Here is a 56,835-nt window from a genome sequence, read left to right on the forward strand (position 1 = left end):
TACATGGCTAATTGTATTTCATCTATTTAACATACTTATTAATAAGATAAACATCTATCTTTGAGTATATTATTCTAGTTTTTGCTCTAGTTTTACTAATATTTTTATAATTGTATTTAAAAGTTACAAAAAGGATACGCTTGTTGCAAGCGGCCCTAATAAACATGTACCAATTACTTACACTAACAAATATAAAGGTTATAACATTGTTTTCATTTATAACTATAGAAAAATATGCACGTGCATACACACATTAAATCTGGTATGCTTAAAAGTGCGTATATCAATTTGTTGTGCCCGATTTTCTCATTCTTCATCTTGCGGAATATCTTTTAAAGTAATTTTTTAAAAACTTATGCTCAGTAAGTGCTAAGTAGACACATACAAGGAGAAAATAAACACTGTAAGGGTCAAATATATTATTTAGACCAAGCGCTAGATAACAATTATATAGTCGTGTCATGGGCGCGAGGTTGTGCTTTGGAAGATAGGTAACGAAACTAAAAGAATACTGTTACGTTTAATTCTAATTATTATGAGGTAATTGTAATATGAAAGTGAACTTTGCTACCATACCAATGATTATATTTATAAAACCAAATCTCGATTCATTATGTGTATCATTTGGTTTTCTTGATGATGGTTTTGTTTCTTATTATTTTGAACAATTTCAAGGCGGAGAGTGCGGTTATTGCATTGGATTGCTCTGGCCAGACGCTTGGAACCCGGCCAATCAGGTTAATTTTAATATGGATAGTTTGTTGATTATTTTAAGATTTTGCTACGCAGTGACTCGCTTAACAAACGTAATTTGTTAATTCTTAAAGGGTGAGTCCTTCAAAGACGCCTGTGAAGGATCGGGTGGCTCGCTCTCCTTCAACCAACTGATCAAATACCCGTTAACATATGCACCCATGCATCCATGATGTGGTGATGAAACTTTATATTTGGTAATTACTAATTAGCAGATCTTTTTTATTTTCTTTTCTGGCATTTCGAAGCATTATGAACCTGTAGGATGACATTTCGCATATTTTAAAACCTTTTTATTTTTTTATTTTTTGGTTTCCATATATCATGTTTGGCTGCCGAACACAACTAACAGTTTTAACTACTCAACAAAAAACTCACTCATACAAATATATTCAAAATAGGTAGAAAGTACAACAAAGAAAACAACATATATTGTATATGGGTTAAGAGACTAGGCCTTGTTTCTAGGGTCCAATAACAATGGCAATTTACATTCATGTAGTATATAGATGGGATGCCATTCTTTACAAAATTGAGCATTTTGAGCCCCTGTGCTTGTCGGGCAAGATTAGTATGTGTCTGTCCGTTTAGTTTTAGTCAAAAAAAAAAACAATTAAATGACTTCCATTTGCATCCTTTGTCTATCTCACCTCAAATTCAAAAAAAAGATATTATAATGTTTAACAGCGGTGGTGAGTGGTGGAGGTTATGATCGGTGGTGCTTAATAGCGGCGGTGGGTTATGATACTATGATAGAGTTAATAATGGTGGAAGCGGCGATGGAGTTTAGGATGGAGCAATGGCAGTGAGATGGAAGTGGGATGAAGCACAATCACAAATGGTTTGAGTGAGAACAATCGAAAATTTAAAGGGGTGGGTTTCTCATTGGAAGGATGCAAATATATAAATGCCCCTATTACGTTAAATTAGTAACAGAATATGTCGACACTGTTATAGGGATGGACGCAAGCTGGTCCAACCCACCAAACATAGAGGCTCAAAATGCTCATTTTGGAAATGAGGGATGCACGTGGTTCCCACTTGTAAACAAGGACGCGAACTACAACTTACTCTATATAAAACTTTTATATAATATCATTAAATTGTTTTAAGATAAAAATATGTATCCTTTTGTTTTTTTTTGGTCATACCACATTTTTTACACGCATTTGTTAATACGGGTGGTAGGTATGAATGACATTGTTGGGCATGTAAAAGAACTGAACGAGTATGAACATAACCACAACTATGGTACAAACAAACAGATTAGCGTAAGCTTGATCTTTCGAATTAACTGTGTTTACAGCTAGTTTTGATTTGGTTAAAAATTAATGTATGTATATGCAACAAAAAAATATCATTTGCTACATAATGAATTTTGGTGATGGGCTTTTGGAGCACACAGATCTGGTGACTGGTGTTGGGGTGGTGGGCCTGGGCTTTGCCATTCTTGTACATTAACAACGCTTTCTCACCTGAATAATTGGGTTACAGATACGTAAACTAGAACACTGTTGAAGTGTTGATTAAGTTGTTTATTGTTATTGAAAATTAAATGACTAAAATTTGGGATTTCAAATACGAATTTGTGATCCAAATTTCCCTTAAAAAAGAAAACGATTTTGTGAATATGTTCAACACACGTGCTAAGGATTTTCATTAAAAAAAAAATTAATAGTAATATTTTAAACCATTGTGATTTTGTTTCTATATATATATATTTTAATTATGCACTTAAGAATTGTATTTCAGTTTCTCCTCTTTTGCCTTTTATCATTTGAAAATTCTAATTACAAACAGAAAAAAAGTACCATGACTAACTTTTAAATAAGTTTTACCCAATTGTAAAATAAAGTGGTAAAGTATATTTTTTCATTTCCATGACTTCCTTTAATAATTAAACTCAAAACAAAACATTTAAGAAATTCATCCGGAACTCTTAAGTATCATCTACACAGCTACATTAATAATTTAATATTGTATTGTATTAATAAGAACTAGTGGAATTATCGATGCAGCTGGAGTCTGGTTTCGGTCGGCATCGGTTCGTTTCCTTACACCATAAATACGGTACTTACACTCAGCATAGCAACCAAAAGAAAAAACCAAAGAACTATAGTTGTGAAATGTTCAAATGAATATCAACACGTGTTTCACGTCGATTGAAAAACCATATAAACAAATAAAATTATGATATGTCCAAAAGGATAACGACACATGCTCTATATCTATCGAAAACCATAAAAGTGGATACACGTACCCATGTTGGTATCGGTTAGATTCTTTACAAAAAAGTTTTATAATAAAAATTGGAAGTATCTTGTTCAACATGGTTCCCCTTCAAAGTCAAAGTTATTGAAGAAGCTAATTAGGCAAGTTAAAGATTTTACTTGCCCTCCTGTTTAGAATTAAAGTCAGCAAACAACTTGGATGTGGACAAAGTAAACTGATACCCACAAACTGACCTTCATAGAACTTTCCCATTGATATATCTTTCACATACACATATTAATATATAGACAATTAGACACACTAAAAGCAGTGACGGATCCAGAAAATATTCTCACAGAGGTCGGGAATTTTTATGGTCGGTACTAATACAATTGTCGGGTTTAATCGGGTCGGATCGAGTCGGGTCATATATATAAAAAAATGATTACCAAACAAAATAGATAACAAATATATTAAAGTTGTTCTCTACGAGTTTTCATTTTTTTGAAATCTAACCATTACATCATCTACTTTAACATTGACAAACAAGTCTTTTTCAATATAACAAATACAACTGTCACTTAAAATTTTCATCACCCGTTCGATTACGCAAATCAGACTTCACATACTTCATCGCCGAAAAGGATCTTTCAACGGTTGCGGTTGCAACGGTTAATACGAGAGCTAACTTTAATAAACGATACACCAATGCAAAAGAATGGTGTTTCTTTGTTTGAACCATCAGTTGAACAAGACTTGCTGAACCATTCAAGTTTTTAAATCGTTTATCTCCTTTCAAATTATCGATGTATGTCGCGAGTTCAACCGGGAGTCTTATTTTATCACTTTCATCAAAATCATATGGGGTCAATTCGACTAATCGTAAAATTTTTGGAATTGAAAATGCCCGAAAATTATCACAATGAGTCAAACAACTCAACAAAACAAGTAAGTCGGATGTAACCTCGTTAAAACGGTCCCCAAACTCTTGGATTTGCAAATCTAGAACCGCATTGAAGCAATCATACTCATAATAGTGGCGTTTTTTCATGTTTGTTTTTTTTCTTGGCGTTAGTATGTTAATGTAGTCATCATCGATCGAAAGGACGAAGTGAGGCAGCAGAGGCGGTCAAAAAATAAATTTTAGAAGTTAGAACTGAATTTTGGGCTAAAAATTGAGTAGGGTTTGAATTGGGTTTGGGGCTTAAAAGTTGGATTAGATATTGAACTAATGGACTTGTTAATATTAAAGTCAAATTTAATAGAAAAATTGTTTATATAACGTTTATATAATTATATTTATAAAATTGCCATTGTATTTTTTGTTAGGGTTAGTCTCAAAATCTCATGGGGGTCGTCTTAAAATTATACAGGGTACGGCTTCAAAGTTTCATAGGGGTCGGTACCAAAATTTTACAGGGTCTGTCTGGAATTTTTCGGTATATTAACGCTAAATTTTTTTTCACAGGGGATGGGGGACACCCCTCCCTTGTAAGTGGCTACGCCCATGACTAAAAGGATTAAATGATGACAAGGGTGAGACTGTGATAAACTTCCAGTAAATGCGTCAAATAAGACGCACAAACATAAGGTAGCGAAGGCATGGTGGCCGACACGTTGTTGTATGGTTTAGACGCAATGTTACCGGAGAAGTGATGCAGTTAGACAAAACGTATATATGGTTCCCCATGTACTAGTTAATCAATGTTTCGAAATTTGAAGACGGTTATTGAAAAAAAAAACTTATGTTAATACTATACCCAACTTAAAAAGGAAAAAAAAAACTTATGTTTGGTGGTATATTTTGAAAAAACAAAAAATAAATAATTATAAAGTATACAAAAGTTATTTATGTTTAAAAAATGTTACATCTAGATAAAAAGTCAACAATCATAGTTATTATTTTTCCTTGACCCGTTGGCGATCTGCTAGCAAGGCCATCCCGTAGCAAGTTTTGGTGTGTGACCGTAAAGGGATCACACATAGCACCTGAATTCTCAAGATGGCCATGTATGCTAGTGCTTCTTGACAAATTTTTTAGCCGATAATCCGTTGGTTAACTTTTCATTGGCAAAAGGTTGTTTTTCCGGAAGTGTAACATTTTAATATATTATTAAAACAAAAAGGCAACATATATTTTTTTTCCAAATCTACATACACTGTTATTCATCGTTGTTGTGATGTATTTTTAACTAAATAAAATGTGAAAGCTTTTTAGATACAGTCTTCCCATGCATGATTCTGGAAAAATGATGATTTCATAAAGTCCATGGAAGATTCTCATTTGTCAGTCTGTACATGCTGCAAAACATTATTTATATATTCATTAATATTTTTAAAATGATCTTTATAAGAAAATACCAAGAAAATCTTGGTTCTACGTTACTTTGCGTAACCGGTTCTAAGGAGACTTTTTGGTCATTAAAAGCATCAAGGTCAAGTATTCTTTTTAAATCCAACTGTACCAATCACAAATTAAATAAATCATTTTTCATCACCTTACTAAATTAAGAAATATGACATATATGTTAAGAAGGTGAAAAATCCTAAAAATGTCCAATTTAACCTTCCACTAAAATCATAAAAATGTTAATGGAAGTCAAAATCATCAAAATGCTATAAAATTATCGGTCTGTCCGTTTTATAAATCCTAGTCGCTTGAATTCTAAGCCAATAAAATCAAGCCACGTGTCAGCTATTCTTTCAGTCCGACCAATTTTAAATGCATCAAACCATTTTTATAAGAATCTGACAGTTTTTAGAAAAATGTTGAAAGCATAATTAACTTCATGACACAAATATCAAAGACGGCAACAAGTAACAATGATGGTGGTTGCGGCTATGCACTATGGTCACCACGAGTAGAGGCAAATTTGGCGAAATCTAACAACTTCCGGCGAATCTTAAACTGGAAAAACACCCACAATTTACACTCCACCACCCACTCTGCATTATAAAAAACAAATTATCATATTTTAACATTCTCAGACCCTATCACTCGTACTTTTAATGATCATCGATTTTCAAAGGGTTACAGGCTTGCGGGGCCCTCTTGACAGAATGGCGCCTCTAGGTTGATCGATGTATGTTCTAACTTTCTAAACGTGCTACTCAAGTAAAATCAGAGAAGTGAAGTTTGTTCAAATTGGCCGTACATATGATATTTAGTCTTAGTAATAGTAATACCGCGTGATTTATTTGATTAAGATTGGTTTGAATAACAATTATGGTATATAATGCAAGTAGGTTCGATGATGATTGGTGAAGTTCGTACGTATGAAGGTTCGATGCACCATGGTTTTTGATATCGTGGCTTGACCACATCCATATTTTATAAGGTTGCTTGGTCCTTCTAGACTGCTTTGTTTTTCAATAATAACGGTCATAGTCTCCTAACTCACTTATACATATTTAGTCCTTTTATTATAATCAGTTTGAGGATTAATTGGCTTTTACAATTTTGTTTTCTATTTTGAACCAAACTCCACCTTTTCATTTCTATCAAAACGTTTAAGCTTTAAGTTTTTGTTTGAGTATGGTTGTAAAATTCGCGCCTAGGTTCCGAGTACTCAACGAGTAATCTCCGCCTAGGCTGAGTTCTCGGTGAGCCATCCATGAGTGCTCTCCAACTAAGGCCGAGTGCTCTTAACTCCTCAGTCGGCTGCCTATGATCTGCCTAGCAACTCTTGCAACCTTGGTTTTGAGGGTAAAATTTTAATCTATGAATTTTAGGTTAAAGAACAAGCCTCTATTAAACAGAAAATTTGAAATGAATGTTAGACATATAACACTTTCTTCCAACCACGATGCATCTATCCGAGTCATGCCGCTCTTGAGATACTCGATACTATAATGCTAAAAGTTCGAATTAAGTTGTGCCTAAACAAGGTCGAGCACAAGATTGAGTCAAAACTGAAGCTCGTTTTATAAAAGAGCAAAAGCCCGACCTCGAATAGGTTGGCAAGGCTAACCAAACTCATTATTTATATAAATACAATAAATATAACTTTTTTAAATACTTAATAAATATTATTACGTACATATAAAATAAAGAAAAAACAACCAAATAATATATGTTTTCATATATATATAACACTCTAATTATAACTATCATTATAAATTTACGATAATATCTTTACGCTTATATAAAATAAACAAATAGTTATTTAATAGAAAAGTATGTTAGCGGAGTCTCGGGCTTAACTAAAACTTAAAATACCGTTAATGGGCAGAACTTGATCTATAATTAGACATAGAGTTTGAAACAAGTTGAGCTTAAACTTAATTTCTTTTAAGTTACATGAGTTACGATTTAGGCTTAATTATAGCTACGGTCTTGTTTACGCCACCACTGTCTCCAACGATTTAAAATAATGGGCCGAAACTATAAAAAACGGTAATTAAAAGGTGAAAACTGGAAACCGAGGGATTGTTGAAGGAAAATATCGCAATTGACTTTACGAAGACCCTCGAGTCCTCCAAAAGGTGGTCCTCGACCCATTCCTATATAAACCAAACACCAAACATAATTATATATTCATCCACTTCCATCATCTTTTTGTTTATTTTGATCATATTTTGCACCTTTTTTTCATCAACGGTTCGTTTAATATTTCTACATAACTCGTGTTCAATCGATCGATAGAATAATCAATGTCTAAATCAAGAAGTGGAAACCCCGTTAAAGTGGTGATAATCAACACCGAGTATGTTGAGACCGATGCTATGAGCTTTAAGTCCGTGGTTCAACATCTAACCGGAAAAGATTCACCCAACCCCGCCATTTCTTTAAACAATATTAAGCTACCACGTGATGGCGGTAATGTTGGCGGAGCCGGTGATTATGTTGGTGGTGCCTGTGGTGGCGGTGGTGATGGTATGAGTTCACCTATGTTGAAAAAAGGGATGTCATTTAGAGACCTTGATAAGTTGTTACTAGAGCTGCCTACCATAGATGAAATGTATCAATTTTGTGTTGATTAAAATTTTTAATTAGTTAGATCACATATTTGTATATCCATGCATGTATTTCATTTTTTATAAAATGTTTTCTTTTTATTGTAAATTTTGATAATATATCTATAAAAAATTCTCATTAGATTAATGTTGTATTAAAAAATAATGTATCTGAACATGACATTAACTTCTGGTACTTCATTATTCTTCAAATCTGAATTTTATCGATCTATACTTCTCAGTTTGCTCATTTTACTTTAAATTACAAACAATATACACTTAGAGAAAGAATATTATCATCAATTAATGAGAACAGGATAAAAATTTACAGGTGATGATAGAACATGTTGCAAATATGGGGATTATATATATATTGAAGTTTAATCTATAATTATGGATACATATTTAGTTTCTAACCTAAAGCTAAATGCACTAGGTGCATTTCAAAAACTTTTTCATAAACATTTTTTAGTTGACATTGTTTTTTAATGATGTTTTTTCCATAAAAAGGAATATCATGCATGCTAGGTTGAACTTCCGGTTAACACTATTTTGGTTATTTAATTAATGCAATCCAATAAAGTTAGAAGGGAGAAAAAAATAAGTGACTAAAACACTGTTTTGGTAAATATTTTTAAACCAATAGAATAATATATTAATTATTTTATTTTTAAAAATCTATTAGGCCCAATTTCAAGATATCATAGGTCTAGTTTCTTTGGGCTTAAAATACCTGATTAGCAAAACCAAAAAAACTGAATCCAAAATCGAATAAATAACCAAACAGTTTTGAAAAAAATAAATAAATAAACTTTGATTTTCGGTTCGATTTTAGCGCAAAACCACAACACAGACACCTAAAAAAGATAGCATTACATAGAATATTTTTATAAATAAAATCTCAACAATCTCATTTATATTATTTGAAATGTTACTTCAACTCTTCAAGAAGTATTTATTAAGAAAAAATAAAATTCATATTAATCTCTCATGAAACTTTTTAATAAAATTTAGACAGAATTACAAATTTTGTCCTTTAAAAATAGCCAAAAACCGGTTCGTGTCCTTTTCTAAGTTTCCTTGCAGGCGGTGTACTTTAAACTTTTTTTTCCTACAAGTTTTGTCCTTTACGCTAACTGGGTTAGAAAAAGTCAGTTAAATGCCCTCACGTGAGACGCATGTGAGGGCATTTTTGTCTTTTTGCCTACCCTTCTTCTTCTTCTTCTTCTGTATCTATTAACACATTGATATAAACTCTCTCTCTCTCCTCTCTCTCCCTCTCCCCCTGTTACACTCCGGCAGCCACCGCCATCTTCACTCTCTCTCACACTTCTTTCTCTCTCTCTGGCCACCACCAGGTCCACCGCCATCACAGCATCCGGCGACCACCCACACCACCGGACATTCAATCTCCATCTCTATTCTCTCTCTACTCTAGCTGCAACCTCCATAACCATGGCCGGATTGATGAAACTGGCCGCTGGAAAACACACACCTATATCACCTACCTTGTTCATCCACCCATCCCCACCATTGCTCCACATCATCTTCATCATCGTCATCCAATCTATCACCACCACAACATCGACCACCATCTAAAGGATTTCATCAACCAAAAAAAATCGATGAATCTGTGAGCTTTGGTCTAGGTCGCTACCGCCGCGGCTTGTTGCCGACTGCCACCACTACCCACCACCTACCGCCGCCACCATCACCTTCAATCTCACCCACAAAATCAAACCATCATCATCCCAATCCAAATTCATTTCAATTCAATCGAAAACCCTAAAAATGATCGGTTCCGATCACCACAAACAACAACCCTCAATCTACAACCGATCTTACACCATCAATTCAACCTCAGCCATCGATTACCCACTAAAACCCTCACCTAATTCCACCCTTAATCGCTCCGAATCCGTCAAGAAACCCTCCGATTCAATTTCAACCTGAAACCTGTTTTGACCTGGAAAAAAGAAAGAAAGAAGAAAACCCTAAAATCACAACCGTCTTGTAACCGCAACAATCGAAATCAGAACCACAATCGGACTACTGCCACCGTCACACCGCCGCCTAGGGTTTCCCAAAGATACCCGGCAACAGTAGATCAGATGGAAAATAGGCGATAATAGCCAGGCAAGATAACAGTGGTGGCTAGAGGTGCAAGATGACGGTACGGGGGACAAATACAGTTGTAACCCGGCATCAGTAGAATCGAAATCGATTAGGGTTTGTATGTTAAAACCATGCGATAGTAGAACCGGCGATGGTGGAGGCATCGATTAAGGTGATGGAGAAGAAGAGTGGGAGGTATGGTGATGAAATGTGTGTGTGTGTTAATAGATACAGAAGAAGAAGAAGAAGAAGAAGAAGAAGAAGAAGAAGGGTAGGCAAAAAGACAAAAATGCCCTCACATGCGTCTCACGTGAGGGCATTTAACTGACTTTTTCTAACCCAGTTAGCGTAAAGGACATAACGTGTAGAAAAAAAAAGTTTAAAGGACACCGCCTGCAAGGAAAGGACACGAACCGTAATTTGGCTTTTTTTAAAGGACAAAATTTGTAATTGGGTCTAAAATTTATTTCCTAAAAGTAAAAGGAGTTACAGTCATGATTCACCAAACGTACAGAATTATTCATTCTATTAATCAAAATCAGGTACAAGTCTATCTTAAACTTTGTTTATAATAAAAAACCGGAAATGGAGGAAGATGGAACAAAAGATGGAAGAATCAAGCAATTGTGTGGAGAAAGCAAAGGTTGCCTGCAACACACGCATCTAAAGAGGGCGCGTGGGCAATTTAAACCCTTTTGATTCTTTACCTGGCTTCTTAATCTTCATTTTCTTCTACTTAAATTTAACTACGTCAATGGTGGTAAAAGAATATCAATGATCATGGTGAGAATGGCCAAGGATGATGGTACTGAAGTGGTTGTCTTATTATAACTTTAGTATAAATAGAAATAACAATAATATAGATAACATTTTTGTATAACACATTAGTTTTTTGGGTACCAAATTCACAAAGATTACTAAAAACAATATGACATGATGAGGCAGGTGGGTGTTAAACATTACTAAAAACAACACGACATGATGTTGACAATGACATAATGGTCATTTGATATTTCATAATGAAAAATATATTTGTGTGACAATTTTTGAATACGAAAACCAATTAATAGTAACTAATCAAATATGTTTTGTAACTGCAAGGACTCGTTATGTAAGTATTTTTTGATCTGAACAGTCGGATCGTCCTAAACTTTTGTTTACATATTTTAGAGATTTGTTATTTTTTAAAAGACAACTCACACACACGCTATTATTACAACCTTTTTATTAGTTACAATAAATGACAATCTTTTAAAAAGATAGTTTTATTCAACTTCATGATACTGCTAGACCACGTACTCTTTGGTGTTTCTAAAGATATATGTTTTTTTAAGGCATTCTAAAGATATGTAGTGGTGGCCGGTTGGCACTTCCCCACTCAATTAAATATAAATCCACCCACAAACGATTAGCGCCAGTAAAGGAAAATCATTTATGGTTGTGAGAATGTTTTCAATGGTCACGGCAGCTGTCGCCTTTTTCTAACTTTAGTAGCCGTAACAGTAATAACGTACTCAACAACACCACTACTTTAACACAACACATTATCTTTTCATACCCGAAATACAAGCATACGTTACTCAAACCAACCGACACGATAAAGCATACGTTACATAATAACGTAACGTACTTTAACACCCGACGGTTAAAATACACTAGCATAACCTTTATCTCTTTAGTAACGTAAACCAATCCTTTCCATACCCGAAATACAAGCACACGTTACTCAAACCAACTGACACGATAAAGCATACGTTACATATTAACATAACCATACTTTAACACCCTACAGTTAAAGTACACTAGCATAACCTTTATCTCTTTAGTAACGTAAACCAATCATTTTCATACCCATAATGCAAGCAAACGTCACTCAAACCAACCGACACGATAAAGCACACGTTACATAATAACATAACCTTACTTTAACACCCTACGGTTAAAGTACACTAGGATAACCTTTATCTCTTTAGTAACGTAAACCAATCATATTTATACCCATAATGCAAGCATACATAACTCAAACCAACCGATACAATAAAGCATACGCTACATATCAACATAACCACACTTTAACACCCTACGGTTAAAGTACACTAGCACAACCTTTATCGCTTTAGTAACGTTTAGTTAACTGGTTCCGAGTCTTACCACCCGGAAACACCTACTCAAACCAACACATGCGCGTATATATAAGTATATATATATAACTAAAGAAAGTTCTGATCATGTCTCGATCTTCATACCCTAAACCCCCTTATAATTATATCTATAATAATAATATCCACCACACCTAAACACAAACACACACTTTTCGTTTCTTTATAAGCTTCAATCAAGAACTTGAATTGTTTGTTTTGATTTTGTTGTAAATGTTGGATTTTGAAATTAGGGTTTTGTAAATTGGGGGGTTTTGGATTAATGGGTAATAAGTTGGGTAGAAGAAGACAAGTGGTGGATGAAAAGTATACAAGGCCTCAAGGGTTGTATCAACACAAAGATGTAGATCATAAGAAGCTTCGGAAGCTTATTCTTGATTCAAAGCTTGCACCTTGTTATCCTGGAGATGATGATTGCAGTTGTGATCTTGAAGAATGCCCTATTTGCTTCTTGGTTTGTGCTTTTTTTGTTTTAATTTCATTGGTTAATAATGATTGTTAGTTATTAAATTAGTTGATAGTTAGTTAATTACTGTTGATTTAGGTATGCAGTTTCTTTAATTTTGTGGTTTTTGATAAGGTTTTATTAATTTGTGACTTTTTCAGTATTATCCGAGTTTGAATAGATCAAGGTGTTGCACGAAAGGCATCTGCACGGGTAAATATTATTTATCGCGCGTTTGATTTTGTTTGCGAATGGTATGATTGTATGTTAACTTATTATTTGTTGTTCAATCAGAATGCTTTTTGCAGATGAAGACGCCGAATTCTACACGCCCTACGCAGTATCCTTTTGTTTTGTGATTTGGGAACAATGGAAATGATATGTTTATGTTATCTTGTTAATGTTTTCTTGACAATATTAAGATGTCCGTTTTGTAAAACTTTGAACTATGCGGTTGAGTATAGAGGTGTGAAGAGTAAAGAGGAAAAGGGTCGGGAGCAAATTGTAAGCGCTAAACTCGTGCAAAATGGTTAATTTATACTTGTTTTGTACTTTATTTTAATATATGATTTTGGGTTTATTTTAGGAAGAACAAAGGGTGATAGAAGCAAAAATAAGAATGAGACAGCAAGAAATTCAAGATGAAGAGGAAAGAATGGTAAAAAGGCAAGAGATGAGTTCTTCAAGCAGGGTTATTGACCCGAGTGATGTTGAATGTTTTTCTGGAGCAGGTATAATGTTAATCATTTTGTAGTATAAATTTGTGTTTTGTTAAAATTTTGCGATTTATTATGTTTCAGTGTAGTAAATAAGTTTTTATGTATGCAGCAGCAGCATCTCCTGAAAGTGAGGACATTGATTCTGTTCCAAATCCCTCGATAATCACACATTTGAACAGGTGTGTGAATTTTTGTTTATATCTGTTTATGTTAAAATTGTGTGTTTGAATTTTAGAATATATTTGAGCTGTTTTATTCTCTCTTTTCCATGATATATGTTGTGTCCATACTCTGAAAATCGGTGTTAAAACCTGATACACATATTTCACCTATAATAAGACCTGGAAAAACGGGCCCAGGGTCAGGTCGGGTTATGGGTAAAAATGGGTCGATTTGAAAAATTGTATCAAATGGCCAAGTTATCAAAGATATAACAGATATTATGTCTCAATCATCGACATCAATAAGAAATTATGACTTGAGATCGTTATGGAATTAAACTGAAACTCAAGTACAAATGACAATATTAGGTGCTGCAAATGTAGCAGATTGTATGATCAAGTGCTACAAAATAATGGGTGACAATAAAAAATCAAGTTCATGAGAATTTTTTTTTTCCTCAGTTATATGAAAGTATGGAATATAATGATAGCATGTTTCTCATGAACTTGATTATCTATTGTTATGCATTACCTTGTAACATTTAAATATATACCCGTTACAGTTTGCAGCACTTGATTTGGCCAATTGTTTTTGTTGTGGATGACTTTGATGTTGATGATTGAGACATGATCTTTGCTATTCTTTTAATACTTTAACATTTGATACCTTTATCATCAAGTCGACCAGTTTTGAACTGAACCTATTCTGACCCGAAAAACGTTACCCGACCCGCTCGTTTTACCAAGTCTGGCATATTGCAATCAAAAGAAAAAAATGGTCTATTTTCTAAGTTAAGCGGTTTTCAGACACGATGGTAGGACAAAAGTCAAAATAGTCAAAGGCTTAATAATATTTATGGGATGTCATATGTGTGGTGTGAATGCAGAGATGATGAGTTTGATCTTGATCCTGAAAACATAATGCTCATGGAAGCAATCTGGTTGTCTTTTCAGGTACTAAAAGACTTCACTTTTAACAAATTTTTGATTATTTACATTCACGCGTACATTTTATACTACTTAACATATATTCGTTTTAAGATCTTAGTTGTGTTAAATCGTTCATCATTATTGGTGATTATACAGGAGAATAGCAAGCACAAGCAAAAGCACAAACACAAACAAAAGCAAAAATACAATAACCCTAACTATGGCAATTCGGCCCAATTAGCGAAATACGCAACTGAAGTTCGCGTGTTAGCATCCATGGCCCCACAAGCCTCATCCTCAGCTTCATCCTCATCACCTTCCGGTGGACTTGCATGCGCCATAGCCGCCCTAGCTGAACGCCAGCAAACGGGAGATGAATCATCAACTAATTACTACAACGACACTGTAAATCCATCAACACACAACTTGCATCATGACCATAAACAAACACAGTTATTATCACTTGATAATTCAGAAGAGTCGGCTGAAACCGGATACGGGTATGATAACAATTTGAGGACAGTAAATGATGATGATAATGATAACGATGATGATTATGTAAACGGATGTCAATATGGTCAACAATATGAGGTGGAAAGCGGTTACGTTGGTACCGGGAGCATAGTTCCCGAGAGCTTTGAAGAGCAGATGATGCTAGCCATGGCGGTTTCTCTGGCAGAGGCTCAAGGTAGGTCTAGTACACCCGAGATCACGTGGGCTTAGTTTGTTTTTAAGGTGTGTGTTGGTATACATGTAAAACAGAAAAAAGATAAGTGTAGATTCTTGGGTAGAGCTTTGAATCATGAAAGCATATAGACATATAATCCCTGTTTCAGGTTTAAATTCTTGTATGATTGTTGTTAACGAGGGGGATTCAGATTTGTGTTTGAAAAGTGCAGATAATCATCATATTAAGTTTAGTTATTGTAGCTTTTGACTTGGTTATCTATATGGATTCAAATATAGTGAAACTTTTGCAATGAATTTAAATTGTTGCTAAATATCTGGTTTACATTATGCAAGGAGATTATTAGACATGTGTTTATAACTACCCAATCCCTTCTTTTGTTGTTTAAATTGGAACCAGCTCTATCTTGATGTCGGAAATGGTGAGGTCATCGCACCCGACCCTTGGCACCAATGCCACAACCGCATACTCGTCTCCTTCTGTGTTTGTATCCTCCAGCAACTCTGTTAGTCCGAACCGTGCTGCACTCGACATTAACATTTTGTTCATCCCACTATGCGGAATCTGTGCAAAACCACCTGCGTATTCTGGATCACACGGCGTCACAACTTCACCTTCGTTAACCTTATCATTCACAAACACATCAAACTTCACATACTTCTCACCATCAAATATTATCCTATTTATCAACAAAACCTCATTTGCTTTCGCCTTTTCGTCTTCACTCCTGTTCACAGCTGGCCGCTTAACCTGCACCTTCAGAACAGCGTCTAGAGTCACGGGGAACTTCAGTTGGTCGACTGTTTTCACATCTGCGGTCGAGATTGATGCCACTTGTGAGTTTTTACTTCGTTTGGCGGGCCGGCTCTTGAGCCATGGCCCGCCCGTCTCTTCGAGGTACTTGTACTTGAGATTTTCCATCTTGATGCAGTCTTTGTTATAAACGCCTACAAGTTCTTCATTCTCGTCATAGAAAACATATGATGCGTTTAACCAATCCGGATCTGTCGGTTCCGTGTGTCCTTTAATACCCAAATTTTTCCATAACGTCCACATACGGTCGACATTCGAGTGGTGCGCGTAGAACAATGGATCATACCCGGACGAGTATAAGTTACCCATGTCCTCAAAGTTAGCCTGAGTCGGGTCACCGACCCATCTATGCATCGCGATATGACACCCGGATTCCACGGACCCGACCGACTTATCACCATTCGCCACCGGCGCATCCTCAGCTACATATTTGCCCCCGAAGAAGCTCGTCGTATCCGCACCATTTCTGACCAAATCGCGGTATATGGTACTCAAATTGCACGCGATCTGTATCTCACGCGTGGTGTCGCGTTCCCCGCCACCAAAGTCTAAATCCACGGTTTGTGGCGGGAGATGACGCGCATCGCGGTAAGTATCAAACAACGAGTTTGGCGGACCAGTTTTGTTGTCAAGAAAGATCTCGGGAATCGTCATTCCCGCGGGGTTGTCCCAGTTCCAGTAAGGTAACGCGAAAGTGGGATCGTTAATCAACTTTCCGAGTATTCTTTCGTAGAAGTAAAGGTACCAACGATGGTAGGGGAAGAAGAGCCACGAGTTGTGAATCTGGATATCAATATCCGGGAACCCGTTATCGACTTGTGTATAGCCTCCATTGCAATAGGCGCAATGGATTTTGGCTTGTTGGAGGAAACTATGCGGGTGGTCTTCGGGTAAATCCCGCATAGCTTGGATGGCTTTTTTATACTTCTCAACTTGTTCTTTGGACCCGCTATGCGCGGGCCATCTAACCCGGACAGTTTTCTCGTTTGGAAACACGAACGATTTAATCGGTTTTTTAGTACTAGGAGGGCAGCATTTTCGTGTTCTCACCGCGTTTTCTATATCCTTGATGCCAGAATTTGCTTCCTTGCAGCTTGATGTGATGTCTGGAGTTGTTATGGGATCGGCTAATGCCGCGGGCAAGTTGGTCGCGGTGTAGAGGCCGCCGAGCCCGACGAGTAGGTTTCTTCGGTCTATGTTGGGAAGTATTAGTTTGGGGTGGTTATGGTTATGGTTATGGTTATTATCTGGTGAATTGTTGCATGTTATTATGGACCGGTGGGTTTGGTTAGTGCGAGTCTTGATGGTCAAGGTTCGGTTTGAGATGAATGGTGTGTTGGTTAACTTTGTTGTTGGTTTGGAAGTTAAGGGTGAGGTAGTTGGAAGAGTTGAGGAAGACATTATTATTGGTTGTTTAAGGAATAGGGGTGTTTGTTAATTAGGTTCTATTTATAACAAGAAGATCCTGTTTTAGGAAGATAATTTTGAACATGTTTCCTTTTATAAATTTCTGTTTAATATTGTTAAAGAATAAAATATATGCTTTCATCCGAGTCAACTAGAGTGACCCTGGCTTATTAATTTATTATTATTATTAAAGACATTTTTGTATAAATTGGATGTGGCTCAATGGTAGAGCACTCACTTTACTAGTAGGAGGTATGGGGTTCAAACTCTACTATCACCAATTTATATGAGAGATATGAGGGATGACCCTGACTTGCCAGGGTTCGAGTCCTGATATCACCTGGTTTTACCGGCTCCTCGCTGTCGTGCCATTTTACAGGCGTGGGGGTCGGGTTTTATCCAGTGAATCCCTCAATAGGTGGACCGCTAGAGGCTCCGTCCGTCCGGACTAGTGGCCGGCTCGGGCTACCTTTAGCCAATGGGGGTTGCATACGAAGTACCCGGCGTTTCTTAGTTGTCGTTCAAAAAAAATAAAGACAGTTTTGTGTTTAGGTAGTTTTGTCGCTTTGTGTTTATTATGTATCAATTTTTCAACCCACTGATGATAAATGTGGTTTAATTTTAAAATGATGATTATGGATACGATCCCCACTTATAATAGTTGGTAAATAATAATATATTTGACTGCTAAAAATAATCTATCAATTTTTTTCTGCCACAAATCCATGTAAATGAAATCCGAGTTCAGCGGATAGTACGGACTGATTAACGACATGATATTTAACGACGAAATTGAATGTTAATAATAGTGGATATTTATATATACATATGGAGTACTTTTGATCCATTATGGATGCTCTAACTCTTAAGTAATTACGAAAATTTTACCACGTCAACATTGATCATCTAAGGGGGTGTTTGTTTTTTCTTCAAACATCTTCAAGGGAGCTTATGTCTGCAGGCGCGCAGACGTCACCCTTGAAGACTGTTTTTTTTTTTTTTAAACAGATCTGAACACATCTTATTTCCTCTTAAAAAATAAGACACAGATCTCTTTCTTATAACATCTTCACAAAACCCTACTCACTCTTCTCCTCCGACCAGGTACGCACACAACATCAGGCGCTCCTCCTCCGATCATTTTTCCGGTGACCAGGTACCTCCCTCTTCTCCTCCGACCAGGTACCTCCCTCTTCTCCTCCGACCAGCCCCTCCCATGGTGTTGATTGAAAAACAAAACCCTAAACTAGGGGGGGTCGGGTTTAGGTATAATATTAGAATTGATCTCGAAAGATCGTTATTACGTTTTATGCCAGCTGCAGTTCACTCAATTAACCCTTCTATACACCATCGTTTCAAGTAATTAATAGTGTTTCAGGATATAAGAACCCTAAAATCTGGTGACCTCCCTCTTCTCCTCCGACCAGCCCCTCCCATACTGAAGTCGTTAAGCTGGTTGGATGAAGCTAAAACTCGTTGTAAAGCAGCTCTTGTGGAACGAGGTATAACCTCTTATTACTTTATTAATTATTATTATTATTATTATTATTATTATTATTATCATTCAAGTGAAGTCAATCAATAATTATGAGTTTATTAGGTAAGGCGGCCGAACGGACTGCTGAGGAGCTTGAGCAGACTGCTGAAGCGGTTGGATACGGTGCTGTTAAGTAAGTTTATCATGCTTTTATTATTATTTTTACCATGGTTATTGTGCTCATGCTATTAGCACCAACACATTTATTACTGCAACAAGTTATATTGTTTTGACTATTTGTGTTCTTAACAGGTATGCAGACCTGAAGAATAACAGATCGACCAGTTACACGTTCAATTTTGATCAGATGCTTAATGACAAGGTGCTTTTATTAATTTGAAACCGTGACACCGTTATTGTTTCTTACCTGCACATATTTTTTTGATACATAGGGTAATACTGCAGTATATCTGCTGTATGCACACGCTCGAATATGTTCGATTATCAGAAAATCCGGTAAAGACATAGAGGAGTTGAAAAGGGAAGAGTTATTTATTTATTTAATTTTGAGTTGAAATAAAATATCGACATGTTTGTGACAGGAGGGGCAAATATTATTACATACAGACGATGAACGCAAGCTGGGATTACATTTGCTCCGGTTTGCTGAGGTAAGAAATGAACCAAAATCAAGCATTTTTGTCTATAATTTGAAGTACCGGTCAAACATCTTATTTTAATTTGTTTTAAAGGCGGTCGAAGATGCTTGCACAAATTTGTTACCAAACGTCTTGTGTGAATATCTATATGATTTATCCGAGAAGTTTACAAGTTTCTACTCAGAGTGCAAGGTATACTTTCCGAGAAATTGTTTATTTTATAGAATCTTGTTTATTTATTATATAAGGGAGTTGTCGTTACTTTTGGATATCGGGCAGGTTGTCGGGTCTGCTGAGGAGACGAGCCGATTATTATTGTGTGAGGCAACTGCAGTGGTGATGAGGAAATGCTTTCATCTTTTGGGCATTACCCCTGTCTACAAAATCTAATACACATTTGAAGTTGTGTGAATAATGTTTTGAATAGTAACTTTAATGCTTGATATATATTATAATTCTAGTTTGATCAGCAGTCTCCAGTTAAATATGTGCTCGTGGCTTAAGTCACGAGAAGCGTATGAGGCGAACACCTCAGTCTGTCTAAGGTCTGATCTGAACCGTCTAAAGACAGGCTTAGTTTAGTCCGATACTTGCTTTTAACCAACCTTTGTTGACCACTGACCAGCCCCATGACTTCTTTTGGCGTGATCGCTAGACGCTAGTCCTACTTCTTCACCAAAAAAGACAAAAATATAACCAGTGACAAGATCCATTACAAACACATTCTCTCTTTATTGTTAAGACTGATTTACTAGAATGAATCAAGGGGCTCGCAACTCACTGGAAACCGATTAATTCTTCGTTGCTTGAAAAGTGATTCTTGAGCTAGACCACCTGTTTTTCCAACTACTTGTTTTGTGGGTTTCTCGTGAAAGTTACGAGTTTGAGTATCGCTGCTCCTCTATATCGGTCTAGTTATATAGAGGAGCAGCGATACTCGAATTCGTGAGGTCAGTTTTAACTTTTAAGAGATGTGGTTTTCGATAATCATCACCGCAAATGTTTTTTTCTTTCTGGATACATATAATAATAATAGTTATTTAGCTTGCAGACAGTATCAGCTTATAAAAACAAACAGTCTTATATTTTCAGCTTGCAGATCTTCAGACCACATCTTCAGTTGCAGACATGAAAACAGATGAAATCAGCTTGCAGACAGTTTATGTCTGCAAAAACAAACAGCACCTAAGTTGATTTACTTACAGTATGAAGATTTAATTGAATGTCCATAATATTTTCTACGTTTTCGCCATGCTAGAAAAGAATATCTTACCTACTTCAAATTATTTGATTTATTCTTTAGTTACTTGTAATTTTGTAGCTATACTAGTATTGTACATTAATTGAATCATACCAACTACACTAACAAGTTGATAGAATAGTTGAATAAAAAGGATTTTAATTGCTCATAATGAAAGTGACACATTATGTCATCAATTAGGACATGACTACATGATTTATTTTCAACTTTTTTGCTTAGCAGCCTGATCATTCAACGTTGAATTTTCAAAATAAACATGAGTAATTCTTACAAAATTTTTCCACCATCTCTCATATTAAATATATTTTTTTTCTAATTAATAGTTTCATATTTTATTCTCTTTTTTATTTGATATGTTGTTTTCTCTTTTTTATAATTATTTCATGGTTTAAAGAATTTAAAACCAGCATAAATATATTGTTTAGTTTTATATAAATCTATCGTATTAGTTATTAATATTAAGCTTTTATAATTAATGAATTTTCATGTTGATTTAGATAAAACAATTAATTTCAAATTTCGAAGAAAGAAATTTTCACTTAATGTTTGTTTTGCAATGAAAATTAATAAAAGGTAAGGTCAATCGCTTTAGATGGTTTTTTTGTTTTTAAAACAACCTGTTTTAACATATAGTCGGTTATGTGTTCCATTATCTAGAGTTGAAACCAAAAATAAAGTGAAACTACTAATTTTAATATGAAGGATAAAGTTATAAATTAAATTTAAAATATTGTATACAAAGAAATATTTAGAGATTTATTAATTTTCATATTGTGACTGCGTAATTTATTCTACCATATATTATATTCTTTATATGTTGAACATATTTTTTTGTATTTCACATCGTGTTATTATTTAAATAAATTTATTTATTTTAACCCGTGTTCTACACGGGTACCTAACCTAGTAGTTGAATAAAAAGGATTTTAATTGCTCATAATGAAAGTGACACATTATGTCATCAATTAGGACATGACTACATGATTTATTTATATTATTTTCAACTTTTTTGCTTAGCAGCCTGATCATTCAACGTTGAATTTTCAAAATAAACTGGAATTAAATTCCGGATATAAATATTCTACATTTTCTTAATACTCACATTGTGTTTTTATATCTTTGGCCATATCCACCTAACCACATAAACGTTAAATTCTACGTGTAATATGACTGAAAATGATTTTTTACAGAAATTAACAAAAAAATATATACACTTATTCGGTTTTGTTACACGGTAGTAACTAGTAAGCATATCGGGCATCAGACTAACTTAAATCTGTAGCTATATACACAACAAATTTTGTCTAACTAGTAATTCGAACCCCCGCGTTGCGGGGTTTGGGAAAACATAGCCGAAGCTCAGATCATGGTGATCAAGAGTCAAACGAATCAAATTTGATCATCATTGCCTTGAAAAATTCAAAAGATTTCAATGTCGGTTGTTTTAACAAATGAAAAGAATAATATATAACAAAACTATAAAAAAAACATGAAATGCTGATTATATTAGTTATGGCTTATCTTTCCGAACGTCATCATAGTCTAGATAGAGAATTTAAACGAAAAATAACACAAAGTAACAGCCACCACGGCTACGAAAAGATTATTAATCTTTTAAGTAGCAAATCTGTACATACTGTCATAGTATTCATGTCATGTTTCAATTTGTAAAAAATGTCATAAGCACTATTTATCAAAGAACACAAAAATGACCATAGCTTGGTGTGGTTTTAAGACCATCTCCAATGGCGAAGAAAATTAAAGCCCTTACATGCCATTGATGATGTGGATTGATGATATGGATGAGAGAGAAATGAGAGAAAGTGAAGAAAGCCCTTAGCTAAGGGCTGAAAAAGAGAGAAGAAAGTGATGTTTTTGAGTGGGTACGAGGGACCCACATGATAATGGTCTCTTGCAAACGAGGAGTTTTGATATTGGACCCACATGATAATGGTCTCTTGCAAATGAGGAGTTATATGTGAGAAAGGCACATGGTAAGGGCCATGTTTGCATTGTGGGTCTAAAACCATAGCAACCACACTTCCTTCTCCAAAACTTTTAAGCAACCATAACAACAACAATGTAATTTCAAGTACAATACATTATCGCTTATAAAACTCGTTTATCAAAAAGTGTTGTTCAGTTGAACCTCAAGGTCCACACACTAATCTATTTCACCAAACAACAATTGAAATATATTTTTGTTCTATCATCACAACCTCCGAAGGTTTCTAAACAGTTGAATGTAGGCTCAGATGAAACTCATAAATGTTGTTGATTGTTTCCAAGCACCACACTTGCCCGACCAAGAATCCATCATCATCATTGCCCTATGTAGACCCAAAAAGTGTGGCAGGATCATCAAAGCATTTTGTCAAACACCTTACGTGCACCGTATCTAATGTGACATCTGTTCACAATAGAGGCTCAGAAAAAACATCACAGCCTTTCTAAAACCCAAACGGACAAACATGCATTTCATCGAACACCTCATGTGCACCGCATTTGAGATCACAATAAGTAAACGGTAGCAAGCATGTTCACCCAAAATCAAAGCAACCAAAGGTGTAAAGGGTCAGATCAAAACCTAAAGTTACCAGAGCGGGTTATCACTGTCTTACTGTCGTCGTAGTCTAAGGTTCCAAAATGGCAGCCCAACCCGTAACAATTGGACAATGCGACGTCAATCCAACCTGCTCATGGAGAGACGACCACTTGAGAAAGAATTCGGGAGGTATTTGATGTATATATATTGCTAGAGATCCAATATCGGTTAATTAGTTTATGGGCTTTCGATTATTAATTCGTTGGTAAGTTATAGTTTCTCTTAAAAGACAATAAAATCTTAAAATTTTTATATTTTCCAAAATTTATATAATAAAATTGCAAACAATAATATCTTAAATGTTATATATTTTTTAACTTTCTGCAGTGAAATTACAAATAAATCTGCAAATTAAATTATTTCTCGAAAATTATTACAAGTTGTTGAAATGAATACAAATTCTGAAAAAGTAATACAAAGTATGAAATTTAATACTAAAGGTAGAAATAATAACCAAATTTCAAGATTACAAAATAAACTCCATTGAAGAAGTTGTATTGGGCTCGATTATAACACCTCTATTGATGAAGTTGTATTGATTCGGTTTTAGCAAATTTGTAGTACGTGAAAAAGACTGTCCGAATGATATCTTTAGAAATCCAGATGTCTTTATAGCGCATATTTATAGTCTCTGTCTCCGAATGAAAAGCTTGGGTTTGGCATCCACGTACCCTAAACGGGTCATCAAGATTTCTCACAATTGAAATAAATCTTTGTCTTTGTCATGAAAAACAAATTCAACTTAACTGAGTATAAATGTGACCACACGTTCCCCAAAACCGGTTTCAAACCGGTTACCGAACCGAAACCGGCTAAAACCAGACAAAAACCGGTCAAAGCCCGACCGAAACCGACCAAAACCCGAACCGAAACCGATCATAACATGGTAAGAAACCAGTTTCAACCCGAACCGAAACCGATCATAAACCGGGTTTGACTTTTGTTGATCAAACCAAACCCATCTTGAGTTTTAAACCGGTTTATACACCTCTACTGTCATAGACAAGTGAAAACTAAATACTCGAACAATATAAAATGAGTAAGGTTCTTTTTTAATCATGGTGGTTTCCAAATTCTTTTCTAATGCTTGTGAGACATTGTTGGTTTGTTTTTCTTTTTTTTGTTTTTTTTTTTTTCGTTTTGAGTCATACTCATTAACATAGTTAGAAAACTCAGTTAACTCAAAAGGTATTTTGGTAGGTGTAATAGTAGCATAATAGCAAAAGTACTAATAATATTAATAACATGTAAAAATATTGAAAAACAACACATGTAATGTATATAATAAAGGAGCCCAGCCGGTTGGATTTGTAAACTGTTTGGCTTTGTTTGTAAACGAGCAAAGTCTGAGCTAGGGTTGGTTTCACTTGTGGCTTGCTCGTTTGACTCATTTTAAATATCTTGATCATAGTTTTTTAAATAATGTAATGTTACAATTTTGTAATTATGAATAGTCATAAAATTACTGTTTTTCTGTTAAAAATTACTATTTTTCTTTTAAGTTATTCATCGAAAACCTTAGGAAAACAAATAATAAATTAGAACTACACTATATAGCGACGATATTTCCCAGCTAAACATTCTAAAAGCCGCTGTATAGGTTATAGCGACAATTTTGTTGGAGCGGCTATAGCCGTTTGCAAGGACGTGAGAGGTTCGTGGCGGTGTAGAGGCCGCCGAGCCCCACGAGAAGGCTCCTTCGGTTTACGTTGGGGAGGATGAGTTGGTTATCATTGTGACCATCTGGTGCACCATTACATGAGACTATTAAAGTGAATGCGGAGGTAAATGGAAGTAGTGATGAAGACATATATAATTAAATTTTTATTAGTGAAGAAGAGAAGAAGGCAATTTGATTTTCAATGTGGATCGACTTAATCTGAGCTCCCATTAATAACTTAAGGGATTCATGTGTAAACTGTGGATTGTTTAAAAAATGTGTGATGAAAGTAGGTAACGCCACTTTATTCGTGATTCCGTGCTGGCTAGTGACTATGTATTGCTATTCGCCCGATTAATCGCCGATTAGATCGGTTAGACAGCCCCGGCTCTAAGGGTGTATCATGTGGGCGTTCGACTGGGGCACGTGTTTTTCGGGGGCACAAAGTTTTTCGAAAATTTCGATGTTATATATATAAATACCCGAACGCTTATAGTTCCAGTATTTTTATAATACCCAAGCACATTTTAGACCACTTTTAGTTACCAAAAAACTTATAGGCCATTAAAAATTGGCAAATGTTCGTTACTTTTAGTTAATCAATAAAAGTTAAATAGATAAAAACAAGAAACGAATAGTCGGAAAAAACAAAAAAGTCGACTTCGAATACCAGCACTCACGGTAACATCTGTAAAAATGAGTTTTTTGAAATTGTAGTTATTGAAATCTTATTTACGGTCAACAATTCTTAAGAAAGACTTATCGAGTTGGCGATGATAGCTTTAGAGAACGGAATTATTTGACATAAACTGTGAAGAGTTGATTCACCAATTTGTTATCAAGAATGTAAGGAGAGTTTCACAAATCCTCGGTTAGCTATTAGCTTATTAAGTATGTCATAAACTAATTTTAATACCATGTTTTTTTGCAAATTTTTATGTTTATTGTCATAACTTTGATCGGCATATAAAAAAATTTGTTTACATTATATAGTACGTTAAAGCTTAAGGGTCACTTTTTCCAGCTTGGTCGGGGCACGTGAATTCTCGGAGCCGGCCCGTTGTTAGAGCTGCATCTTTTTTAGGACATGCATGGTTCATGATAGAAGTTTATGGAGACGAATAATTAAGGGTAAGGAGTTTTAGGGAACGTCACATTTGTGTGTTATTTATCTTAGGGTTAAGAATCCTACATTTTAGGTGGACTTTACATTTGATCGTTTTTTTGTTTGTATATCTATTTGGATCATATGATATCATCATATGTACTTGTATTCTACAATGTCACTCTATTACTCGTTTACATGTTTGTTTTTAAGCCGTCCCTTATCATCCTTTTTTGACGATTCAAAAAGGCACCCCCGAGTCCTGATTGGGGTTCCTTCTTTGTCAATGCTACCACTCAATTCCCCAAGCATAAGCAGGAGTATAGTAGGTGAGAGTCATTATGCTTGCATCTTTTAGACAAACACTACACATGTTCTGACTCGACGACCTGATGTCTAACACATTTGTCATCAAGATTGAATCCCTATAACGACGACATGCCATTGCTAGCTAGGGTTAGCGGGAATGTTGAAGCCTCGTAAATGTCTTTCCCGATGACATATCGTTGGGACACATTAATTTATTTTGATTTTTGATTTTCTTTTATCAAACGTAAAGACGACACAGAAAATAATTGTGTATAGAAGTTAACTAGTTACGCACGGAAAATCACACAACAAAGATTACGCAACTTATAAAATAATCATGCCACCTATGTTAATAACTATGCAACTTATGTTTGAGACTTTGTACGTTAAGCGTCCTTTGTACAATAGCCTAACACTGCATATATCACAAGTAATAGTTAACAATACGACCATCCATATCAAGGCATTGCCATTTCTAAAATAAAGTCATATTTGACTTGAAGTGGTAATGATTGAAATAACATTAACCATTGCACATAAATTTTGCTAAAAAAATGATGATGATATGACGAAAAATGCTCAGAGCAATAATCATTACGTATTGCCTAATAAAGCAAACTAAATCACTTTAGATTGTCGGTCTGAAATAAAAAAAGAAAGTAATAGAGGGTGGTATTTTACATATTCTTCTTTTCTAGAAAAGGCAATTTTAAGCTTTTATGTGGTTTTAAGAGATTGGTAGGATGGCTTGTTCTACTAGAAAGTGAAAAGGGAATTGAAGGGTATTTGAGAGCAACAGTGACATTGCACCAATACCAAATTTTTATGATTGGCCTTCAAGGGAAATGCACCATGAGTATTGCATTTTTCTAAGTAAAAAACTTCACCATAATCTAAGCAACCTCAACCCCTTCTTAGCTACCACTTGCTTTCACCAACCATGAACATTTGGTTTCAATTTCTCTTCTTCTCCCACTAATGGGGTGGCTTCAATCCCTCTTCTCTCCACTCAAAAAGCTTTGGGTTAAACTTCATTCTGCCCACCACAAGAGTATGCTCTTATTACACTTCTCTCTTACTTCTTTTCTTTTTGCACTCATTCGCTTTTTTCGCGTTACTTTGTTAACAAACATGCACCAACCGCGCATTAAAAAATTCCATGGTTAAGACAGTTTTCCAAAGTATTATCGTCAGTTGGTAAATACTTATTTGTAAATGTTCATCATTTGTAATGTATTTGACATGCGCATAATGGGAATTATACTTATAACGTGCGAGTTTTTTCTTTTTTTTCTTATGTAACAGCTAACAATGTTAACCGTAAGCGTGCATTTTCAGGTAGAGGGATATACATATTGTACGAAGATGTAAAATCATGTCCATACGAAGATGTGCATGTACTTTGGTCTATATTGGTCGAGTCTACTCATGCACCACCTCATCCACCGGCTTTGCCACCCATACATTGAAGCAACATTCTTCCCGAAGACGATACCCGAGCTAGCATCATGTGTATGTACATAATCTACCTCTTTTTTCAATCTAGTCTTGTTTTTGTCTCTGAGGTTTTTCGGGAATTGTACTTCAATAAGTTATATTATTATGATACACATTTCGTGCATTCAATATTAAGTTGCATATTCCACATGATGTTTCTACATCGATCACTAAACAAATTTGGGATTCGATCAACATTATAGACTCGACCACTTATCTTATCACCAAGCGTTAGCTTTTAGGTTTGAACTCGATCGCTGATTAGGCGTTGTTGATTTGCTTATGATCAGTCACACTGATTATGGTGGTAAATTATAAAAACGTGAAGACTTTCATTTGGCATGTTTAGAAAGAAAATCAAAATGAATGAAATAAAATGATGGTGGTTTGGCAGTTTGTTGTTGGTTTGTCCCAATTTAAAGCAGTTTTTATTTCATTGTCTCTTGTATAGGTCACTTTCTGTAGATATTATTTGAAAAGACTTAACAATTGAGTTTAGTTTGATGATTTAAATTAAGACTTTTTTAAATGTTTATTTTTCATCTATGAAATTGAATTTTATATATATATGTATATATATATATATATATACCTATGATCTAATGATCTTGTGATATGACGTCCACCCTTATAAAAATGAAGGTGTTAGGTTTAAATCCTAATTCGAGAGAATTTAGGTGCAAATAAATTTGTTGTATAGAAGAAAAAAAAGGGTTAATTTTTACTACTTGCTCGGGTCTTCTGGAATTTAAAAAAAACGGGTCGTCTCGCCCGATCTCGGGGCCCTAATATCAACAAAGGTAGTGTAGAAAGTTTTGGGGCAAACCCCTTATATGCTTTCGGGTCATTTAGGGTTCGGGCAACTTTAACTCTAATTCAGTGTTTTAAAAACCGGTACGTACCGGCCGGTTGAACCAGTTATATCGGATTTTAGTAAGGCAACCGGTATTTAAAACCCGGTATATTTAGACGATTTGCTAGAACATCCTACCGCCGGTTTTTTCAAAAATACCGGTTTAAATAGCAAACCGGTTTTAAAACCAAGAGAATTATGATATTTTTATAAAATGACTTTTAATCTAGCAGATAAAAATTAAAACGAGTAAGCATACTAAACAACGATTCGTTAATCAACCAATTTTGTATCTTGCAAATCCTAGGTTGGCTTCTTTACATATTTTGTACTTGATTAATTTCATATACAAATACAAACTTCATACTTAACTCGATTATTATTCATGTGTGATGTCTATTAATGTACTTTAGGGTTTGTTTTTGAGTTGAATTTGTATTTATATGGAACTACAGGGCAAACTATTCAACCTTGTTGAACATTTCGGTACATCACGGTTCAAACAGTTGTACCGTTTTTGAATAAATTCGGTACGAGTAAATTACTGGTTTTTTAACATTGCTCTAATTCGTGTCGAGCTTCACAATTTGGGCTTCATGTATGGGCTCTAATCACCTATCAGTTTGGGCTTATGTAGATCAATATCATTTTCATCAAAGATTCAAAATAATGGGCCACATTATATCAGCTCCGCGGATTAGATTATTTCTCATTAGATTATTTTTGTTTAATTTCCTTATAGGAGAGAGAACGAAAAGAGAATTATTGGTAGTTTTTTTTAACAGCTAATTTCTTTCACATATTCTACCTTCTACCTTCATGTCTCAAGTGAAACTAAAACCCGTAATCTTTTGGTTAAAGGTCATACACCTTTGTCACTAAATTAAACTAGTGATCGTAGAAATATTGGTAGTTAGATTTCTAAATATTGGGTGCTCATCCACTTGTAATCTCTGATCTACTAACTTCATTTCAGTTTATATATCTTCACATTAGTTGAGAACTTGAGATCAATTTACAGTTGTAGTAATGTCTTGAAATGGGCTGTCAAACTGGAATGATTTTCACTAACATTTTACCCTAATGATCTGTGTTTCGTCACTTCGTAAGTTGTGATTGTCATCATATAAAACCTGTTTCGGTTGGAAAAACTGAACCTAATTTTTGTAGGAAGTTAGTTGCAAAGAAACTTGGTAGGATATTAGTAGTAAAATCCTTTTGTAGGAAATTGACCGCAAAAAACATTGGTAAAATGTTGGCCCCAGAAAAACTTTGGTAAAAAATTGGCCGCAAAGAACTTCGGTAGGAATAATTTGGCAAAACTCGTTGATAGGAAAATGGTCAAAAACTACTTTGTTAGAAAATGGTTGTAAAATTTTTCAGTGTTTTAAAAACCGGTTCAAATCGGCCGGTTGAACCGGTTAAACCGGATTTCGCACAGCAGGCCGGTATTTTGAGTCCGGTATTTTTGACCGGTTTGCTAGAACATCGTACCGCCGGTTTTTGTCTAAAATACCAGTTTTTACTGGCAAACCGGTTTTGTGTCCGAGAAATTTTTATTTTCGCGGCCCGTATTTTTTCGAAATAACTTTTAACCCAACAATAAACATTCAAACGTGTACACTTTAGGACTATTTTTTAATAAACTAAGTGCTTTTGCATTATTTTTTTAATATGGATTAACTTTTTGATTATTTTTTGTTATGGAATCATTTACTTTTAGGTTATTTTTGGATGAAAATTATATTTATATAAAATTATAAGGTAAACTATTCAAACGGTTGAACCTTCCGGTATAACCCGGTTCAACCGGTTTGTACCAGTTTTTAGCTTAATCCGGTACAAGTAAAATACCGGTTTTTAAAACATTGAAAATTTTCCCATAACTTGATTTCCAACAAAATCATTTGGTTTAGAATTTGCCGGTAATTGTCTTTTCTTACAAAATTCCCAACGAAAGCCCGATGCAGGAAACGACCTAGTTTTCTAATAGTGATGTATGCATGTATGTCTATACATATACATAGATATACGCGCATACATACATATGCATACAAAGATACATACATATACACATATAGATATAAATAGTTATTGTACATGTAAACAAATAATAATAACAATAATAAAATTACAAACAGAAATTAATTAAAAAAATATTAAAATACATGAAAGTAATAACAAAATTGACTTGGGAAGAGATGATTAGTCAGGATTTGTCAGAACTACATCTTTATGAGGATATGGTCCATGATAGAAGTTCGTGCAAACATAGTGTCAAGGTTGAGAACTTTTTGAGAACGATATTTTTGGGTCTTAGTTAAGGGACTTAAATTCTTCTTAATTTTAGGTAGACTTAGCATATGACTGTCTTCTTGTTTTTTATGTTTGTTTTACTATGACACGTTTTCAAAATATGTTCTTTTATTGATACATGTATCTTTGTATATTGTCTTCTTTGGAGTTGATGGTTTTTCGAAAAACAACATCTCTATCTTCATGGATATTTACTAGACACGGTTGTTTGTTGTATAAAAATAATACCAAAGCAATACATTCGGCCGGAAGGGTCAGATTTCAAGTTTTAACACCATTAGGAGGAAAATTATATACACATGATAATCCTGGATATTTTTTATAGCAATTCACTTTGATTCTATATATAAAGGTTGACCACGCACATATAGTACATTTTAACTTTTTTCAACATGTCGTTACTTGTATGCTAGCTATTAGCCTATTAGAGAGTTGAGTAACACCCATCCATATAGATGAATATATCAGCATATGTTTCCAAACGAAAGGCTTCACATCTTATTAATATACACTTTCTAGAACCGCCCATAAACTGTACAAAGTGGTGCCATCAAGCCATTGTCAAAGGGCATGATGGTGAAGTTGATGGTCCATAGCATGACCGACCAAGGTCGATAAACGTAATAGACACAACAACCTGGCCCAATTCAATTAATAACAAGTGTGGGCCGAAAGATAATCGAACAGTTATGTGTTGGTGCATGTTTTTTCATATATAGTGATCGAGAATTTCATATTATATATACAAAATTGTGAAACATCATATATATCTAGTTGTTCATACTTAAATATCATTCATGTCTGTACAATCTAGATAAAATATCACATGTATTCATTTCATTATAAAAAAATTAAAATTTTCATATTTACAAATTTTTAACCATAGAATTTTAAATTCCTCTAAATGATTTTTTTTTAATATGAGATTTACACATTTTATTGTAAGCAAACGATTTTTAAACTTCTTACTTTTATAAAACTTTGTTTCAAATTTCTTTTGCCTTCGGTACTAATTTAAGTTTAAACTTTGTTTATAAAATTCAGTTATGAACTTTAGAACTTCGAATTGAATTGACGTGAATATACGAACTCGATTGATGCATATATGTTTTCACATATAAGCGTATGACAAGTTTTAAAATTTCCTCAGATCAAGTTACAAGTTTATGTTTTTTTCTCCTAACTTGGCTGGTTCGAATCAACCCAAATACGTATTGAATTTGAATCGTAGTTCTAATTCTTATTTGATTAGATCAAGGTCTGAATTCACCTTAAAAAATATCTAGCTTGAGCAAACGATTCTCACCATTCAACACTCTCGAGAATCAACTTAATAAAATAGTTTACGAGTAAGTAACGCACCTTAAAAAATATTTTATTTTAAATCAATAAAATATATATTACCATTATATAATAAAAGTTTACCATGTTTAAAATATTTAAAAAATAATTAAGCAACGTGGTTTTAAATTTGTCTAAACAAGTTAAATACATATTTAATTTATAATTATTTTATGTTTTTCTGTTTATTTAATGTCAATAGATTTTCCATTGCTATTATTTTGGTTATGTTCTCTTTTTTATTTGTCCAATTGGCTCCGTCATATATGATTTATGAATGGTGTAAAGAAAACTTGAAAAAATGGTTAAAAATGACTTTCTTGGATTTTGTAAATTTCATATTTAATATATATATATATATATAATTGATAAGTACATACAACTTTTAAAGTTAAACATGAGCAAATATGAAGCTTTTAAACCTTAAAAAACTAGTCATTTTTTAATTTAACGGGTACATATATAATGGGTAATTATAACTTTAACTACTTTTAGAGACGTGTATATACTAAAAATTTGAATCATGTATATACAAAATACATCATAAGTTTATAATGGTATATATGAAAATCTCCGTTTCTTAATAATACCATAACTACATGTTGTATTTAACAATCAAATTGAAGGGAATGACACATAACAAAATGTTAAAACCCTAAGGTGCGGTGATTTTTTCAAACAAGCCGAGCCTATTATCAGATAATCTTGACTTGTATGCGGAATTCTTGTATTCGAACCAAGTGAACTCCTTGTACAAGCTACGTTCCTCTCCTTGTATGAGTGATGGCAATGGTGCTATTTTTTCACTCAATGGTGGTCCACCAAAATATATCATCGACACCCTACTCTTGGTACCGTTTGCCACCACCCTATGCTTCACACTCTTAAATCTTCCATTAGTCATCACCTAAGTCCAAAGCAATCTTAGTCACAATTTAACCATTTTATTATATAACCCCCATCCCAAAAAAAAAAATGAAAGAAAGAAAATAGATCCTTTGAAATATATATTCTTTGTGAAGAAATCCAATATTATTATATATACAATCAAAATTAATTGGCACACGACAAAAGAATATCTTTAATTTACAAATTTTGTGTCATCTTAATATTCACATTTAATCCATCAAAAAATGTAAGTGAAGTTTTTATACCGTAGGTAGTGGTTTGAGTGAAAGAAAGAGAAATCCAATGTTTTTCTGTATATTTGAAAAGTTATTTTTCACACCCTATAATTTTTTAATATATTTTAAAAGTGGTTGTGAGTGAAGGAAAGATAAATGATAATGTTAAAGGTTTATTAAAAAATATTATTTAATTGAAATTGAAGAGAAATTGTAGTGATTTCTAGTGTAATTTTGGATTTGAAGATTGTGATTGGATGTGAATTTTAAGTAATTTAATATTTTAAGTATTTAAGTTTAACTGGGTGTTCAAGGTCCGGTATTGACGGCTATAAATCTTAAAGGTTCGATTACGGTTTTTGATAACCAAAAAACGTTGCTAACAGTTTCACAAAAAAAACGTACAAAAACAAACCGGACCAAGCATGAGAATGCGAAATATATTAGTTTTATTTTATTTATTATCTACTTTATATTTATATGTACTACCATAAATTTATACAAATATACAAACTCATATCCGTTGTTTAAAAAAGTAAGCTCATAAATGAGAAAAAGACTTAAAAAAAAGATCAAATGTAACAAGAAAGAGTGAACATTAAGTAATTACATTCAGCCGCATTAACGATAATGGCGAACATAAAATAGTTTTTTTATACATTTTATCAAACTTTTATGTTAAAAATCTATTTTGTAATCGGTTTTGATAAGCCCAACATTATAGTTATATTATTATTTAAAAAAACATGATTATGACTTTAGAATAAGAAGTTACTTGTTGGACTTGAGAAAAAGATTGATTTGACTAAGGAAACAGACAGCACGATAGGAGAATACATAGATTCATTCGACCTCTTTCTTCGTCTTTCACTGTTTTGTACTAGGTTAAAAACCAGTGTTTCAAATACCGGTTCAAACCGGCCGGTTGAACCGGTTAAACCGGATTTCATACAGCAGGTCGGTATTTATGGTCAGTTTGCTAGAAAATCATACCGGCGGTTTTTTTTCTAAAATATCGGTTTTTACCTGCATACCGGTTCTAAGTCCGAGAAATATTTGATATTTGCGGCTCATATTTTTACAAAATTACTTTTAACCCAACAATTAACTTTCAAACGTGTAAACTCTATGACTATTTTTTTTAAATTGAGTTTTTTTTTATTATTTTTTAATATGGATTGGATTAACTTTTGGATTATCTTTTGTTATGAAAGCATTTACTTTTAGGTTATTTTTGGAGTTGAAGCTGTATATATAGAAAATTATAGGTAAACTATTCAACCGGTTGAACCTCCCGGTATAACCCGGTTCAACCGGTTGTATCATTTTATTTGTTCAATCCGGTAAAAGTTAAATACCTATTTTTAAAACATTGTTAAAAACTTAAAATCAATCTAACCAACACATGTAAATCGCACATTAAAACTTGTACAATACCTAGGCCACGTGTATTTAATAATTAGTTAAAGCGTAACGTCATACTTAAGCTAGTACATCCTTAACTAGCGCGTTTTAAGTTAACTAACATTAACCTTAAATTTAAATTTTTTTTAAAGAATTGGCCCCACACAAAATCCATCATGACAGTGCTCATTAATACCTACCGCCTACCGGGCGTTATGGAGCCTATGTGGCAATTAAAACGCCTAAGACCACCCGTAGTGGTGGCTTTGCCACCAGCGCTATGAAGCAAAACGCGGGGGGTACACCCCCCCCCCCCCCCCCCGCGTTATGTTGATTTCAATTTTGCTCACGTTGTATATAAAACGCTGAGAATGGCACCAAATCCAAATTTGACCGTTGCTTTTTTGACCGTTGGAGAATTAAAAAAAAAATTATTTCCTATATATTAAACCATTTCATCCCCATCCACGTGGCGCATAACCCCTGGATGTGGAGAGTTATGACTACAGCCTGTTTTTGTACAAAACCATAACTCTGACTGGGCGCCACATGGCGCATAACCAATTATAATAGAGCTTTATGAGTACACATGGTTTAAGGCATTAGTCAACATCGCACAATGTTAATATCTTATTACCTGTAACGAATCCCCAACATTGATAAAGAAAGACTCGGAATCTGGAGGAGCAGACATCCAACTTCCATCCCTTAGAAATATTTCAAGCCCGGACGCGTTGTTGGATCGCAAAACGGATATTATTTGCGGGTCAGTGTGCTCGCCAAACCCGACCAATTTCCGATCTTTTGCATGTTCTTGAAACTCCGGAAACGGTGGGTAGTGATTTAGTCGAAATACAGAGTCACTATCTTCATCCATTAACAACTTACTAAACACATTTCTTGGTTGTAATTTCATTTCATCCGCTAGTAATTCCATAATTTCACATGCCATGTGTCTAACCAATGTCACATAATCATTAACAACACCCCTAGCAACAAAAAAAAACTAAGTAATTAGAATAACAAAAACCCTGTAAAATGTATGCATCATTTTATTAGTCAACTATTTAAACGTATAGTTAATATAATAAGAATAATTTAAAAGAAAAGGTAACAACGTGGTCCGATACCATGTAGAATAATATATTTTCAATAATCATGAAAAGGCGTTAAAAAAAAGTAGTGTTTTTACCGAAAATTATCCGGGTAAACGGATTCGGGTTTGGTGTTGAGAAGAAGATATTCGACCCAACCCACATCGCCATTTTTACCAATGCTTTTGTTACCATAACCGAACGGGTCGGGTGGGCCGGATTTCTCTTTAACAGAAAGCGGAGAATCGAAGAACTTGACGGCTTCGGATTCGAGTTTATTAATGAACTTTGCGGGAACTCCGTGATTAACAACCTTAAAGAATCCGAAGTCTTGGCATGCTTTAACGAGGTGGTGTTTTGATTCGGGTTTGGAGAGGTCAATGAGAGGGATGTCGGGTATGATTAATGGGGTTGTGATTGGTTTAGATGGTTTCACGAAGAACTGTTCCATTGGAGGATTTGTTAGAGCCACCATGGTTGAAAGTTGATGAAGATTGTTCAAGGTTTTTGTGTGTTATGTTTATGAAGAATGAAATGAGATGTGGGTATATATAGCAATATTATTACAAACACATGCTATGGTTATTGTAGGGATGTTTCTAGGCTAGAGAGAATATAATATAGTGGATTTTGGCCCAATACAATTTTGGTGAGAGAAAGATTGATTTAGATGGTTAATTGACGGGTGTAAACGAGTCAAGTCATTCGTGATACATTTAAGATCGAATTCTTAAATGTTTGAATCGAACAAGCGTAAACAAACTTGATTCTAGAAATAAACGTGTTCAATAACTGCGTTTGAGTTCGAGCTCGAGCTTCACTTATCGAGCACGAGTTGGTTCACCTCGAGAGCCTAAATGCATCAATCATTTATATAATTTATTTTTAATATTATATATGGCACAGATATACAATAATTATTATAACATGTAAAATTATAATTATATATGCACATACATATGTGTGTCTTGTGTGGATTTTAATAGAACTTTTTAAGATTAAGAACTTTAAGATTATTTTGGACCACTAAGAACACCCATTCAAAAATATATTAGAAAAATGAAAAAATAATAAACCATAAAAAATATAAAAAGTAAAAGAATCAGAACGATTATCTAGCATTTCAGTTTCAGAAAAAAAAAATATAAATCTCTTAGTTGTGCATATGTATATATTATCATTTAACCTCCAGTTACATAATATACACACATGTACATTATCATCTATCGTAAATGTACATATACGTATAAAAAAAATAACATAAATACGTGTTTAAATTAAAAATATATGTATTATACACATATGTACAATTTAGCTAAACCGAGATTTTTTTTTGATCCGGGATGCTAGATAAACGTTTTGGTTTTTTTTACTACAATATTTTTTTTTTTACAATTTTTTTATTATTTTTTTTATATTTTCTTGAATGAATATTCCTGTGGTCCAAAATGGTTCTCATAATTCTCATTTTTCGAATGATTTTCACACGATTTTAACTTACACACACATAGCAATTTTTTTAACATCAATTCAATGAATTACCAAGGATAGATACAACAAAACTTGCACCTTCAAGATTTGAACCCCAACCTTCTGGTTATGGGTCACGCCATTTAACCACCATGATGTATATAAATTAATTAATAAATAATACCTTAACCAAACTCAAGCTAGAAAAACTACTCACATCAAACTCGAGTTTTTGAAATAAAGCCTTAAACGAGCAAAGCTCAAGCACAGTTGAATTTGTAATGTGTATTAAACATTCCTGTATAATTATAATTTTATTTCTTTCATACAATAAGTTTATACTTCAAACCTGTTTCGTATTGAACATCCTTGTATGTAAAGCAAAGGGTAATTTTATTTCTTTTAATTACTCTATCGAGTAATTAATAGAATTAAACTATAATAAGAGGACGTTGCAAAGCCATCTTAATATTAAATTTGGTTTGTCGGGAGACCCAACGAATCTTGTGAACAGTCTAGTGGCCTAACCACCGTTAAGAAAAGGACTAGACTTGTTAGGATATTTGGTGTATATTCAATTGGGGTTCTCATTTTCAAACTTCATGCTTTCAAGTAGGTCATGAAGGTTGGCATGATATTTCAACATTTAATAGAACTATATGCAATAGAATTCTGAATTTTCTTTCTCAAACAACACAATCTTATATCCGAATCCAATGTGGGTTTAGAAATCTTTAAAAGATCACAAACCATGGTCCATTTAATGAAGCGAACAGCACGAAAAGTACCATCGAGAGCTAGATAAGTTATATCCATAACGACATAACATGTATTTAATGAGTTTGTTATTAATGTGATGCAACATGACGGAAATATGTCTGATTATAGATGTTATCGTAATCCTCTTATCCACTACCCTGTTGATACACACGGATAGTGAACCCAGAGTATATATCAATTTGCATGATCCATGATTTTTTATATATGTTGTTGGAAAGGCCGTATATTAAGAACACTTGCAACCACATCATGAAGCAGATACAATTCTAGACGTTATTACGGAAACATATATACAATGGGTACAAACTTTACTAAAGGAGCCTATAAGAAGATATTGATTATTACAAAGACTTTGTAAGAAACTTGTGTTTACATGGGTTTAATAAAGAAAACAAAGAAAACATTATGTAGTTCAAAATGAGGATTTGGAAAATATAAAATGATATTTTGATAAATGATAGATACATATAGGTTACTAATTAATGAATTAATATCTTTGCCAGATGATGGAACGGGAAGACCTAGGATGTAGAAGATCATAAAATGAGTGATTCGGCAGAAAAAAATGTGAATGAAAGATCCCACTGAATTGAATTGGGTCCAGGAATCTAAGAAATAGTGAGAATTCTTGATCTCTTTCAATATCTCTCTCAATTCTAAAATCCAGGACTTGAATTCATGTCCTGTCATTAAATTCCTCCTGATTTATTAGAACTAAAAGAATTCCATTTAAGCATCTCATTGCTTTAGTTGAAAGATTCCATTTGAATTGGAATCTGGTCATTCACTATGACCCGCTAAGCATCCATGGCTGAATGGAAGGAGAAGAAGGAGCCGAGAAGAGGGCATCAGCAACAACTGGTTTTATTACGGGACAGCTCATAATGTTCATATCGATCTATTATGCGCCTCTGCATCTAGCACTGGGTAGACCGTCAAATATATCACTTAAGTTACTATATTTATTTAATATATTATGTTTTTTATTTTAAATGTGAACGAGATAAATAAAATAAGTGAGAAAAAGATTTTTAGGCTCATTGAATTGTACTACATGACATAAATAGCTACTTCTTTATTACATGTAGATGTTCCAAAAAAAATAAATAAATAAATAATAAAAATAATTATTACATGTAGATTAGGATAAGTGTCATTTGTGACAAGGGTGGACTCCCATCCGTCTTTCAAAATAAAAAGTAATAATTAACCTTTACTTGCCATAAACATAGAGTAATTGATGTTATTCTTTCTCAAATGTGTGAGCGTTTGTATCTCGCATGTCACCAATGATCACGTCAATTACGATGGGTCATGTGTATCTTATCTCCCAACTTCAGTTTGAAATTAACCATAGTGTTTTGAAGAATTCAAAGATCATAAAATAGTTCAAATGTGAGGTAACTAGGGTATTGAAGAGACCTAGATATTAAGAGTGCCTCCTCTATTTATTGTGTTTGTTGGAACATTTAAAACGAGCATCATTTCATCCGGTCCATTGTGAATTTACTAGTTAAGAAAGATACCATAAATATACAAATGCAACGAGTAATGCCCTTCTGCAATATCATGATATACATGTGTAGACAAATGATATCTAACACATTATAGTGATGATAACTGTTCTTCAAAGTCATTGTTAGGTTTCCATAGGGCTAGCAATTTATACACGAGACACGAATCTACGACACGTATCTACACGACTTTAACATGTAACAGGTAAGGACTTAACAAGTTTCGTGTACTAAACAAGTAGAGACGAATTTACTTGTTAATTTTCATGTCTAAACAGGAAAAATATCTGTTATTATTAAAGACATGTTAATACCTGGTTAGATTTTTATAATTAAATATATATATATATAATTATAAGTTATCTTAAACCCTAATTTTCTAAAACATTCGCACTCTATGTTTCTCATCCGTCACCACTCACGAACATTCTCTTTCCGTCTTTTGTTTCACTAAATAGATTGTCAAATATGTGTTTCTAAATAGATCTTATCGTGTATATTATGTAGTAACATGTTCATGTTCGTGTACATGATAAGTTTTTGTGTCGTGTATAAATATACATATTTTATATTCGTATTTTATCGTGTTAGTGTCTTATCATTTATAGAGGTATACACAATGTCTCAGCCTTATGTTTTCAGAGTTTTTTCTCAAAAGAGTGTTGTGAAGAAAATTTCTTACCAATATAGTGTTGCTACAAAAGTATTTACCAATTAAGTGTTTTTAGTTTCTCTCTCTTATTAAAATCATTAGGTAACTTTTAACTTTAATACAAACAAACTTTTTTCATTAACAAATACAAACTAATTTAATATTTTGAATAAATGATTTGAATTTTACTAAATAAAAATGTTTTTTTTTCTTTTATTAGATAAACATTTATTTTATATAATAAAAATAACATATAAAATATATATAAATAACAAAAATAATACATTAAATATGCCTATTGATCTTTATAAAAGTAAAAAAAAAATTGTACCTACATTTTGTATCTTATTACATAAAGCAATGTCTTTATGTATATAAGAAAATATTTATTTATAAAAGAAACGAACGTATTTAACATATTGTACCACTATTTGGAAAATATTATAGCATTTTTTTAACAAATTGTACCTTTATTTTGTATCTTATTACATAAAGCAATGTCTTTATGTATATAAGAAAATGTTTATTAAAAAAAAGAAAAAAAACATGCATTACACAACAACGTACGCTAGCGGAACTTAATATATACTATAATTGCAATTTTTTAACTTGTTTGTTATGTGGACTTTTAATATTAGTGTAGTCTTCATATGCATTATCTTTTTTTACAAACTCTTCTAATACTAAAAATAATATGATTAAAAGAATCTTCCTAAATTGTAAGACCTGCGAATAAAAAAACATGTAAAGAAAAAAGACATACAATTATATTTAATAAAAAAGTAGTTTTTAAAAATATTAAAACTAGTTTGTTTATAAAGTTATATGTTATCCAATAACATATAAATTTATAAACAAGAGAATTTATAACATTATATTTATTATATTGGTTTTATTTATAAAGATCTCAAGGCATATTCTATGTATTATTTTTGTTATTGTATATATTTTATATGTTATTTTTATTATATAAAATACATGCTTATCTAATAAAAGAAAAAAATAATTATTTAGTAAATTTCAAACTCAGCTATTCAACATATTAAAATAGTTAGTTTTTGTTTAAAAAAAAGTTGTTTTTTTTTGAAGTTAGAAGCTATCTAATAATTTTAGGAGAGAAATTCAAAAACATTTAATTAGTAAATACTTTTGTAGCTACACCATATCAGTAAATGCTTTCTCCACAAGACTTCTAAGAAAAAATTCTATGTTTTCATACGATCATATGCAATTTTAACCTTGAGAAATGGGTTTGTAATTAAGGCAAGTGGGGCATGGAAAGTCATAAATGCAACAAGCGGAAGAGGGTTGAGGGGTTATGCTGGAATTGACGAATGTAAGGTGGCCACGTGGAACTGAAAATGACAACGTTGTCATTGGCCATAACACGTTTCTAGAATGTTGTTCAATGATACATTGATATCTGTGGCTAGCATGGTGGCCATTCTTTTAACACGTGATATCCTGGAAACCGTACATTTGAAATAAAAGCGGCGATACTGCCTAAGTTCAATTTTTAGTCATTCTGGACAGGACTATATCTTATTTTCACTGATCATGATGCAATCTTTTTTCTTCTTTTTAATATAACCTTCTAAGTATAGTTACATACCACTAAAAAATAGTGTTTCCGACGATACATAAGAAAAACGGGCAACAAACTGCACCAACAACCTTTCTTAGATAGCTACACTAACGTTCAAAAATAGCATTCATATGACGTGGGGGTCACAACACTACAATTCATGATTTATTGAACATGACTAAGTAAATCTATAGCCCCAAACACTAGGAAATTAAAATTATCAAATGCGAAGGGAATTAATAGGTGTTGGGTAAAGACACGTTTTCTCGTGGTTGATCACTTTGCATGAAGCAACTTTTAATGCAACCTGACCCACCATGAAAAGTTGAAAACCCATGTGTGTTTCTTCCTATCCATCAAAACCAAAATGTCAGCTGGTTTGAGAGTTGATCTTCTATCCATTGGGTTGATTAAGAAATTTACAGATGCTTAAATCTTAACGTAAATCCCGACGCACCTGAATATGTCATAGAACACATCCCTAGCCAAATTAACACTAATATTTAAGGACTAAAAGTTGAAATATATATTGTAAATTTATATTTCAATAATACATGAAAGTTAATTTAAAAAGTCGGCTATGTTGATTATCTAACAATTAACTAGAGTGTTACTTTTTAAACGGATCCAATAACTCAATACTATTAGCAGTCGATTCTTTGGAGGTAAATTCAGAGGACAACATTATTGCCCATATTTTGTATTTTAGTTACATTATCTACGGCCATATTCATGTTGCATGTTTATAATATATTCAAGTCTCTCATAACTAATGAAAACATCCAAATTATTCAATATGAATATATTATCCATATTCATGGTATAAAGCCTAACTAAAATCTCATATTTTTGTCATATTTCTTCTATCATGTTTCCGGCTCTATGGCCGCCAACAAAGATGTCATGGTGGCTGCACCAAAACTGTCAACCTTGCACCTTGTCTACATTATAACGAACATTTAGAATAAGGCTGGTATCCTTGACGACACATAGGTTACATACTCATTTCTATTAAAAAATCGATATATTTAATTGAAAAATCTCGATTTGTAAATTGTAATAATATGAGGGAAAAGCGACGGTGCAAAAATATTTGAAACAGTTTGTTTGATGTTATTAATCTGTTTTTAAAACATTTTATTATTATTATTATTATTGGAACAATAGGAAAAACTAATAAAAAATGAGAGAGAGCACTTATGATGATGTAACACGTGATTCAAAATATCTTTGTATTCAAATGTGATATTGAACTTGGAATTGTGATATGACCGAGATAACCACAAATCATATATAGGAGATTCCCCAATCAATCTTTACTTTTCTAATTTTGGCAACATATAAGAAACATCATTAGTTTGATGTAACATTTAATCGGAATTTAAAAATCAATAATAATGTGAATTTACAATAGTTTTTTATAGATGAATAAAAATAGCTTTAATCATTTTAAAATATATTCAGATTGGATGAGCTAAGATCAAGAGCTTTGCACATGTAAGTTTAATCTTTCTAATTTTTTATGTTTATCATAAATTAAACACACCATTTGTATAACGGTAAAAATGTTGGTATTATCTAGTAAAAACTAGAGTTCAGGTCTTATAAAAAGAAAAAAAATATGAAAAATAAAAAATTGCTTTTAAAATAAAAAAGATAGATTTGCACACCATCACATTAGTTATTATAATAGGTGTATTGAATGGCGCAACAAATAGTTTTAAAGGTATTTAAGAAAAGCGAGAAAGAAACTTAGAAAACTACAAGTAAAACATCTTTAATTCGCCGTTGTGAAGAAATTCTTGACTAATGTGGCCTATCTATGGGATTGGCAGGCGTCGGGGGGCTCGTGAAGGTCGTGCATGTGAGGAAGGGTGAGTTTGAGGTATACGAGAGGGGGAATGACTAATGAGAGTGGACCATGAGTCCGTCCACAACTCCACGTTTGAAAATGGGAAAAGGGGGGACATGTAGGAGGGACAACATCTACCATGGCGGAGTTTAGATTTTATCCAAGTTAGGATCTGGTGTGGTTGAACCAATTAACACATTAAGAAAACATGTCTTTTTCGGGTCAACCTAAAAGTATAAGAATGTTTTTTATGTCAAATAAATTCATTGAAATTTTATTTTGAAATTCAGAAGAAAAATTAAAATTACACATGAGGTTTTATAGTTTGAACGTGATAATTTATCTACAAATTTGTTTTTAGTTGTATATTTGTAATGTCAAGGTATATAAAAAACACACACAAAAAAACCAAGATTAACTTTTCATGTTATATATCTAGCGTTCGTATCACCCTATGCAAACTTGTTTCATTTTCGGGTTAATCATGAACGTGTCTTACACGATTTTCAATTTTGTATCTGAGTTAAGATGCGAACATGACCCATATTTTAACCCTTATTATTCTTACAATATTGAAACTATAAATATTTTTAATTAATTAAAGAAGTTGTTTATTATTACCTTGCAGTGCTAAATAACTAATTGTTTTGTTGTTTCATATCAATGAAATAATATTATAAAATTTTTGTGAACACTAGTTCAAAACGTAAACGCATAGAATGCAACAGATTGGAAGGATATCTTTGGTAGCTTTTTGTGATCATGACATGCTAATCATTATTAATCATGAAAGTGTACAAGAAGACTATTAATAACAAAATTTGTTTGTTTGGACGAAAACCAGATACGAAAAAGAACTAGTGGATTTGCGATGGATGGATGGATGGATTCCTATCATCCTATGCTAGTCTTTGTGATCATGACATGTTGGTCAATATTGTTCATCAAATTGTACAACTTTTAAATGATAAGTTTTTTGTTTTGTTTTTGTTTAATTCAAAGTTTAGTTTGGAGCATGCAACCGGTTTAGGGTTGTCGTTAAAAAAAAATGATTTTGTGTTCGTTTTTAAGAGTGAGGTAGTGTTCTTGAACAATTTTACCTAGATGGTCACTTTTTTTAATGTTTATTACTAAATAGGAAATTAGTGTTTTTTTTGTCTATGACAACGAAATGAACACATGTTTAAATGATCCTAACCTCGGATGCTCTTAGGCTAGATGTAACGGACTTAGGGAAGTGTGAAGGAAATTGGGCTGACGTAGCGTGGGATGCCAGATGGATCAAAGGTAACAAAAGCATGGTCGTCCCAAAATGAAGAAGCAACTAACAAGGATGAGAAGTGTGGGATACGACTGGATGGAACGTGACATGGAAACTTCATAGAGCGTTGAAGAGGTAGGTCCCAGCAGAGCCCAGTTGGACCCGCAAGACTCACCTTGAACAGGGACGTCTGCGCAATGACCAACTGCTCCAGCAGGACCCACCATGCTCAAAGAACCTTACGCGCAGTACGCCAGCTGTACCCGCAGGGAAAGCCTCCCAATGGTGAAGTACCCCGCCTGTTCCCGCAGCTGCGGATACAAGCCATCAGGGAAGGCTACCCGCACTAACAGCAAGGCTACACGCACAAGGCATTAGCCACTTCAGTAGTCACATGAAGGAATGAGCAAGGCGGGAATACTCCCGCCTAAATGAGCCAGTCCGTATGCTTCTGGAAGGTCTTTCGTACTATACCTACCAAGGTATGGGCGAAACAGACAATTTGACCAGAGCAGCCCATGAACCAATCACAGGGTGACAGCTCACCGACAACAATACGAGGATGAGCACCCTCTAGTACTGTTTGTCACTATTAGCCGCTGCCTACTCACCAACCCTTACGATGGGACGTGCGCAGCCTGCAGTTGGTGGAACAGTGCGTAGCCGGCAGTAAAGGAACAGTATACAGCCGACCTTTACTGTTGGCCGTAGCCTATCCACCAACCAGCATGGCCTGTGCGTAGTCCACTGTTGGTGGAACAGGATTACTATTCAGCCGGCTGTACCTTTTAGGAAACCTACATTCGGCTATAAATACTCCAACACCTTGGAATGGTAAGGACATGATCTGATATCTCAATCTTATCTAGCAATCTCTTAATACACACTTATATTCAGAGCAATCTAGTCTGATTCTCACGCCGGAGGGTGGTCACAAGGAGGAACCCCCCCCCCCCCTTCTCAGTGACGAGCTTACGGTGTCTGTTTTGCAGGTCTCCAGAAGGACAACCTTCTCTGTCGGACCTCATCCTCGTGGGAAACATTACTTAACCCCCAGATTATCTATAATTTGCCCGTGGGTTCACTTAGTGTTTCTTCAAGCGTCGTGATGCTTTCTCTAGTAAGTAGTAACAATAAAAAACAAAAAATAGAAATTATTAAATAGAAAAGAAGTGTAACATTTGTTCATAGTTTTAGAAAAGAGAAATTTAACTTATATTATTGTTCCGTATATATTGTCATATGTTTTATGTAAATTGTAAGAACAATCTAACCTTCGTTATACACCTCTCGTGACCCACCATGCTACCTACCTCGCTTTATCCTAATATCGTAAAATTTTATATTTTTTGGAATACCTTATTGTACCAATTCATTTATTAATAGTATTTTCAAAATTTATTATATATTTATTTTTGTACCTTTTAGGGATAGTCTTATCAATGTTTTTTTTTTAAATTTTTCTCTATATATCTTATTTAAGTCTCTGCATCATATATACTTATTCTTATGCTATTTTGCTATTTGAACAAATGTTATTTTTTTCCTTCTCTTTCATGTTTATAGGCTTATAAATGAACGCAACTCGATAAATAAATAAATAAACTGAATAAACATGACCAATTGTTGTTCATGTCTATGCTCGTTCTTAAGACACTAAACATATCTTTATTCGTTTATGTACTTTCATTAATATTATAAATGAACATAAAAAAACACTCATTACAAGTTAAAAGTAAATAATTTCATAATTTAAGCGTAAATACTTTCACTAATCTAAACATGAACACTCATTAGTCGTTAACCAATGTGGATGGTTTCCAATTATCCATCTTTCCTAGCCTAGACTTTTCTTTTTTACTTTATCTTCTCCACATCAACCTTTTTCTTTAATCTTTTCTTTGAACTTCCCTAACTGCATTCACGATCCATTTCTCATGCTCATCTCTTTCTATAATTTAACAATAGTTTATCATTCCATAAATTTATCTATTATTTTTTGAAAACATCGCACATCTCATTCGCCATTCACGTCGTTGGATGACACTGAGAAGATCTTAATGGTGTTTGATCAAGAATTCTCATGCGTTGTGAGGGAGTTCCCAAAATTCATTCTTTTAAATTTTCTAGACATCTAAGACCTAGTATTATGAAGGGGCTAGTTAATCAAATGTGACGTCACGTCACTGACACATGGGCTACAAGGCTTTCACTAACCCCTTAAAAGTATATAATGGTTTAGCTAAAGAGACGAGGTCATAGTAACGTGATATTGACACAATTAAATGATTATTGTGAACTAGGTTAGTTACCCGTGTTACACACGATTGAAAAATAAAGAAAAACGTAATATATATCGTGTGTGTGTGTTATATTTTATTGAATTGCAAATGCCATATTTATAAGAACGGATAATTTTACGTGATTCAATTTAATTAAAACATAATTATTATTTGATTTTGGTCAATAAAGAATAAGAAAAAAAAATATAAATTGTTTGAATATTATACAAATGTATTGTGAAATATGGAAAGGTCAAGAATTTAATATAATTTTGGTGTTATATTTGAAGAAAATACATATTTATATATGTTAAGTCAAAAAATATAACACAATTACCACTTTAAAGGGATTGGTAAGCATATTTAGTTTAAAACATGAGGTCTTAGGTTTATGACCCGTATCAAACAATTATTTATTTTATCTTTCAAAATTTATTAAACCACTGTCATGGAAGAACGGGACATGAGTTATAATAAAAAAAATGGTTCAAGAGTCATGATATAATAGGAACTAGTTGACTGAAGTTGGACATGTCCTCAGTGTTTTAAAAACCGGTTCAAACCGGCCGGTTGAACCGGTTAAACCGGATTTCATACAGTAGGCCGGTATTTTGATTCCGGTATTTTTGACCGGTTTGCTAGAACATCGTACCGGCGGTTTTTGTCTAAAATACCGGTTTTTACAGGCAAACCGGTTTTAAGCCCGAAATTTTTTTGATATTTGTGGCCCTTATTTTTCCAAATTACTTTTAACCTAACAATTAACATTCAAACGTGTAAACTTTAGGACATTTTTTTAAAAATTGAGTGCTTTTGTATTATTTTTTTAATATGGTTAACTTTTGAATTATTTTTTGTTAAAGGAATCATTTAGTTTTAAGTTATTTTTGAATTCAAGTTATATTTAAAGGAAATTATAAGATAAACAATTCAACAGATTGAACCTCCCGTTTCAACCGGTTGTACTATTTTTTAACCCAATCCGATAAAAGTAAAATACATGTTTTTAAAACATTGTATGTCCTTCAAAAACTTTATTAGAAGTGATGTACGAAAGACTAGAACTTGCTAAATTTGTACTTTAGTTTCTAGCAAGGTGGTGTTGGTTGAAGCAGATTATGACAGAGTGGGCTTTTGATATTAAAGATGTGAGTTTAATAAGTTTTATAATTAAAATTTATTATAATTTGTAACTCTCACTTAAAATGTTTTGACCCGTGACTTTTGTGAATTTATGATCAAACACTGGTTTTATTTAGCTAGAATACTTTCACAAGATGTGACAATGTAATGGATTTAGTGATATGACATTAGAGGTGGTAAAATATAATGGTTCACGAACAGAAACCAAACTGGTCACTCTAAAATCAGTTTATAACCGAAACGAACTGCTAGTTTACAATTGGTTTGAGAATACTTGTTATGAGCATTATGGGTTTGAGCTCAATTCACACACATGACACCATAATGAATCAATTAGGCAGCCCAATTCAGGAGTTTGTAAGGCCCACCAACTTATGAAGGGTTACTGGTTACAAACTTACAATTAGAGGTGCACGAAAAACCCGTACCCGGAACCGGACCCGAAAAGAATATACGGAACCGGTTTTTTTATACCCGGGTATTCTATACCCGAAACCGGAACCGACCCTACCCATAGGGTATGAATAGGGTATGCTTTTTGAGCTCCATACCCGTACTCGATTTATACCCGTAAATACCCGAAACCGGTCATACCTCATACACATACCCATAACGGTTTTCTAATACCCAAAATAAAACATGTGTTTTTATAGTTTATTTTTATGTTTACTTCACAACTTTTATGTTTAAATTTTTTTAAAATGCATATTATTAAGTAAATAATTTGTACTTAAGTGGATTTATGGTTTTGTAATATAGTTTAATTATTTTTTTAAAATTACAAAGCAAATTTAAATTTTAAACAAATTTAAAAATGAATAAATAATTTACAAATTCAAAACCGGGTATTAATACCCGGGCATACCCGGTTCCAGTACCCGAACCCGATTATACCCTGCCCGGGTACATAGGGTTGAGTTTTTCACGTCAATACCCTACCCGATTTCTCTCAATACCCGATCATACCCGAAACCGGTTTCATACCTGAACCCAGGTATTAGAAAAACCCGATTTGTGCACCTCTAGTTACAATCGCATGTTGAAAGGGCAGTTAGAATAAAGTTTAGCGTATGAATGAATTTGTAGAAGAGAGGAACTCTAGTGTTTGATTGGATCTTGTTAAAACTGGACCAAACGGCCACAAACCGAACCGATTTTGGCTTTCTATTACGAAAACTGAACCACTTTTTAACCTAAAACTGAAGTGAGCTGCTATATTTTTTTAACAGCATTTGAAACTACCCCGTCTTACCAAATGAGTCATCATAAGACAGGATGTCAACCGTTCTTAATGATTTGTACGCTTCATGCATGCTTGACTCACCCGAGAATACTATCAAGGAAGAAACTCGCTACTGTGGGAGAACTCCATCAACTCAGATTTCGAACATGAGACTTTAAGATTCCAATGCTATTAGACCATAAGGCTAACTGTTTGAGCGACTCTAATTCTAATTAAAACAATTATTTTTTTAATTATTAAAATTTAACAACAAATACATGGCCATCGAGTTTTGTAATAGGAAGTCTGGAACAGAAACCCATGAGATGAGCCCAAACTACACTGGGCTGGTACAGGTTTAAGCCCTTATTGCTTATACTGAGGATAATTTGTCAAGTAAATTGATTTGGATCGGCTAAGGGACTTGAAATCCCTTTTCATAGAGCCCCAGGGATCTGGTTCCATCAGTTTTGGGGGAAATCTAAGCCAAATGCTCACTACGTTTGGGAAAACTACAAACCAAAACGGTCGAATCGGCTGGGCCCACCTAAATGGTTTGGCTTTTATGGTTTAAACCGTTTTTTATTTTCATTTAAATTGTTATTTGTACTAAGAACATTAAAACAACGATGATGATTCATGAAATAAGCGTACCGATAACCCGAATCTTATAAATCTTAAACTTCCTAAACATGTTAATTTGCTTCGGTTTTTAACGGTTTGGTTTAAACAAATTCATGAATTTGTATGTTAATAATTAATTGTTCTCTAATACCAACCCAAGATCTTCTGAATAGTATTGAGCATTCATGAATTTGTTTAAACTAAACCGTTAAAAACCGAAGCAAATTAACAAGTTTAGGAAGTTTAAGATTTATAAAATTCGGGTTATCGGTACATTTATTTCATGAATCATCATCGTTTTAATGTTCTTAGTACAAATAACAATTTAAATGAAAATAAAAAACGGTTTAAACCATAAAAGCCAAACCATTTAGCAGGCCCAGCCGGTTCAACCGTATTGGTTTGTAGTTTTCCAGGAGCGGTTCGGCTTAGATTTCCCCCAAAACCGATGCAACCAGATCCCTGGGGCTCTATGAAAAGGGATTTCAAGTCCCTTAGCCAATCCAAAGCAATTTACTTAACAAATTCCATCGGTAGTTACATAAAAGATATCATAATGTTTTTTTTAAAACGGCTAACTCACACACTCTAAACCTATTTCTACATGTATATAATAACATATTCACCATAGGCACTAGAACCCTTGGCAAACCCTTTGAGAGAAACACCAGACTACAAGCCCATTGGTACAATGTAGTCGTTAACAAACCCTTTCAACCCGAACTTGCGATTCCTTTCTCAAGATTTGGTTCTACAGATTCTTGATGAGCTAAATCATACGTCGCATGAACCCCAACAAGAACATAGTAAACCAACATCACACCGCTACATATAAAAAATCTCTTAAACGCAATAGCACCCAACGACCCGATCAAAAACACATTCATCAAAATCGACAACGCAGGCAACAACGGAACCAATGGGACCCCCCAAACCTTAGGAACCCTTTGCTTTTGAACCAACATCATTCCAGCCGTACCCACGAACCAAAACCCGCCGCATACTGCATACCCGATCCACCCTTTCACATTTACCCCCCAAAGCGCGGTTATCCCAATAGACGAGCCGATCACAACAACTAGACAAACCATAAACTTAACCATGTCGTGTTTAGATGTTTTGTCCTTCACATAATACCGCCTAACAAGCAACGCAACCGCCATTAACATGAATATAAACAACGTACTAAACGATAACACGCTTGACAAAACATCAAGGCTCGAGAAAAAAGCGACAACACAACTTATTGTGGTAACCAACAGAGTAGCGTAAATCGGGGTCCCCGTTTTCGGGTGGACCAATGCGAACCATGGCGGGATCATATGGGCCCGGGCTATTTGAGTGGTGTAACGGGCCTGACCCATTGACCCGATTAGCATACTCGTTAGCATACCCTTTAAAGCACATAAACTCACAACATATTTAGCCCATTTCATACCGATTTTCTCAAATGCAACCGAATACGCAGCGTCTGGATCTATATCCGTGTACTTAACCATTGATGTAAGAGCTAATGCCATTAAACAATAAACCACACTAACTGTAGACATCGAACCAACGAGACCTAACGGGATATCCTTTGCGGGTTTTCGTGTTTCTTCCGCCATGTTGGCAACCATGTCGAAACCCGTGTACGACCAGTAAACGACGGCTGCAGCTTTAAACACACCTTCGGCTCCATACGGGAAAAAGGGTTGTAAGTTTGAGGTTTTCGCGTGTGAAAACCCGACAATGATTATAAAAACTATGATCAAGGAACTTATTATTGATAATATCATGTTGGAGAATGATGTTAATTTGGTTCCTCTCATTGCTACCATGTTGGCCATGAATAATACTGCAACTGCAAGCGGGTCTAGTAGATTGAAACCTTCTGCAAACGAGTCAATTTTGATGCGAAGGATATCGGGATTGGAGCTAATCATACTAGCAAAGTATGATGAGAATGATCGAGCTAAACCGGCTGCACCTGCAACAGCTTCTAGTAGAATGTTACCTGAAAAAAAAAAGATCAAATTAAAGGCTTGTTTGGCATTGTGGATAACCGAAAATCAAGGATCATCAGAGATATATATAAAAATGCAAATTGTTAAATTTTGGATAAATTAAAGCGTGTTTGGCAATGTAATAACTGGTATCAAAGATAAGCATACTAATCCACATTGTTCAATTTTGAAACAAAGTATGATAATCAAAATGAATGCAGATTGTTTAATTTTTTTTAACAAATTAAAGGAGTATTTTGCATTGTGCAACTATCAGCAAAGATAAATTAGGATTGACGCAAATTGTTCAGTTTTTTTTAGCAAAATTGAAGATAAGACCGACTGTTGTGGTATCATCAAGGGCGCCACCCACCTGCCACGCAAGCACGATGGGCGCCAACCCTCTTTCCCCGCCAACGCAATGACGCCCACCATTCCATCATTTCCAAAAAAATCCGAACGTTAGATTGGTTGACTCAACTCAATCCATAACACACCCATATCCATGACACTTGCCTTTTGGGCTTGCAAATTAATGCCCCACTGCTTACGTGACAATAACGTGACATCACTTTTGATTAACTAACCGTCAACTAGGGCTGCAAACGAACCGAACGAACACGAACAAGGCCTTGTTCGTGTTCGTTCGTTAAGGAAATAATGTGTTCACGAACGGTTCATGAACACTTACCGAACAAGATTTTATGTTCGTGTTCGTTCATTAAGGAAATGAATGTGTTCATGAATGGTTCAAGAACACATGCGAACACAAATAAAATCAACAAAGCCTAGAGATTGAGACCGACATATTCATCAATGTGAATAATAAAAGCCTGCCAAAGAATCGAACAAACACAAACAAAGGCATATTCGTGTTCGCTCATTTAACTTTAAACAAATACGAACACTTAATCGAACAAATATTCAAGTTCTTTTTCGTTTATTTAAAAAAAGAACATTTGTGTTCGTTTAAATTATAATCTAAGGGAACATAACTGGCCAAAGATAAACGAACATAAACGAACATAGATGAACAAATGTAAGTGAACACAACAAACATAAATGAAAACAAATTAAAACATATAAAACATTTAATTAGATGACTCATCAGATAATAATTAATTATATTCTATTAACACATTACGAGCATAAATAAACGAACGTTGATGAACATAAATGAACGAACGGAACATGTGTTCATGTTCGTTCGTTTAGTTAAACGAACACAAATTATTTGTTCGTGTTCGTTCGTTTAGTAAATAAACGAACATAAACGAACTTCCCGCCGAATGGTTCACGAACAGTTCACCGAACGTTCGGTTCGTTTATAGGCCTACCGTCAACCACAACACATGGTCTAATCATAATTAATGTAAATTAATCAACTTTGGAATAAAATTATAAATAATCAAAGTTAATGCAAATTAATCAATTTTTGAACAAAATCAAAGATAATCAAAATAATGCAAATTGGTCAATTTAGTAACAAATTAAAGGGGTGTTTGGCAACTGGCGTTGTATGAATTAAAGATAAACAGAATCAATGCCAAGTCTTGAACTTTGGAACAGTATTAATTAAACGAGTATTTGACAACATGCAAATTGTATAAATGTATAATAATAATAATAATAATAATAATAATAATAATAATAATGATAATAATGATAATGAGTTACCAGCAGCAATAAAGGCAACAAAATCCCCCAATTCAATCCTTAAAAACGAGAACGAGCCACCCGCAATGGGAATCTCAACAGCAAACTCCGTATAACAGAACACCGAGAACAGAGCCGATAACCCGGACAAGGCATACGACAACACAATAGACGGTCCAGCGTCGTTTCGAGCTTCAAGTCCAGTAATAGTAAAGATCCCCGAGCCAACAACCGAACCAAACCCGAGCCAGATCAAGTCAACCCAAGTCAAACACTTTTGCATCTCATTCTCACTCTGTTTCTTCAACTCAATTAGTTCGTTAACGTCACTGGACCGGCCGAGGCACCGGTCGTGGAGACGGTGGAGCGTTTGGGTGAATGCTGACGTGTAGGTGGTTAGGTTTTGGAAGGTGGGTTCGGGGTAGAAGTCTTGTTTGCTGAATCGCCAGTAGGATCTTGGTGGTTGATGGTCCATGGGGTTAAGGTTAAGGTTAAGGTTAAGGTTAAGGGGTGTGTGCAGATCGGAGTTGTGGCTCATCGGGTTTTATTGGTGGGTGAATTTGGGTTGGATGGTGGTGATTGGTGGAGGATGGGTTAGGGCTAGGTGGAAATCATGCATTATTGTTGGATCGGGATATTATTCATATTTATTTGAATTTTGAAGTTAAGTGTTTTTAATTTAATAATATTTGGTTTTTAATAAATGTTGTGATCGTGAATGATATTTTATTGTTTTTAATTAAATGTAGTGATTTATTGCACTGGTTGCAAAATTGGTCACGTGTTTATGCATGCAAGTCATGTGGACGAATAACAGGTTCTGTTCATTTAGGCTATGCGTAGCGGAGGGCTATAAATGGTGACGAATTGCAACACGTGACGTCTAGTCAGCAATGGGTGAAAATTTATTTTTAGGGTGTAATGGTGTAGAGCTACAAACTGGGCCGCCAATATCTTTCTTTATTATTTTCTTTTTATAATTAAACTAAACAAATAAAAACCAATTTATTTAAATAATTAAATAAAAATGCATTAAAATTAAAAAGAAATGCAAAAAAAATACATAACTAAAAATTAAAAAAATACATAACCAGAAAAAATAATATCCATAATATTCGCGCATTTATTCAATTCGTTGTCGTTGCAATAATACGGCCTCTTCGTGTAACCCGACCGCTTTGAGGGATTCGTATTCTTTACTCATTTCCCGCAATTTCAACATAGTGGCAATCTTTTCGTGTTGTTGTAGTTTTCTCTCATGGCATCGTTGAGTTCCTCGACACACTTTTCGTGTTTTTTGATGATTTCTATCATGGTAGCGGTGAGTTCCACGGGATTCGGTTGGTTCGGGTTGTTTCTAGGATTCATTTTGCTAGATTTTTTGAAGAAGGTGTATGTTTATATAAATATGAAATGGAGAAGAAGGATATAAAATGGATATGAAATGGAGAAGAATGTTTATGTTTATATAGATATATAAATATATTGTTTTAATTAATTTTTTTTATTGTTGACCGTTTGACAACGGTCAAGTTAATAAAATAATATTATTTTTAAACACCTTTGGGCGACAACAACTCTCCGCCCCCGCCCCTTTTCGCCCAAAAATCGCTGAGGGGGGGGTGTTCCAAACCCTTTTCGCCTTAACCCATGTCCCACTACACATTGCCTTAATGTCATCTCTTTAGAGATATTCTTTTTTCTAAAAATTTAAATTCCCCCTTTGTTCTCTTAGTAACATGTCGTCGTCACTACGTTAAAAGTTCAAGACGTAATATTTTTAAACCAGTCGTTTTCTTGCTATGTTAGCTCAAAACTTGTCGTCTCCCCGCCATTCACATTCCCGCTATGTTAGCTCATAACTTGTCGCATCTGCGCCATGCTAGCTCAAAACCCGTCACATTCCCGCTATGTTAGCTCATAACTTGTCGCATCTGCGCCATGCTAGCTCAAAACCCATCGCCTCTCCGTCATGTTAGCTAAAAAAATCTTCCTTATCTTTACTAAAAACAAGAATCCTGAAATAATTTCAAAAATATTTGTATAATAAATAACTTTATTGGTATTTAAGTTCTTCTATATTTAATTTGAATATTTAATTTTAAAACTCGTGCATACCATCAAAATCATTTTATTTGTACCTTTTTTCCCTAACTTCAATGTTTTTTCCGCAGGAACAACGATTAACGAATATTCATTGAATGCTGATACTTTACATGACTCTCTCTCTCTACCTCAAAACACATGTAAATAGTTACGGGGATAGAAGATCAACACCAATTTTAACTCTCAAACCTTTAGTTTTGAAGATATCAACTAATAGTATCCATATAAACCTAAACAATAGTATCAATGACATAATCGTCTAGTGGTATCGTGCTTGCCTCTACAAAAGTAATGTGATGGACGTGGGTTTAAATTTTAAGGATTTCAGGTGGAAGAGTATGTTGTTCAACAAAAAAATAATAATAAACCTAAACAATAAGCGTGTTATATACCGGAGCATTTACATGAATGACTCCCATCTCATTTTTTAACAACAAATGTTACTTCTATCACCGATAATTATACTCTTTTGCCTATGTTTAAACTTGGGACATCCCCTCTAGGAGACAAGTGTCCCACAATGAAGAAAATATCATATTTAATATATTTAGATTCATTATACGGATGCAACTTGATTAGTAAACTTTTTATAATTTTAACCATATATGGAACAATATGTTTCCTTACTAAATCAGACCTAT

At 34.0% G+C, this 56,835-nt stretch overlaps 6 protein-coding genes and 1 pseudogene across 7 annotated transcripts in view; 4 read left to right on the forward strand and 3 right to left on the reverse strand.

The window, feature by feature from the left end:
• The window catches only part of LOC143549391 (polyadenylate-binding protein-interacting protein 9-like), a 4,437-nt gene extending 3,385 nt beyond the window's left edge, over positions 1 to 1,052 (forward strand). For both annotated transcript variants that reach the window (XM_077040292.1, XM_077040291.1), the window contains exons 9-10: positions 676 to 737; positions 828 to 1,052. In XM_077040292.1, the coding sequence (XP_076896407.1) occupies positions 676 to 737; positions 828 to 888 (123 nt within the window). In that variant the 3' untranslated portion in view covers positions 889 to 1,052. The remainder of the gene's footprint in view (positions 1 to 675; positions 738 to 827) is intronic.
• A 6,565-nt stretch (positions 1,053 to 7,617) lies between these two features.
• Positions 7,618 to 7,947, forward strand: LOC143549386 (VQ motif-containing protein 1-like). The gene has a single exon (XM_077040286.1). It carries the CDS (start codon positions 7,618 to 7,620, stop codon positions 7,945 to 7,947), a length of 330 nt encoding a protein of 109 aa, XP_076896401.1.
• A 4,444-nt stretch (positions 7,948 to 12,391) lies between these two features.
• Positions 12,392 to 15,336, forward strand: LOC143549410 (E3 ubiquitin-protein ligase DA2L-like). The gene is made up of 8 exons (XM_077040307.1): positions 12,392 to 12,648; positions 12,801 to 12,852; positions 12,934 to 12,979; positions 13,062 to 13,143; positions 13,226 to 13,370; positions 13,468 to 13,537; positions 14,407 to 14,473; positions 14,606 to 15,336. Exons 1-8 carry the CDS (start codon positions 12,457 to 12,459, stop codon positions 15,170 to 15,172), a joined length of 1,221 nt encoding a protein of 406 aa, XP_076896422.1. The 5' UTR covers positions 12,392 to 12,456; the 3' UTR covers positions 15,173 to 15,336.
• Positions 15,337 to 15,427: 91 nt separating this feature from the next.
• LOC143549392 (polyphenol oxidase I, chloroplastic pseudogene) lies at positions 15,428 to 17,371 on the reverse strand (annotated as a pseudogene).
• Positions 17,372 to 17,835: 464 nt separating this feature from the next.
• Positions 17,836 to 19,883, forward strand: LOC143549387 (arginine--tRNA ligase, chloroplastic/mitochondrial-like). Its single transcript, XM_077040287.1, is given in 7 exon segments — positions 17,836 to 17,853; positions 18,736 to 18,859; positions 18,958 to 19,027; positions 19,147 to 19,216; positions 19,287 to 19,505; positions 19,587 to 19,685; positions 19,773 to 19,883. Coding segments are annotated over 7 exon segments (711 nt in total).
• Positions 19,884 to 33,004: 13,121 nt separating this feature from the next.
• On the reverse strand, positions 33,005 to 36,548 carry LOC143549393 (gibberellin 2-beta-dioxygenase 1-like). The gene is made up of 3 exons (XM_077040293.1): positions 36,161 to 36,548; positions 35,606 to 35,957; positions 33,005 to 33,347 (listed from the first exon to the last, which is right to left on the reverse strand). Exons 1-3 carry the CDS (start codon positions 36,535 to 36,537, stop codon positions 33,096 to 33,098), a joined length of 981 nt encoding a protein of 326 aa, XP_076896408.1. The 5' UTR covers positions 36,538 to 36,548; the 3' UTR covers positions 33,005 to 33,095.
• Positions 36,549 to 50,870: 14,322 nt separating this feature from the next.
• LOC143549411 (cationic amino acid transporter 8, vacuolar-like) lies at positions 50,871 to 54,566 on the reverse strand. The gene is made up of 2 exons (XM_077040308.1): positions 54,110 to 54,566; positions 50,871 to 52,443 (listed from the first exon to the last, which is right to left on the reverse strand). Exons 1-2 carry the CDS (start codon positions 54,561 to 54,563, stop codon positions 51,161 to 51,163), a joined length of 1,737 nt encoding a protein of 578 aa, XP_076896423.1. The 5' UTR covers positions 54,564 to 54,566; the 3' UTR covers positions 50,871 to 51,160.
• Positions 54,567 to 56,835: the final 2,269 nt, after the last annotated feature.

This window comes from Bidens hawaiensis, unplaced genomic scaffold, assembly GCF_021521415.1.
Source record: "Bidens hawaiensis isolate Kalapana, Puna unplaced genomic scaffold, B.hawaiensis_p1.1 tig00015556_1, whole genome shotgun sequence".
Lineage (NCBI taxonomy): Eukaryota > Viridiplantae > Streptophyta > Magnoliopsida > Asterales > Asteraceae > Bidens > Bidens hawaiensis.

What these genes read in the sequence shown, in the direction of transcription:
- LOC143549386 (XM_077040286.1), top strand. Translation starts at nt 7,618, where the DNA reads ATGTCTAAATCAAGAAGTGGAAACCCCGTTAAAGTGGTGATAATCAAC.
- LOC143549411 (XM_077040308.1), bottom strand. Translation starts at nt 54,563, where the DNA reads ATGGACCATCAACCACCAAGATCCTACTGGCGATTCAGCAAACAAGAC. An exon ending in TGTTGCCTTTATTGCTGCTG is followed by an intron (nt 52,444 to 54,109) that starts GTAACTCATTAT and finishes TTTTTTTTTCAG; the next exon opens with GTAACATTCTACTAGAAGCT.
- LOC143549410 (XM_077040307.1), top strand. Translation starts at nt 12,457, where the DNA reads ATGGGTAATAAGTTGGGTAGAAGAAGACAAGTGGTGGATGAAAAGTAT. An exon ending in AATGCCCTATTTGCTTCTTG is followed by an intron (nt 12,649 to 12,800) that starts GTTTGTGCTTTT and finishes TGACTTTTTCAG; the next exon opens with TATTATCCGAGTTTGAATAG. An exon ending in AATTCTACACGCCCTACGCA is followed by an intron (nt 12,980 to 13,061) that starts GTATCCTTTTGT and finishes GACAATATTAAG; the next exon opens with ATGTCCGTTTTGTAAAACTT.
- LOC143549393 (XM_077040293.1), bottom strand. Translation starts at nt 36,537, where the DNA reads ATGGTGGCTCTAACAAATCCTCCAATGGAACAGTTCTTCGTGAAACCA. An exon ending in GTTTACCCGGATAATTTTCG is followed by an intron (nt 35,958 to 36,160) that starts GTAAAAACACTA and finishes TTTTGTTGCTAG; the next exon opens with GGGTGTTGTTAATGATTATG. An exon ending in ATGTTGGGGATTCGTTACAG is followed by an intron (nt 33,348 to 35,605) that starts GTAATAAGATAT and finishes CTTTGGACTTAG; the next exon opens with GTGATGACTAATGGAAGATT.